The sequence below is a fragment of the Saccoglossus kowalevskii genome, chromosome 21 (genome assembly GCF_978046115.1).
Source record: "Saccoglossus kowalevskii chromosome 21, keSacKowa6.1, whole genome shotgun sequence".
NCBI classification, from domain to species: Eukaryota; Metazoa; Hemichordata; class Enteropneusta; family Harrimaniidae; genus Saccoglossus; species Saccoglossus kowalevskii.
In genome coordinates this window covers 12,100,631-12,172,719 of record NC_140661.1, presented here as the reverse complement: position 1 = coordinate 12,172,719, position 72,089 = coordinate 12,100,631, and the positions used below count along the sequence as shown (strand labels likewise).

The following is a 72,089-nucleotide window of genomic DNA, read 5'->3' as shown; positions in this document are numbered from 1 at the left end:
AATTTTCTGTGTTAATTCAAGTAGAAATTAACCTGATAAATAATTTAATAATTTGAATAATAATTGTATATATCATATATTATTACTTTGCGTTGGCATATACCGAGTGCTTTACATATACCATTATCAATCATGTAAAGTTAAATTTGTTTAGAAACACACATTTGTGTCCGAGGAAGGCGCGGAAATAGTAAGTAAGTCAATACTGATAATACTTTCTTGTTGTATTCGATGAAAATATCAGAAGGGTGGATGACGTGATTGATTGATAAATTCGTATCATTTTCATTAATTAATATTCATGAACGATGAAAGAAATCTTCCGTACAGTAAAACTGTGCCAAAGCGCCTTCCAATATTCAATGGAATTATTCTAAATTGACTGAATATAATTAAATAATTACAGACGAACGAACATTTATCTAACAGCCCGCAAAAGATTATATCTATCGTTACTATCTGAAAAAAATAATTGAAATATTGTTGACTTTGAAGTGTTCCATTTACGTCTTCCGGCGACCACCATCTAGAAAATATTGTAATGTGAATATCAATATAAATCAAATACAATGTTTGTCTCTATAGTAATTCACTGCATATTACAAGGAAAACTGTCTGCACAATATCATGATGAAGAAAAGGCGATGATACTTAATATTCATAACAATTTCCGACGGCGTGCTGGTATACAATGGGAAAAAACAAAACGTCATTTGACAAACATGAACAAACTAGTAAGTAAAACGCGCGTGTTAGCTACAACATAATGATATTTTATAATATAAGAATAACCAATTGCAATAACATTTCAGAATAATCATTTTTGTTTTTTTTGTTTTTTTATTTTGATCTGCGTGTATTTATACTTCCATGCACATTTTTAGAACTGGGACACAGAACTGGAAAGAAGCGCAAAAGACTTTACTACTTGCGATAATATCGGAAATGACAGTGTCATTGATTTGGATAGATACGATAATTTCTTTGGCGAGGTAAACCCACAGCAAACTGGACGAAATATAGTGTTTGGTCATGACATGTCACTGGAAGATCTTATTGGAAGTTGGTTCAAACAATGGGTTGCTTACAATTACAACTGGCAGGTTTGCGAATCACAGAATGAGCGATGTGAGGATTTTGTTCAGGTGAGTGACTGAAAAACAAGTCACACATGGTCGAACGTTGAAGTTGTATTGTCTGCAAAACGAAGTTGAAAGCTCTTCATTTTTTTGTTTGTGACTAGCTTGACCAAAAATAAAGTTAGAAGGTTACGACGTTCGCGAGTTATATTACCAAAAACCTTGTGCCGTTTATTGGCAAAGTTATTCCGTCATGGCTTGCTCTTCGAATTCTTTCTCGCGGACGCACTGAAGACAGCCAACCTGGGAAGTACGTAGTGATCGTTGTTCGACTTTCATCCCACACAGGCGTATCAGAAGTAAAGTAGTAACCTACAAATAAAGCTGCAGAAAAGTTAATTTTAGTTTGAACTACATTTCATTTCTAGCCGTTTTCATTAGTTTACCTATATACGTATATACTATATACACTTGGCCATGTTATATGAAATACGATCTAATTCGAGTCTATATAAATAATTATGCACACCGTGATAATCTATCGGAAATATTGATTTTTTTTAGCTATACTAATGACACATTAATTACAGCTTGTCTGGTCCGAAGCTACTCTTGTTGGATGCAGTGCTAACCCAAGTTGCGTACACGATGGAGTGAAAGGGACGTTTCTAGTAGGCTATTACGACAAAGGGTTGGTTCAGTTATACTTCGTACATATTTTATTGACAAACCAATATTCTCAAAGTATCATATTTACATAACTGCATAATTAAAGAGCACCGCTAACTCAAACATTGGGTTATCACGCAGATCAACGCCATTCAAACCACCATTCAAACTTGGCCAGGAGTGCTCTCAATGTGACAGTGGATATGGATTTTGTGAAGACGGCCTATGTGGTAAGTTTATTATTTGTTCTATAACATGTAGTGGATATGTCTTCTCTTTCGATGATATTAACCAATTCAAGTAACAATCGAAAACTAATCCTTATCATATAATATCATTGCATTTAAGGTAGAGATGCAGGTTCATGGGCACTTGAAAGTGAAATATTTTTTTTTTTTGCTTTTTATTATCCAAACAGTCTTGGCTATAGACTGTTAAAATTTTTGTAGAATTGTGAATAGTGGAACATACTCAAAAAACGATTTTAAAATATAGATAACAGGTGCAAACATTCTCTGTTTTTGAATGCTTAGCAAGATTTAGCAAGGCTGTACATAAATAATAAAAAAGAAACATGATGAAAAACAGAAATAACGGGATCTCCATATTATGCACTATATTTAACTTTTAACAAAACGATAATACATTTAAATTTGGAACTGTTACAGCCATTTTAATTATGAGCATTAGCAAACTGAGTGAATTGTTATGCAAATTAGCATTTATCTCAGCTTCTTTTTAGTGCAAATCCTAGACTTTAAAAAAATTAACTCCTAGACGCTTTGACCTTTTGTTTTGAAATTTTCACAAATGATTGACAATGTGTTTATCTTCAAAACGCCGTCGGGGCATTGTTTTTGATTGAACAGTGTTACAACAATCGTACTGACAACTAGCCTGGGTGTTAATTTATACATAAACTTGAAGTAGTGAAATTTGAGCTGCTGCCCTGCAAAATTGACAACTGGTAGACAGTTTTCAAAACGGCACTTTCTTCAAAGTAAACAGATGTACCCATACGCCAATTTTGACAGGAAACAGAAGCATGGTTTAGAAGCTAATTTTTTTTTAAATCAATTTTGACCAAAAAAGCAAATTTTTGTGCATATTTCAAACTACAGTGTCCATAAAATAAATACTAACAAAATTTTAAAATTCATACAATAAGCGTTCCGAAAATATATAGTTTTGTGGACAAGGGAGGTCATCTTGGTTTCCTATTTAAATAATTAAAATACCTGTCAGGTAAACTGCATCTCTACCTTAAGGAGATTTATATATCATAGTTAATTACTGTATTTTAATGTTTCCAGTTAAAAGCTGCTTGAGTAGTGCCTCTACAAATTGCGGTGAGTAAGTTTTCTCTACAAAGAATTAAAGTAACTATTTTATAATTTCGTTTATCGATATTTGTTTATGCTACACAAAGTCAGATATGAAAATAAATGGGCCACAGTTAAACGTATTATTACTTTGACGTGAAGGCAAAAGTAAAACCTGACTCATTATTATAAAATGTATTTTTAAACTTGATTAAAATACTTTATTAAATTAATGTGTCAGGAGCTAATATTGTTATTGTTTTACAGAATGTAAGAAACATGCTATCATCCGGGTATCGGCGAGGGCGATCTTCAAGAGGAAACATGTACATGTACATGTGTAATTGGTATGGGAAACGATTGTGAAGGTGAGATTCATGTTAAATTAATTTCTGCGTGCTGATAAGACATCGAGTATATATTAGTGTTTTGCTGATTGTTGAAATGTATATAGAATTTCGACATTTAAACAAGAATTTAAATATTAATAATAATGTTTTTCAATGCGTTATGGGTTCTTGACATTTTTCGGTAATAAACCATATTATTCGTTTGTTTTTCCATAGAGATATGTGAAAACACACCTGATAATTCGTACGTCTGTGATATGATAAATACACCAGAAGACTGTGCTAACTCCATTATGTTACAACGCTTATATTGTCCGGCTAACTGTGAATATGGGTGTTATTAGGTATACTCATTAATTCACACAATCATTAATTCAATCATTCCTTCATTGGTTTTATTCATCCCTGATTGATTTGTTAATTAATTATTTATTTTATTAATTAATTTATTCATTTATTTATTATTATTTCTATTATTTATCTGAATTAATTAATTAATCAATGAATTAACTTATTATTTGTTCTATTATTTATCGGAATAATTAATTAATTTATTTATTTATTTATTTATTTATTTATTTATTTATTTATTTATTTATTAGAACGCACATTGTCGACTAAACCAAACCAGGATGTCAATGGAATTACATTACGACATACATATACGTTTGTGAATATACTAACCTTATACCAATGAAAAGAACACTTCGCGAGTTCAGCTATAACTGTTTTCCGTCAAAATTGTGTCCGTATTTTGTTCATATGTATTGCCTCTGTTCAATTAATGTTTATATGCGGTTGGTACACTGATACGGCACTGTGAGTCGGTCATTATTGTTGTAACATGCTAAAATTTGCAATATATAACCACTGTATGTGCATTAAGTTGGCGTTGTTAAATATATAATCATTCAATAACATCAAGTTCGTTGTGTTTATTTAGCATGTATGCGTCAAATACTAAAGATTGGGTATTACAATGAGGTAAACAGGAGCACGTGATTGGATGCAACACCCAACTGTACTATGGATGGTGTATAAGTACAGTTGACATTCACGTCCATCAATGTTCAATTTGACGAATGCGCAATAGGTGATTTTCCGTACAATTGCGAGATCTCGCGAGATGTATGAAAGACGCGCGTCGAACGTCTGCCGCAAAAAACGAACGATTTGATTTTGAACTAGAATTTCACACCGTAACTCACACCGACCAGCCGATCTTCGACAGGGGAATATTGCTTCCGAATACCCTCACTTAATCGAAATTGCCTATCATGAAATGTGGACAGCACATTATTAAGCATGGAAATGTCCCCCAAAGTACTTCGCGTTTGTCGAATCCCACGCGATGTTTGACGCCACTGCGACGCTATGACCTTTGTTTGTCCTGTTTTTACGTTCGATTTCACGCATAATGCGTGATTCTCGCAGTGAACGGAAAATGGTGTATTCAGTATATTAATATGTTCCGTATGTTTAAAAAGACCAAGTGAAAATTAGTATTATTTTAGTAAATCCTAAATTCACCCAAAAGTGCCAATCTATTATATAACAATAATGATATACTGGGTTACAGAATATGATTACGTAGAAATCAATTGGTGTTAAGTTGTACATTGTACTGTTGTAGTACTTTGTTGTAAGACACGGTTACAGTCATTAGCATAAAGGGGAGCAGAAGTCTGGCTATGGACACTCTGTGCATGAAATTTGAGATCTACGAATGAATTCTGTCGATAAAAACAACTTGCATGTGCTGCGAAATGTCCTAAATATCAGGTACAAAATGGGCTGTGAAGCAGACGACAAACGTCCGCTTTGCCTGGCGTAATTTCGCCTCTAGAGGGCCAGTTCGAAGATGTCATCAGTGAACACTGTTAATTGAACCCATTCATTCTAGTACGTCAATCTCATACAAGTGCTACTATGGAAGACCTTGTTAACTGCCAATTTAAAAGTTGAAACATTATGAGGTGTTGTGCGTATGAATACAATAGGTTTCTCGAAATCCCAAATAACAAAATCACGTTGTTGGTTTCGAAATATCGGCAGAAAAACTAACCTGAAAATGAAGACACAGACAGCTAGAATAATAAAACTAAATTAGAAATACGCTAACGTCACTTGAACTACAGTACCCATTTCGCCCAACTTTTCACTTTTCAATCGAAGGTTGCTAAGGTAACGCGCCTGTTCAGTGCGTGACTTGGAGGTCAAACTTCGGTCATCACACACTAGATGTCAGCATCGCCACGCAATAAGTTACGCAATGTAGTACTTGAAGTTCAATTGCGCCCCAAAATGATGCCGTTGATCACTCAGTCTTCTGTCAACTATTTATATACACTAGTTTCCAAGCTTTTGGTGCAGCCAAATTTATCTATATATATTTTTAACTTATTGGCAATATAATCCTCTTAATTTCACAGTCCTTTCTGCTCATTCATGGTCTTGACAATAAGTGTGAATTGATGTGCGAGACTAACCATACACGACCGCGGTCAGACGGCGTCATGAAATCTGTGGCCGTTTGATTTCCTACTCTCTCCTAAAGCTAGCGATTGGTGAGAATGGTTATTAATATATTACCCGATGCTCTTAGAATTTTTTTCATTTCAAGGTAAAAAAAAAATGGATAGTTAGAATTGACTGTTTTACCGGGTGTCACGAATGTCAAACATTAAATCAGGTTTATGTTGTATGTCGTGATGGTGGCGTTTTGTGTTTGTCTTACGGCGATAGACAGGCAATGTTGTTTTTGGCGATAGATAATTGTTAAATATAGAATGGCAAGATGTTTCTTTTAGTCAGCACTAGGGAAGCGGACTTTGATAGAACCCGATCTGAACGTTCATGTGATCAAATGTGGATGTCCGATCTTGTAGGTACCACAGTAAGCCATTGAATAATATTGCATCATGGGAGTTTGTGATCTATTCTGGAGGACGTCGGTTCGCCGTTGCTGGCAGTATACCATTTTTTACGCGTCTACTAATCACGCGTTTGCAAGTAACGTTAGAACAATACACTGTGTATTGTCATACAAATTAATGTATTGTGATCTACGGAATGTGCATCATAAAGATAATTCTATTGGCCAATTCCGGCCTACTGCAGTTAACGAGTGGGGAAACTCGCCAGTGAATGACATTCCCGATTTTGGTTCTGAACTGGATGTGCCTTCTAATTTATGTTACTGGCTACAGAGGTGTACTGCGGTGCAAGGGAATCCACCCGGACCACTCTCCTTCTACAAGTTACGAATATTGGACAGATAAACTCTGTAATTGATTGGTATCGTGCTCGACTGAGTGTGCAGCGTGTATTCTACGACTACAGTGCTTCTGACTGCGTTTTGTAATTACCGTCGTCGCCACCGTTAGCAGAGACTCGCTGGAAAATACACCGTTATCACGCAAAGACCCGTTTTCATCTAGTTTGAAGAAACTGTATGTAGGTAGGGCTGTGTCCGATCGCCAGTATATTATTTGCGTCCGTTGTTTGTTATGTACGTTTGTCTCTTAGTTTTATGCATGCATGCAAGATTCTATGTTAGACAATTATTTACATTATCGATTTAGGCATTTCCCCGTAATAGTATAACGTAATCCACTACCCCTTTATAGAGGGTTTGGCATTTCTTGCCTATCCTTTTCCCGTGTGGAAATATTACAATATTATTACTGAATTATATTTCTAGTGTTATATTTTTGTGTAACAAAACAACGTGTACCCCACTACCCCTTGTAACTGGTCAGGCATTTCCTGCCCATCTTTTAGGTGTGTGGAATAAAGTACGTTGTTTAAACCTTACTCGTGTAGCGTGTACTTGTTGTTTATGTCGCATATAAATTATACAACTGTCTTAAGTTTCGAATTATTAAAGGACCCAGTTCACAGGGGTGTTATGGGTGTCATCTGTTTGGGACAATTTGAAACCCTAGCTCAACCCAACTAGCACCCTGTGACACCGGGACACCTCTAGTTCTTTTATAATGAATAGTAATAGTATTTGTTTAATTATTTGGGTTTTCAGCCGTCAAACTACTGAACCTGATCCCCATTAATTACGGACAATGTTTTTCCTGTCTCGGCTTAAATGGCAGACGTCGACACCGACGCATTCTAAACTCGTGAGAAACAAACGACGATCGACATTCTAAACAAATTATTACCGGGACACTGTCGATAGGCATTCCAAACAATCACAATTATCGTAAGACTGTGACTACAAACAAACACATCGTGAAGAATCAACAATTAGAAAAGGAAACCCAGAAATTATGCCGATGTACTTTGTAAATCGGACAAGCATACCGCAATTGTGTTAAAACATTTTGGGTACAGTGAGTATCGTCAGAATAATGTTTAAAAAAAAATATTCCATCCCAATCAAATCTAGGCCAAATGGTCAAATTGCGTGCATATAATTATAGATAGTCAAAAACTAAATATATTTGAATTGTTGACAGCTATTCAACGTTTCTGCAAATCAGAATAAAAAAGGTACGTGTATACAATAGCGATATGACTGAGATATCATGGCATTTGTTTACAATATTGTACCGGCTCTAATATTGGACACAGATAAAGTTGTGTTCGCGAACGATAACAATGTGGTCGTTTTCCGATCGGAAATTAAGCGATCGATTAAAAAGTGAGAAGTTGAGGGAAATGAGAATTTAATTTTAACACGTACAATGTGTATTCACTCACTGTTCACTAGAGCTAGAACGCTGTACGTGTCTTCACTTTCTGGTTAGTTCTTCTGCTGATTTCTCAAAACCAACAACGTGATTTTTTATTTGGGATTTCGAGAAACTTAATATGAATCGTGGCATTCATAGCACAACACCTCACAATGTTTAAACTTTTGAATTGGCAGTTAACAAGGTCTTCCATAGTAGCACTTCTATGAGATTGGCGTACTAGAATGAATGGGTTCAATTATCAGTGTTCACTGATGACATCATTGAACTAGCCCTCTAGAGGCGAAATTACGCCAGGTAAAGCGGACGTTTGTTGTCTGCTACACAGCCCATTTTATTCCCGATATTTAGGGCATTTCGCAGCACATACAAGTTGTTTTTATCGACAGAATTCATTCATAGATCTCACATTTCATGTACAGTGTCAAAAGCCACACCTCTGCTCCCCTATAACAAACACATGGTGTTTATTCCAAAGCTTATCGTTTACAAGTAGTGGCGGTGGCACCGAATGCCTGGGGTGGGGTGGCCTTTGGTTGCAGTCGGATCCGAAAAATTTGCTCCTCAAAATTCAAAAAATAACGTCTACATTTAAACATTTTTCCGGGGAGCATGCCACAGGACCCTCTAGTAAGGTCGCGCCACTTGCGCTTTCGGCGCGAGAGATGGTGAGCAAATCTCGCTCTCATGCAAAATTCCGTGCCGCCACCTGTGTTGTGCCAACGTTCGTCTTACCTACATCATTTTCGTTATCCGCGCATGCACAGATCTTACAAGATTACATCATACTATAATTCTAAGGTTAAAGGTCTCGAAACTACAGACATGATGGGGAACATTATTATGTAGGATTTGTTAAAACGATTTTATCGTATAACCGGATGCTATGACACACCCGGGAACTTGCAAAAATCAAAGGCCCCCTCGAGAGGGCGCTATAACATCAATTCACATAAAATAAAATCTTGTGTAGTAAGACTTGTTTTTGTTTTTTGTTGGAGGGTTAGGGTCATTCAGATACATGACTTTTTGTTTTTGTTTTTAATAGTCTTTTTATTGGGTACTTCGTATTCTCAATTACATCTGTACAGTTGTCTTACAATAAAGTTATCTCAAATATAGCAGTATAGGGCACACTTCTTAAGGTGCAATATCATCTAACTTGTCTTACCTTGTTTTGCAATGTAATTTCCACATTCATAAATTCGTTTACAATAAGATACATATATATAGTCAGTTTGGTCTTTAATCCATTTAAGAAAAAGTGACCAAACAACTCTAATGCAATCACATTCATAAAAAAAAAAAAATCCAGACTCGACTCGCAGAATGTGCACAAAGCCGATTCTGTTTTACCCATTCTAATTAAATTATCCTCGGGGACGGACATCCGGGCAGTTTCTACCGCCTGGCAACCCTCGCGGTGAAAACAAAGACCAAAAACTCGCAGAAAACGGTACTTTGCGATGGTTGTTGAGAGTCCCCTGAACAGCGTAACAAGATTAGCCCTACGTGTGTAACATATATGGATTTGGTTGTTCAGGATTACTTCAAAGTTGAGTTTGTGTTGTTTTCTCGAGTTTTCACCGGCTCCACCGGCGTTCCACAGCAGCGCGCACAAAGCCCATAGAAATACGTGGTACAGTGGTGCGCGTCTTAGCAACGTGGAACGTCCGTGACGTAGCTCTGCCCCCGAGGATAGTTTGTAGCTAAAAACCTATGAATGATTTTATATTGACAGGCTTGCAATTTGTTTTCTTTTCTTTGTTTTCTTTTAAACGATCTAGCAAATATTAAATGCCATTCATCATCTGGCTCGCCTAAAATTATGCATGATTTTTCTCGGCATTTGTTTAATTTCATTCACTAGATGGGTATAGAGGTTTTTTGAAGGTTTTCCAGTGCAAATAAACTTGTTTAAATATGGATTTTTAACAAGTTCAACATTTTCCCCTTCTTTTTCTATTTCCGTTTCCCATTTCTTTGGGATTGGCAATAACGTCGATTGGAATGTAATAAAATCACTTTTTAAGTTATACTGTTGTTGGAACTCTCCGTATGACACAAGTGTTCTATCTGGCTTAACTAAATCATTAACGTAGTTGTGCTACTTTGAAATATTTATAGTGCTATCTGTAACCCTGCTCCATATGTTCGTTATTTCCCGCCAAAATTCATTACTAACCTGATCACATATTGTACGTAGCCCATTGATCTTGTCTTTTCTTCTTCGCGGATAGTTATAGACTTTTCGTCAGATACCTGGCCATTAGTACATCCCTCTGAAATGAATAAATGTGTAGCATCGTAACCAGATCGCTGAATTAATGAAAAAAAAACTAAATTGCGGCTGCAACCACACAATACTAGATACTGACAACTCACTGTATTAATATCCATCTCATCAACAATAGCGTATTTATTTCCAACGGTTACGATGAAAGCGACAGTTCTTGTTCTGACTTCCTCGGCTGTACTATATTCTCGAGGTTCAAACTTTGTCGTGATTTCGAAGCGAGGGTTGTCAGTGCAGTCCTTGAACAGATTGTACCAGCACGTGCCTTGGAATGTATATGGACGCCCGTCAAATGTTCTCATATGACGTTCACCATACACACCATGCCCAAATAAAACAACAGTGCACCTTATTTATGATGTACATTTGAATCAAAGGAGTAAAATCAAATCCCAATAAACATAGTATATTCATTCATCTGCTGTAAAAAAAGTGGTGACTAAGTAAGTGTATTTGCAGTCACAAATAAAAGAACACTAATCATATAACTGATAACATATGATATTTGCATTATGATTGAAACGATTATATAACAGAATAAATATTTTTTTGCGAGTAACTGATCGTGATTTATGCATTTTGATAAAGAATTTTGAACCGAATGCCTTTTGAAAATGTTTTAATTTAGGTAACGTGTAAGTGGCACACACTCAAAGTACAGTTTGACTGATATTATTATTAGTATAATTAATAGTATTAGTATAAGAAAGATTATACCATACTCACAAACTTGACATAATGCATGGCCCGTGTTAAATCACAAGGAATGTCATTCCATAAGCCATTAGCTTTCCTGTCAAATATAAATTCATTGACTATAAAAGCAGAATCCATGAATGTCATAAATCACCATACCATCTTTCGTCATTGGCGAATATGTGTATTAACGATTGCCTTCATGATAAATTGAATCGTCATTGTCATTACACAGTTTCACGATTACCCAAACACTTATCACATCTCTCAACAATGCTCCTTCGCACCTGCATTGTTTGGCTCGTTATTATCCCAGTTATCGTATACAATGTCTACATCGAGTTTATTGTAAGTAAACCGCCCTCCGTAATTTAAATCGGTAATACCAAGGCAATAGTAACCTAATGTGGTAATAAAATGATGCAAGCTCAACATTTTCGAGATTAAAATACTAAATGTCAAAGTAGCAATCAAGTGTTTGGTTCAGCAATTTATGTAAATATACCTGACACGTATAATGCCTTTATTTCATCGTTTCCATGCTCAGTATGGGGGCTTTGCAAGTACGAGACCTTTGCTTTCACATTTTCTTTTTTGGCTCATACCAGGTCATTGGGCCATTCACAACTACATATCCAGCCGAAGGATCTGTATGACAAAAATCGAGTACTAGTTAATAACATAGCAATATAAAAAGATTTGGCAACTTTAAAAAATACATTTTCGGTGCAGCTCTTTATAAACCAAAAACCATTGCTCGAAGAGACGAATTGTTGACGTTAAATATATATGTATAATCAGTATGTTGATCAAACTGTATTGATACAAATTGTACAATTTACAGTGTTAAATATTACACGCGTGTGAAAAATAGGTATACTAATATTCCTAAATATCAGCATAGTATGCGCACAACAAATACAACTAAAAGTGCCCGTTGAGGTATTGCATCAGTTAGTGTCATTATAATGCGCATAGAATGAGTCTCAAATCACACGATCAGACCATTACAGCTTGATTAATACACCGTGCACACATTTGTATTGTTTTCAGTACATATATTTAGCTATTGTAAAATATTGATTGTAAAGATTCACTGTTTTTATAGCAGCCATCGAAATATTATGGCAACGTTAGTGTTTTGCTGAAAAAATAGTTGTACTTACGCCTCTTCTCAACCATTGCTGTGAGCAAAACCCCAAAACTAATATAAATATTTGGCAATGCAGCATATATGGCAATTATTATTCGCACTCAACAGTGCCTCATTTCGCAAGTACCAATTGAAACTACATAAGTTTCGACTACTCTTCAATATTCCATTATCACTCTGTCGTTTATGCAATAATTGACGAAAATAGTTAACTACGTCACTACTTCAAACATTGAACTTAATTATATGAGCTTTGGTTAATTCTGAAAATGTGTGTGTAATGAACATGCATGCTATCATTTTGCAAAACGGGAAATACAATTTTGCTGTTGAAATGTGCGACACAGAAAACCTTGTGCCATGTAAGGTGCAGTCAGTATTGTAGGTAATGCCACATATGTGTACTGTATCAATGTCTATGGCAATGACTATAGTATTGGAAACATTTTTTTGAACGTGCTGGTATTCAATTTCATTGTTTACTGATATAACTTCCTTCTACGATATTTTGTCAAATAACATTGTGTGCATTAGTGTAGGAAAGGTCTATTCAAATCTGTGGCGAATTTACTTAAATACTACAAGCGACGCTGCTTTGAAAGTGTTTTCCTTGCGTGTGACTTTGATTGTATAACACATCACAACGTGTCAGCAAAATAATGTTCTGAGTTCAGAACAAAGACAGATCATTAGCTGAATTATTTCAAAATGTTTCCAAATTAAATTTCACCCCCAGTTATGGCTAAACTTCACTGGTAAGATGGTAATATTGAGTGGCTTGTGAAAAAATACGTTTAGTACAATAAGTGAGTAAAATTACCTTTTTTGGAGCTCCCAGAGCAAGACTCGCAACTACAAGGTTCACTAGTAAATGTAAAATCGTTGCCGTTTTTGCTGCTGTGCTCTTCAACAGGAAATGGTATGTCGAAACTAGAGGGTGCAAATGGTTATATTTGAACAGTTCGTTCGATTATAGAAATATTTTTTTGGCAAAGCAAACTAATTATAATCCCGCCAGTTGGGAGCATTTCTATTGGCGAAAGATAAAATTGCAGGTGAATCAGCTTGGGAGAGAATATCGTTCAGACAAGCCAATCAGTGCAGACCTTGGTTCTTTCCTAGTGAAGATCATTAATTATTCTTGTTTTAATTATATACGGCTATGCAAGTCACCTTTCGATGGGAATCGCAGTCCGGAAGACAAAATGTTTAAGATAAACATTCCCTGAAAACAAATTTTCATAGAAAATCCACTCACTTTTTAACTCGTATTTATTCCGAGTATTGTATGTACAGTAACAAGCAAATACTTAAACATCCACTCACATAAACACATAACACATATATTCTTGAAATAATGCATTTAGTAGTGGTACAATTTGCATATAAGTTCGGGACTTGTCTCTTGCATTGGATAATATAGATTCTCACCATAATGGTCCAGGTCTGAATTTCAACACGTGATCAGTTCATTGACTAATTGAACTTGCACTATTGTATAACCATTCTGGCTCGGTATTAGAGACTCCATTATGTTTCAGTATTAAACAGCATTACTGAACCAGACTGTAAGGTCATTAAGGAGTTTTGCATGAATATTGATAACAGTGACCATTTGAAAGAAATGACAATCATAAGAATGTAATAGAATTGCAACTTAATTAAAATCAATTAAATATGAAATAAAACATAGGAATGCAAATTAATCAAAATGTGCGAATTTATAATAAATTAAATATAATTTAATGAAATTCAACATAAACTGTAGATAAATTATTTTTTTACGGGAATACATTAGGAGGAGGTCAGCCAATTATCCTGCTCCCTCACATCGTTGTACATAAATCTTACTGCCGACTGTCCATTCCATACGCACTGTTTTCTGGCCACGTTCGCTTTGTGAAAGAGGTGTTTGCTGGCAGCTTTTGGGTGCAATAACAGATGCCAACAAATGGATTCCAGATCCATCGACCCATAAGAAAAAATGATTGTAACGTTCGGTTCACGGAAAACATGAAAACTCGATACTTAATTCATTGTTTACACCTTGGCTACTCTATATTCACATTGGCTGTTTATAGCAGACGTTCAAAACGTACACAGAATGGTCAAAACGCGCAACGTTTCATACAGAATAAAAATAATTGTAAGCAGAAATGTTATATCATACAAGCATGAAAAGAAGAATATAGTATTCAACGGCAGTCAGTTTTAGGAAAATAAATACATAAAAGATTATAGCTTTTTACTTTGTCACTAATGCAGTTTTATGTTGAAATGCTTCTATTTGAGATGTATTTGTTTTATTCGGTAATATATATAATACTCGGTATATCAGAGTATATTTACTGCAAAGCTTAGAAAAATATTCTTCAAACTTAAAATTAAAATCAGAATTCGCTGGCATCGATAAGTGGTAGCATCCATTCAGGACAAATCCACATTTCAGCAACTATTAACTTTTGCACTTTTAGAAAAATTGAATGGTTTTAATTCGCAAGATTTACAGTTATTAACATGGTTTTACAATACTGATGCTAGTAATTGATATCTATAACCTGAATGTAAAATACCAATCACTCTCTTATTTTGTCACATTTGTTCTCTTTATAACTTGACATATTTGCTCCATCAGCAGCTATTTCACTTGTGTAAATTACAAAAATATGGTAATAGTCGTAAGTTTTTCAAAATAGAATATTTTTATTACATTTTTAATTTGTTTACATTTCACAATACAAAAGCATTATTAGTTATTGCTGCATTGTAGAATTAAAAAAGTTTACCATTCAGTCTATTGGTATCAAACCTGGCCTGACTCACTACACTAATAGTTGATGGGACAATTATTTCCTATAAAACTAAGACTGGGTATTATTAATCCCAGAGAATCTGACAAGACCCAATGCACTAATGACCAACAGGACATTTGTTACTTATAACTATAAAAACCCTGACACAACTTAGCTATTTAAAAGAAAAGACAAGCTTTATTTGAAACAAATATTTTAACAATTGCTCAAATTTATCCTATATCTGGCATGATTTTTTACATTCCCGAAGATATTTCATTTATCAGCGCTGGTCATCAATATTGTAAGAGTGAAATTTTATAATAACTGTATTATTCTGATATCATCTTTAAATACAGTGAATTCTCGCAACAGATATTCATTGTCTAGTGAAGCTATATATATCGTTGGATTAATGGAAGCTGCAATGTGGTTATATCAATTTATTACATGTTAATGAAAAAGTGGGTCTCCTACAGTGCATCGCCTTATATTAGCATATACGCAATTCATTGCACAGAAATAGAACACAATCCACGACATATTCTGCTCAATATGACCAGCTTTGTACAGAAATAGAACATACGTGTTTGTGTGAAAACCACTACGACAGTACTCTAACGAATTGAAAGTCACATGTAGCTCCAGTATTACAGGTAATCATCATTATTATAATTTATTATTCGAGTTGAATGGAATATTCTGAATATACACCAGAGTTCAGTTTAAAAATAATCTTATCTTAGGGCATGGAATGAGGAAATTGAGTTATCGTTTGGTTAGCTATTAAGCATGCATACTGTAAAACATATGGTTGAGCAACATGCCATACGCAGGTCAAATATGACTAACCGTTTATAAAGTATTGTATACTGTCTCTATATAATCTGACAATGTCTACAAACAAATGTCAACACATCAACAATGAAAACATTGCATGCAATGTAACATCATATGTGAAATTGATTTACAAACAGTTATTAGTGAATGCATACCTATGTTTATCAACTTTGTTAACACTCAACTTATATTGTAAGGTAAGTATCAATATTTCATGTTCACCTAAATCTGTAGCATCATAATAAAAAAAACAAATTTATCACTGAACTTAAATTAAGAACAGAACTTAATATTGCCTTTCTAGCTGTCTCCATCTCCATCAAGCACCGGCGGACCTTAACCAAGGTTCCCCCAAAGTCGCATTCGTTAGTGAATGAATGAATCACAGCCAGTGGAATTGGCCTACCCATTGAGTCTGTGGCACACTCACCCAGGGTAAGGGTCGACCATTATTAATTCATCTAACTTGAGGTCTTGTGTCACAGTATGCTATCTTGGAGATAGGCTTGTGAATTTTATTGTAACGACCCTCAGACATATAATATATATATAGATCATCGGTACACGTTACTAAAAATACAACTGTGATTGCCTGGCACATATCTGCAGTAACGGATACGTTTACACAATTGACACATTTTTACGATTGCCATGGTACATTTGATGCAGAATTAAAGCAGAAAATGTTTTTGTCCCAATTCTTGAAACAGTATTGAATGATATTTAAGTTGGTTGTAGTATTGCCCACCATTCAGCTGAATGTTTCCCATGACACATTTCAGAAATTGGCCTCAATATACATTTTGTCACCATGATGTCAGCTTTGCACAGAAAATAAAACAGCTTGTGCACATAATATTGCTTAAAATTACCAGAAAATATTTCAATAACAATTTACCAAGCATGTGTGGGTGTTAATCGGATTATTGCGATCGGATCGAGTCACAAATCCGAAATGACCAAATCCTGAAGACAAAAACAATGATAGATTTTTGAATGATATTTTGTATAAGAACACGATTTCAGTTCACAAAATCTTTAAAATCGACTTTCAAGCATCAATTGGATTTAGTGTGATAGCATTTATAAATCGTGGCCAATGTTTTACAATTTGAATCTGAAATATGAGATATTACTTTGACAATTTTAACTTGATGTACATACATGTCAGCTGACAAAAGTGCCAATCAAATATTATAATAAATTTATGTTATCTGGTCTAATTAAAGCATTATTTACCATCGTCATAATGGTTCATGTAACGTCGTGCTGAAATAAACATTTGTCTGTCTCCTAAAGTTTTTTTCACAAAATCCCTCAGCCAATCATAGTTTTCGAATAGGGAACCTTTTATGGAAAACAATCTAATTAAAATGGCCCGCGTCTTTGAAAATTGAGTCTTATACCTGCACCGTCAGTGGCGAGTCGACATGTACCCATGTACGCAGGGGAACAGTTTGTGCAAAAGAAGTCGAACGCATTGGTTTTCCCGAAAAGTGTTATCTACAGATTTCGGGGCAAATATTGCCAATCGCAAAAGCTTGAGATTACCAAAACTAAAAAAAATACACCCGCAAATAAAAAATTAAACTTAATTAAATTTAAATAAGTATTTGAAAAATAAATAAAACGGTTTACAATATTATCATTTTATTTGTACCAAGGTTAATGTGTCAATTGATAATCGATACTGACTATAGTGACAATATTCACACATTTTAAAGTCGGTTCATTTCTCACAATTTAAACAGGTTCAAGAGAAACATACATGCGCGAATGAATGATGAAAAGTACGAATGAAATGATGACATGCACGAACGAAATGATGACATGCACGAATGGAATGATGACATGCACGAATGAAATGATGACATGCACGAATGGAATGATGACATGCACGAATGGAATGATGACATGCACGAATGAAATGATGACATGCACGAATGGAATGATGACATGCACGAATGAAATGATGACAAGTATGAATGAAACGATGACTTGCACGAATGAAATGATGTCATGTACGAATGAAACGATGACATGCACGAATGAAATGATGACATGCACGAATGAAATGATGACATGCACGAATGGAATGATGTCATGCACGAATGGAATGATGACATGCACGAATGAAATGATTTCAAGTACGAATGAAATGATGACAAGTACGAATGAAATGATGACATGTACGAATAAAATGATGACATGTACGAATAAAATGATGTCTTGTACGAATGAAATGATGACATGCACGGATGGAATGATGACATGCACGAATGGAATGATGACATGCACGAATGGAATGATGACATGCACGAATGAAATGATGACATGTACGAATGAAATGATGACAAGTACGAATGAAATGATGAAATGTACGAATGAAATGATTATAGGCACGAATAACATGATGACATACATGAATAAAATGATGACATGATGAAATGGTGGCATCAAATGATTAAATATACGAATGAAATAATGACATGCACGAATGAAATGGTGGCATGTACGAATTAAATGGTGACATGCACGAATGAAAGGATGACATCAAATGATTAAATATACGAATGAAACGGTTACATGCACGAATGAAATGAAATATGAAATGATGAATTTATAAATGAAATGATGACATGCAAAAATGAAATGATGAGATGCTCGAACGAAATGATGACATACATGAATGAAATGATGACATGCACGAATGAAATTATGACATGCAAGAATAAAATGTGCGAATGGTGAAATACATGAATAAAATGAGGACATGCACTAATTAAATGGTGATATACACGAATGAATTGATTACATGCATGAATGAAATGATGACATGCACAAATTAAATGAAGAAATGTGCTAATTAAATAACATGCACGAACGAAATGATGACATGCACGATCGAAATGGTGACATGCACGAATTAAATGACTGACTGACTGACTGACTGAATGTGCGAATGAAATGACTGATACAAATGAAATGATGACATGCATTAATGAAATGTAATATGCACGAATAAAATGATGATACGAATGAAATGATGACAAGTACAAATGCAATGATGTCATGTACGAAAAAACATGTGTGAACGAAATGATGAAATATACGAATGAAATGATTATAAGCACGAATGAAATGATGACATACATGAATGAAATGATGACATGCAAGAAAGAATTGGTGACATGCATGAATGAAATGATGATATGCATAAATGAAATCTGACATGTACGAATGAAATGAAGAAATGTGCAAATGAAATGACATGCACAGACGAAATGGTGACATGCAATAATGAAATGATAATAAGCACGAATAAAATGATGACATGTACGATCGAAATGATGATAAGTACGAATGAAATGAAAAAAAGTGCGAACGAAATGATGAAATATACGAATGAAATGATTATAGGCACGAATAACATGATGACATAAATGAATAAAATGATGACATGCACGAATTAAACAGTGACATAATGAATGAAATGATGAAATCAAATGATTAAATATACGAATGAAATGATGAATGCATAAATGAAATGGTGACATCAAATTATTAAATATACGAATACAATTATGACATACATGAATGAAATGATGATATGCACGAATGAAATGATGACATGCATGAATGAAATGATGACATGCACGAATGAAATGATGACATACATGAATAAAATGATGACATGCACGAATTAAATGATGACATGCACGAGCGAAATGATGACATGCACGAACGAAATGGTGACATGCACGAATTAAATGATGTCATGTACGAACGAAATTATGACATGCACGAATTAAATGGTGAAATACATGAATGAAATGATGACATGCACGAATGAAATGATGACATGTACGAATGAAATGATAGAAATGATTACAAGTACGATTGAAATTAAAAAAATGTGCCAACGAAATGAAATAATTATAGGCACGAATGAAATGGTGACATACATGAATGAAACGATGACATGTACTCATGAAATGATTACACGCATGAATTAAATGATGACAAGCACGAATGAAATGTAACATGTACGAATTTAATGAAGAAATGTGCGAATGAAATGATGACATGCACCAATGAAATGATGACATGTACGAATGAAATGGTGACATGTACGAATATATTCGTACACTTTTTTTGATTATTATTATTCATACGTCATTTTTGTTGTTCTCTGTGGGGTGGTTAAAACCCACAGGCTATCTAGTCATAGTCGGTCGAATCGAAGTCACTACTTGCCCGGACAACGTTCACGCACATGACTATTATGTATGTAAACTGTTATCACATTTAAACATTATCTTCAAAGTGTTATAACCTGCATATATAAATTGAAGCTATGTAAGAAAGTACTTGTCAATTTTGTAGGAGTTACAGTTACGTTTGTTTGTAACAGATTGAATCAATCTAACTATAGTTGTTTCATTTACAGGCAGACATTCACGTGTAACAGTTACACTGCACTTTGCATTAAGCTGCCGATATTATCTATCACGTCTATCAAATAAACTCTTTGACTATACCATCGGAGCTCTTGAAAAACATACAATGCTGAAGCACAATAACGGATTCACGAGTGCATTATTTCGTTTAAAAAAACTGAACCTGAATCCTTCAGAGACACGCCTGAAAAGATGTATTTCTACAATGGAACTGATATTATTAGGCATTGGTGGTATTCTCGGCTCTGGTGTATATGTACTCACTGGTAGCGTTGCCAAGGACATTGCCGGGCCAGCTGTTACAATTTCGTACATGATCGCATGTTTTCCGACACTTCTAGCTGCAATTTGTTTTGCGGAATTCAGCGTTAGGATTCCTCAGACAGGATCGGCATATATATACACGTATGTGACAATAGGAGAAGTGTGGGCATTCGTTGTAGGGTGGATTTTCACTCTAGATATATGTGTTGGAAATGCGGCATCAGTACGCACCATTAGTGGTTACATAGACGAGCTGATTGGATCTAAAATACGAAACTTTACACTTGAGTACATAGCTGGTGGACCAATTAACCACCCTCCGTTTTCACAATATCCCGATTTGTGTGCATTATTTGTGGTGATCATGATAACAATCATATTAGCCATGGGGATCAGCATTTCCGTGAAAATTACCTCCTTATTTACCTGTGTTAGTCTCTGTGTTATGTTGTTTATTTCATGTATGGGCTTTTATCTTTCGGATATAAAGAATTGGAAGACAGAGGGTGGATTTGCACCTTACGGATTTTCTGGAATTATATCTGGAGCGGTATCGTGTGTTTACTCCTACACAGGCTTCGATGTAATTACCACAGCTAGTGAAGAAACCAGGAATCCAACTAAAAGTGTACCGATAGCTATATGTGTATCCCTTGTAGTTGTAATGCTGGTATATGTAACGGTTTCTGTTACGTTAACACTCATGGTACCATACTACGATATTCAACCAGATGCATCATTTGCGGCTGTTTTTCAACAACACGGATTTGTTTGGGCGAAATACACTGTAGGAATTGGTGCTGTGTGTGGAGTTGGTATTTCAGTATTTATAAATACAATTTGTATTTCCAGGATTATTTATGTGATGGCTGTGGATGGTCTTCTTTTCCCTGCTTTGGCCAGAATTGAACAGTGTAACCAAGTCCCAGTAGCTGCAACAGTGACGTGCAGTGCTTTCAGCGCAATGCTAGCTGTTTTCTTAGACACGGATTTTCTAGTGAAATGTAAATCAGTCGGTTGTCTAGCGGGCTATATAATTACATCAGCGTGTGTATTAATTCTACGGTATCGACCTATAAGAAACAACGACTCTATAACTGAGAATGGTTCTATAGCTGCAGCACATGAAGACAACGCTTTGCTGGGACAAACCACTTCATCCAGCACTGCGGCCGATAGAGCACTCAACTACGTGCTTTCTGTTGGTGTTTTTAAACATATTACACACGGTAAGCTTCCTGGATTGGCTATTCTTCTGATGACGATATTTATGTTGACTTTATCAGCTGTTATCAACTTCGGCACCGATTCTTGGAACCCTTGGGCCATATGTATTGCAATTGTATTGGGATTGGCTGTGATTATCTGCTTCACTGTAATATCTATGCACAAACAAGAAGGAACACGACTCAAATTCCAGGTAGGTTCACGAAATACTACGACCTAGGTTTTAACCAAATGTAATCTGTTTCAATTATAGTGACGAACAATGTAGTGTAGTTTACAATGATTTACGTGTTGCATAGACACACCACTATCACTTTTGTGATTTCTCTAAAGTGAAATATGGGGACACATCCCTTAGAATAGTTAACTCTAAAAAAGTTCTCTGTTCTTTCAAAACCCTCTTTTACAAAAGATTGGCCATTTCGTTTTGTATTCATTAACTGTCAGTAATCCATCGGAGATTGATTTGTAAAATTCATCAGTGGTGTGCTCGTTTTCATTTGTATATAACGCGCTACCAAGGCATGCACTTTTTTTAGTTTAACATCATGTCTTTTTGTTGTATTTCTGTTACGTCATTTGACTATATGCGTCTGCCTTGGAGTGAATATATGTATCATATCATAATATCAACTAGTTCGTTCCAATGAAATATCATATATGGACATGGTTGAAATAAAATAACTTATATTTAGTATGTCTGTGCCAAAAAAAATAAACCACAAGATAATTACAAAAGACAACTTTAAACTGAAGTTATCGTAATACATTGTCAGTAATCTAAACTTCACGAAGCTTTGATATATATATATGTATATATATATATATATATATATATATATATATATATATATATATATATATATATATATATATATATATATATATATATATATATATATATATATATATATATATATATATATATATATATATATATATATATATATATATTCGGTAAAACAATCGTCACCGGTGATACAGGTAACCCGTTACAACCATGACAGTCCATATGTACCAATCCTTGTTTGCCCGATCATTTTGTTCATGAGACAAACATTTTTCTTATTTTTTTTGCAAAATAGGGTTGTAGCGAAATTAAAATTAAAATACCTTTTTTTCTGACTGATCGTTTTTGTCTAGGTGCCGTTTGTTCCACTTGTACCAACTCTGAGTATATTATCTAATTCGTTTTTAATGATGAAAACCCCTTTTGTGGTATGGGTACAATTTATTAGTTGGATTTGCGTAGGTGAGTACTGCCGATATGAGAATTACACTTGTATAGCCCACATGGAATCTATGACGTTGAAGTTGATCCGAATATCACTGCTATACAGACGAATGATTATATCTTATCTAATGTTATTGATTGTAATAATATCTAGTGTTGATATTTATCAATACGACGCGTTATCATTTTCCTCTAGGTTTGATTATATATTTTGCGTATGGTATAAGACATAGCAATGAGGCGCGAAGCTGTGACAGGCAAACTGCCACCAACGTCAGATATTGTACCATACCCTACATATCAGTAACTACTACAGAACACTCTTTGGAGATGCAGACAAATATGGAGGAACATTAACATGCATATACGTCGTTATTATCAGAACCAATCTTATGAAATATAGTCTAATGAAATGTAGTTGCAGTTACATTATGTATTTTGTTATGTATTATTCTGTCACTAATTGTGTAAGATATAGACATTTTTAGACATTTTATAGGTTTAATATTAAATATGTTACATTTTCATGAATGTTCAGCAGTGATATCGAGATGATAACGCATCAGAAACTAATAATACTTGGTGATATGGCAAAGCACAAGACAAGATTGTTTCATTCATTATGGAAAAAATAAAGAAAATTACATTAAAACAAAACAAAAAACTTAAAAACAATAATGTTGATAATAATATGAGGTTATTACGAGGATACTTCCGAAGTATGCACAAAGTCAGTACAGCGCGGGAATGGCGACGCCCAAAACGTTTAGGACAGAATCAGCGAACTTGTGACAGACATGTTTTTTTATTATTAGAATATTATTAATTTAACTGCTTACTGAACGCAAGGCATTGCCTACTGCAAATACAAAACAAATCAATGGAGAAAACACATAGTTTCTTTGATATTGGCACATAACCCCACCGTAACTGGCTTCATTTTAGGGATAAAATGTCAATAGTCGTGGTCACATTATGTGTCCATGATTTTTACTATACAATATAACTACACGGAAAAAACAACCAACAAGTTAAATATACGCTTACACACGTGTCCTCGTGTCATTGGCAAATGATCAGGTTCACATGCGTATGTTTGGCATAGAACAACAAGGGATAATAGCTATGGCCTTCTCATTTTTGAGACAGAGGTTATTTTAAAACCTAAACTGTGGCTCTGGGGTGGATACGAATGTTGATGCCGAACGCAACTGATGCGAATTGGCATACTTTTAAATTACATGTATTTGAAATCAAATTTGCAGAAATAATCCTCTAAAATACATTCTTAAACAACTATATGGTTATACATGTATTATATTATGGTTTACATTGGTGGACATTTTTAGATAATAAATACACATTTTAAAATGCGACGTTGCTTGTTATGTGACTATTTTTGTGATGTGAAACCCCTCAACGTAAATACAAATACAAATAAATGTTAATAGTTGGAATACTGTTTTGATTGGCATGTTCGACTGAGAGTTTTAGTGCGTGTAAGCATAACAGTCTTCAAATAAACCCAACACACATCTGCTGGTTTCTCTGGGATTCAAAACTTCATGTGTTTCGTGTGATATTTAGAAGGAGAAGTTAAAAGAGTGATATTGCATGTCTGATTGTATATGTAGCGGACGACACGACATTAGGGGTAAAAATACTAACGTGTTTTCTGGTACACAAATCAAAGTAGATAAAAACACTGATATTTAAAAATTCAGAACCAAACATATTTATTCACGTGTGGCACAGTGAATGTTGTCTGGATGGATCTTATGACGTAATGCGGGTGATACAAGCGAAAGGCCAATATACAAATAGGTGTACAAACTACAACCATTTCCTTTTCGGATGCAAATCTTGGTGTTTCTGTGTTTCTACTCATATTCCAATAATGAAAGTGAATAAATTGTACTATAAATCTACATCAAATATCAACAAATGGAAGAAGGAATGAAAGTACGAATACAACTGTATTAAAAATAATCAAACTAAAGTATAACAATTTCGTTGATGACACGGGTCATGGAAAGGAGGTCAATAAGTTTATTTCTTAGGTAACAAGCCTAACAACCATTCAGATATTGTGGTTCGTGCGTAATCCGTGTTGATTTGAGGCACAAATTGAGACGAAGGTGGTATTTCAGCTTGTGCTTAGTGAGTGTATCTTCACTGCTTTCCATTGCAATATCTGGCGGATAAGCAAACGATAGCCGACAGCAATGACCTCAATTGCCTTATCTGTTTTCAACCATCGACGTGTTCTTAACACTTGAGACAATTCTGCTCGTGTTTCATTTTTAGCAGCGACTGTTTTTATTTCGTCCAGTGCCATTGCATCGGGTACTGCGTTACAACAAATATGGATGTGTGATTTGCTTTGTTCTAGGACTATATAATATTTTAAATCTGTATGGTTTTCTGTGGAGGCATATTTGCTCATTTGTTGCAGTAGGTTTGCAATGAGATTTGTGGAAGATTCCTTGCACGAATGTCTATTTTGTAACCACGACAAAAGGTGTTTCATATACATATATAGTTGAGAATACACCCCCCCCACTCTGTTTGACTATAACAGCTTCCGGCTTCAGTTTACGTTTGCTATTATATTCATCTAATTATCTTATTGTATTGTGTGTTAATGTGGTACCCAAATAGAACATGAATCTGCGATGATATTTCAACACTTACTAGCAATTTTAGAATTTTAGTATATAAAAACACCTTTGTTGTGAAGAGTTCTATTTCCATGGCGCACCCCTTTGAGTACGTTTTCGCACTCGTGATGATATGGTAGCAACGTTTAGTATATATAAGTTTCGCAGTATATTGTAAAATACCAAGGCACTTGCATTTCATTTTGTGGTTCATTAATTTCTAGCAAAACTGACACTTTCTTATAATCTGTGATCTCTCGCGCATTGAAATCACACTTCTATTTATTGGCAATGACATTATATTATTTCAACCTCAGGAGAACAACTTTCAGGTTGTTGTAATAGTCAATCTAACACAAATATTTTTGAGAGACAGTTCTAGCACCTGTATACCCTGTAACGTGCCAGCAACCGCCTTCTGGAAGATTTCTGGTGCTGAGCTTATACCAATCTGTATTGTTTTGTAGTGATATAAACCCGAGTGTAATAAACGTGGTCAGAGTCAGAGTCCATTTTTTTTGGTGATATCGATTGTTAAGATCTATTTACTGAACACTAAAGCTCAAATGGGCTCACACATAAATATTCAATAGACCATTTTCCGTACACTGCGAGAATCACGCGTTATGCGTGAATTCGAACGTAAAAACAGGACAAACAAAGGTCATAGCGTCGTAGTCACGTCAAACATTGCGTGGGATTCGACAAACGCGAACGTATTTTGGGGGACATTTCCATGCTTAATAATGTGCTGTCCACATTTGATGATTAGGCAATTTCGATTAAGTAAGGGTATTCGGAAGCAATATTCCTCTGTCGAAGATCGGCCGGTCGGTGTGAGCTACGAAATAAGGAAATTCAAGTTCAAAATCAAATTGTTCGATTTTTGCGGCAGACGTTCGACGCGCGTCTTTCATGCATCTCGCGAGATCACGCAATTGTACGGAAAATCACCTATTGTCGGTATATGGTGGCGTTCTCTTCCTAGTAGTATGAACAGCTCTCATGTCTTCGTAGATTACTTTATTCTTTGAAAGAACTACATCAAGAAAAAACTATGATGTAGTACCTTTAGCTCTTTCAATTATGTTTTTCTAGTTTATCCAGTTATTGATCATCTTGTTCACGCAGATTTCTTCTTTCGCAGTTGTTCAATGCCAATGAACTAATACGAGTATTTACTAACAAATAACTCAGCCACGGAAGATGGTGTAGCGGATGACACGACATTGGTGGTAATACGTAATAAACACAGATTGACTATTGCGTCAAAACCAAGAATATTACTAACGGATCGTTTGACTATGCAGAAATCCACAATGTTGGACTGATTTTTCACACAGAATGAACTAATGATCTTATTTCACCTCGTATTGGAAATAAATTCGAGTTATAAGCAAATATTTTGTTTGCAGCAAAACGTATATAAATTGTTGATTAGTGTGTTTTTTTCATTTAGTATATTCATACCTGCTCCGGAATCAATCAAACATGTTAGCAATTTTCCACAATTTCAGTACGTCGATGTACATTACTAGAAATAAGGAACGCAGTTACAAGGTACAAGTTTCCATGGTTCGCAGATTGTCCATCTATATCATGCCTTTTTCCCCCAGCAATATTTACTCTTCTTGTTATTTTACTTGCTTACTACAGATATTGGCAAAATGTATTTTCATTCTGTCACTTCATAATTGTTTTATTTTTAGCTGGTCACTAATCAGTATGCGGAAATCAACCACCACATTTCTTACTACTTTCACCCCTGACTTTGTCCAATTGATTATAACTTCTCCTTTTGTCTTTTTTAAATTTTAAATGCACGGCCGTCACCCAGAAGTGCTTGGAATATCAAGCCATCTAACTTGTAGTGCTCTTTGTCTCAGTCTTGTCGACGAACACGGTAAAGCAGTTTGAGAGTTTATTTCTTCAGTCTCATCATGGAATTCACAGGTCTGTGAAAATTGTCGAAGAAGGATACAATAGCTGGTTAGAAAATCGTCAGGTTTCTGTGCTGTACTTCGGGAAATATACACCTCATACGATTTATCACTCTTGGATAGTACCTATTTATTATGGTGATTGTCTGTGGATAATCGTCATGATCGTGATTTTGAAATATCAGTGACTTTTTACCCAACTGTATATAGCGCGAATTCTTTTTCTTTTCTCGTCTTGGATATCATGTGCAATAAAATATACCTTCAACAGTTTCACGCACGTTGTCCATCCCATCCTCGTCGCCATGTTGTAGGATCTCAAGTAGATTAATATTTCAATATTCAGAACAGAGAGTGTATTTATTTGCCTTCGTCACAGTGAACGTCGTCGATATAAAACTCCTGACGTAATACTTGTGATGCAGTTTAAAGGTGAATACGCAAACACGTGTACACTACTACAAGTGGTGCATATTATTTTCTGTATGCACAACCACGTGACTTTTATTAGTATGGATGTTTGTCAGTACATTACTTAATACATCATGAAATGTGGTATAAATTTCACACAAGAAAAGTCGTCTCACTGCATTATTTCTATTCAGCTTTATTGCATCACCACGTGGTCCACGTTTGATCTGATACCGCCATAGTCACGTGATCTTCTCGCGCGATTTGTTAACTGAATCTATTACGAGATTTTTCTGTGTTGGTGTAGCACAACAGAAGTGTGTTTCGATTGTATTGAAATCAATCTTTACCGGTATACCAGCTACACGGTAATCGTACGCCGTCTCTGCTTTATGTCTGTTCATTCTTTCCTACATTGATACATCATCGTAAGTTACCTCATAAATTCGAATCAAAAGTCTCACAGCACTGTACAAGTTCTCGAAAACGTTGAAATAGTTTCATCTCGTTTTTTGTTTGTACACGATGTATCAATGTTGTTGTGTTTTGATGTACCAGTGTCTTCTAGTTCCACTACATCTTCTGGGTCATCGACATTCTCGAATCGTATAGTTGGTATAGGTAGTTCTATTGGCTGTATAACATTGGAACCTCTGTGCCGCAACTGAATACGGAAAAAATATTTTAAAGTTGCATACACACTTTGAAATGATAATATTGTTTCAATTCCGAGTTATACAACTAAATTACGACTTTCGAAAAGAGCCCAACAATTTTACCATATTTGTGTTTGTTATTGTTTATTGGTTAAGTATTGGACATTTCTTATATTGTGATTTCGGAACTATGTTAGAGCACTATTCATAACAGAAAAGCAAATATGACACGGTATAAGGTAATAATTGTCCAATGTTGTTTAGAGTTTTGGTGATTATTTTAAAGACTTACGCCTACAAGCTTATAGTGTGGATGTTTCACTACATATTACAACACATTTAAAAAAGAAGCGAAGATGATCGTCAAACTTGCGCTCAATCGCATGTCTGTCCTCCAGCTGAGGAAGTAAAAACTCATTCACCTAAATAACCGACAGATCAGACAATGTTTGACTATTTAACACTAATTAGAAGCTTATCAAATGTACTGCCGGTAAAACAATAAGGATTTGTCGTAAAAGCAGTGACGTCATTTCATCATCACTGGGCGGCGATTAGTGTGACTTCTTATTACATTTGAAGTTATTATAAACGTCAACCACAATTACATAATCATTAGTTACAATGTTTATTGCTTTCTTAGAGTCAGTGTGTGTTATGTTTGAACACTACTTTATTTTGGCTCAATTAGATTAAAATATAAAAGGTATCACTATCCGATTGTCGAAGTGCGCCGATTAAAAACGCTGGGTGAAATGTAGTATTCGCTTTTGTTGACACTATCAAACTGTTTTTTCATCCCCGACAATCTGTTTAGTCAAATGTCGGTTTACAAATAGCTAACCACAAATGTTTTTTGAGTTTGTTGTTTCTACCCATAGTGCAACTAACATTGTATATCCCAACTACAATATAATGCATCCCAATCATCCAATGGTGTCACTTTAAAGCGGGGGAGTCGTCACCTGCCATGACATGGCTATAGTGTGTCATTGTTTACAAACAAGCGTCTACCCATGAGTCTTTGCGTTTTTAGCGGCGCTTGGGACTCAATTCCCGCGCATGCCCATGTGACGACCCTCCCGCTTAACTAATAAACAATGAACAAATAATGATAATTTCATATTTTGTAATCAAAAACGATACTCACAGTTAGTGGGGTATTGTAGGCGATTACAATTTTTGGTTTACCCTGAAATAATAGATAAGAGGTAACAATTGATGAAAAGAGCGAATGTATGAACTGGTAAGTAAAATACAATTTATATAATAAAAAATACAGCGCCCGCTCGAGCCCTTCAAGAACTATGGTAATACATTGTAATGGTTTCAAATTGTCTAGAATATTTTGGTATTAACCTTTTTCCCTTTAATTTGTCCCTTTATTATCTCAATGATCTTCTCCATACCGATATCCGGGAAAGCTTGATGCATGGTTTGCGCAGCTTCCAATGCAGTGACGTCATAGGACACGTTTTCGGTAGGATCGTAATTCTGTAAACATAATTGGTATCATATGACTTTTAATAAAAATTGCGCAAAACTAAAAAACCCGACGCTTGTAATTTCTATCTCAACTACAATTATATTCAGACGACGTCAAATTCAAATCTACTCTGTATATCATTACTTAACGATGCTGAATGAATCACGTGACATTAAAACAGCTCAAATACAATGCAATGTCCTTCGTGCCTTATTTCATCAACAATAAATACAGATAGATGGCGTTGTAACGTCACCTGAAAAACCGTGTCCACTTCAGCACCATTTTCTATGAGCAATTTGGCAATCTGTGTTTGCTCTAGTGTTATAGCAGTAATCAGGACAGAATGCTGTCTACCACTTTTACTATCCTGAAGTATAGAATATCCGAAAGCATAGAATAACAGTCAGTTAGTACAAAGTCGGTTCATTAGGCTTAATGTTCATACGTTTTTGTTTTAAAAAGGGTACAACCACGTATGTACATCAACCTTTTCCAGTCGAAAATATTAATAAAAGACACATTTCATGAAATTTAATGTTAATTATTAGAATTTCCTAACAACCATAAACACACATCTTGTAACAATTTTTTTTCGAGTTAAAGTACGAGACACGTAAATATGTCTTCTCTAGTAATCAATAGTGAATTATTCAAAAAATGGCCAAAAAGACAATCTTATGATCTACTTCATAGAGAACAACCTTCAAAAGGTCTTGCTGAAATAAGTACAGATATGAATATTAACAACAGTTTATAATCGTTTGAGCGACGCAAAATAGAACAGAAACTAACTTCTTTTTGTTTACTGCTATTGGTTGTTTGAAACGCCTGCTAAGATCGTATGCACATTTCGAAATTTAGTCAAGGTGCTAGTCCACCTGGCCGACAAAAAGCATGACAATCCTGACTTTCTTTGCATGTAATTGCTTTATGCAAATTTGTCATTATCACATTTACTTAATATGGCGAGAGATGTGCTTCTGCCAAACCTGTGCGTACGTTTCCTTGAATCAAATCACAATTGCTACATGGCACTGTCAACGAAAATACATGAAATACAACGGAAATAATTGACCTCAAACATAAATGAAGTTAAATATGTCAACCGTACTCTTTCAACTGTGTTCACATCTACGCCATGGCTGATTAATAATCTAACTGACTCTTCATCGGATTCCCGAATCGCATCAAGTAACACCTGCAAAAAATAACACATGTAAAATTTTGGTGTTTACATTCGTACCTTGTCCCACTTGTTTTATTGTATTACCCGGTATTATCCTGATAGATACTTGTAGAATGTTGAATCGTCACACATTTCTTTGTGTTGAGTTTGTAACGCAATTGCAATTCTGTCTGATACATGCTAACTGAACACATGAATTATAAATTTCTATAAATAAAAAAAAAAACCCGCAAAATCATAACTTATATTTTTACTGCAGTTTAAATAATTACGCCACTGAAAATATAATGGAATATATATTTTTACTACCGATATGCAAATGAGCAAAACAAAATATATAATGCCGTCTTCTATGCTCATATAGTGTTCCACTGGATACAAATGCAACAGATCTGTTTCAGAACCGTAAACCTATAAGTTTACGATAATTATAAAGTGCCGGGCGACCGGTATTGCACTATTAATATGCAAAGTATTATGTCATTCAATAACTGATATGCAAATTACATAAGCCAGATAGTTCTGAATATTCATGTTTAACATTTGATAGCGATACTAAAATACACTTAAAGAAAGTTGACATGTCGATATGAAATAAATATCTGTAAATCCTAGTGTATTGTTTTTATTTTGACAAGCTTTGAATTTTGTTATTTTTGCTGCATTTCAGGCGGGCATGTTCGTCGCTAACGCTGAGACAAACACGGTGAACCAGCGCGCATATGTCAACATTTACAAACAAACACATTTATTAACAATGAATAAACTAAGTAGGTCATTTACCATGCATGAAATTTTAAGTTGCCATGGTTAATGGCGATTCAAAAAGTCTTGAACATATGTTAACAACATGACCCAATGTCCTGGCTCTGACTTTTGTGAGTGATGGGAGATATATGTTCACCTGTGGGGGGGGGGGTAATCTTCGATCGTGCTACATGATCCATAGCATCACTGGTGAAAATCAGTTCCATAGCAAACAGACGTCATGGCGAGGTCACGAAATTATTTTGATTTATCAGTGTAAAACACGATAATGACGATAGTTGAGCAAAACTGATGTAATATATTCAGCTTTCATGCTGTGTCAGAAACAGAGCAAAAGCCCTTAGTGTCACAACACTTTCCTCGAAAACCTTTCAAAACCATGAGTAATCTACTATACGGGTGAGATAAATCTTCTTAATTACACCAATTCGATGACAAGCACGTGTAATCAGTCTTCGCTTTGCCACACATGCGACATTCAGTATATAACACTCAATATACCTATTTACAATACAATACTCGATACGTATTATGTACCCTCCAAGGGGTTTTTATCATCATTTGTTATAAGTCTTGTTATCCGCGAAGGAATATAACACTGCATATAACGAGTTAGCAACTACTGTCAGTGGATCACTATATAGCACCCATTGGTATTTTAGTTGTACTGCTTTTACGAGATCGTAACATTCAATAGTCATGTTATTTGTCAATTTGTTTGCCATCGATTGTGTTGTCAGAATCGGTAAGAGCCAATAGTGTTACAATTTTCCATCATTTAAACATATAGACATATGACTAAAAATTATTTAATAGAACTTGTTTGAAACCACACCAAATCATGTACTTTATTAAAGCCCGTAACTCTCACTGACTCCAATCGACGTTATGTTAGATGGATTTTTATGTTACGTGACTGCTAAATAAATAACTTTTTTTAATTGACGATTCGAACGAGAAGTGTGAAATTAATAACAGATATCACAATTGTATTTTTGAAAAATGTAGAATACATTATGATAAACTTACAGAAATTTTGCATAACCATTTTTAAATACGTAAATATTTAAAATACGTAAATTTAACAATAATTCCGAAGTATGACTTATATATTCCAAATCTACAAACTTTAAAAAACACGTGAAAACATCTGTACGCATTTTATTGATCAATTGATGTCAGATTGAAAACAAAGATATATACTATTTTGCATATCAACAGGTGGCTAGTGGAGTTGCCGTATTGATTTTTAAAATGATCAAGCAATATTCTATAACCAATGAAATGACGTCAAGTTAAATGAAGATAATTGGTAAGCATCTGAAGATAAAATTATTAATTCTTGTCTGTTTCATATAGTAATTATTTAAATACGTACTGATATGACAGATATGTTGTTTTTCTCGTACAATAATTAGATATACCTATACGAATTCCATAAAAAACACCTTTGTCACACGCAACGTAATATTACCGTAATTGGTATAGTACAGGTGTGATGGTTCAAATACCAAAATGGCAACAGTAACAAAAAGATGATAAAATACAAACACGGAGCCAACAGATGAGGTTTCAACTGGTACTGGTATTATTATACTCTGCAAACATCAAGTACAATAACGCGGTAGAACTCCACTACTCCAATAACTAGATACTTAAACTCCAATACAATTCAATGAGATCTTCGATCTGATCTCAGTGCTGAACAACTCCTCTATATATACCCGCACTGTCTATAAATAGACCATTACATCAGCATACATAATGAGTCTTGAACTTACTACAAATTTCTAGAATGTTCCATTACCTTCTATTGCCTTCTACAGTGTCATATTACCTATTCAACCAGCTTCAAAAAATTCCACCCAGACACAGTACGGTTCTAGAACATTCTCAGTCACACGGAAGTGGTAAACAAGTCGTATGCGACAACCTTCATATGCCAAAAAACTACTATATAATTAAAGCTGTAACTAAACAGCATGTAGATAAACAGTACTTATTATAGTGTTTGCACACGTGTTTCCTTCGGAACATGTACAAATAAATAACACAGAATTATTTATGTTGTATGGGGGCGATTCAGAAACCGGTGTTCCTTGTGTTACTTACGTGTATATACTGGTTTGACCTAATTCCATGTCTTTTTATAATTTTTTTAGAACATACTAGAAGCGTACAAGTATGTCAATGATTTTGATTTGTTTAATGATGGAATTGATTATTTATGAACTATTTAAATTGTTTTCACTTTTTAAGGTACCGCATCTGGAAGTGGGCGAACAGAGCGCCTTAACACTATTCAGTGATTTAGTACTTTTTCACTATTACTATAAAAAACTCAAACTATTTAAGTTATGGTCCCGCAAACAGTATTCGCATGCTTAGATTTAAAATGAACTGGCGTTGTCATGTAATTCATAAAAAAGGAATTTAATAAGCCACCCTCTACACAATAAGAACAGATAGCCTTGATAGAGTTGAACGACAGCCTGGCATCAAAAGCGATCAGATTTAACATCGTAAATTGATTGCAGGATAAAGTAGAGACATCTACATTGTAATAGACTAATACAGAGCAAGCGTTTCCAGAGAAACTCGATAATGATCCAATAAGGAAGTTATGCCATAATGCACAGACCTGCCTTTTAAAGATGAGAAGTCACAGGGGGGAATGTCAAGAGAAAGCTTTTATGATGGGTAATTGATAATATATATCTGGTCATCGTGCAGGGAGCGGATTGCTTTGTCAGTAGAGTGATGGACTGACAAAGAGAGGTTTAAATTGTTTTTGTACTTGTAAATGTACATGGACTTGGTTCACATTAGGCCAAAAAAAACCTCAAGTCGAAAAATTTAAAAATTGTGTCGGTCGGTCGGATTTCTTTTTAAATTCGTGAAAACTAAGGGTATCGTAAATAGCCAAGGTATATGGACTTCATAGTATTCGGAACATGTCAGAGAAATACAGATCAACCCGAGGTTCAAAGTCGCCATTTACGGGGACTCTGCGGATCAAACAACAGTCCGGATTCCTTAATTTTTAGAGGAAACACTTTTTTACTGCTTAAAATGGTGAGTTTTTAATATTTGGGCCTATTAAAAGAAAAAAAAACGAAAAAAAAAACGCGACCCGATATTTTATATTTTTGCCCTTAGTGAGGTATAACTTAGCAATCTGGTAATCGTAACTTTCTGTATTATGGTTACTGTCCGTCCATACGTCTGCACAAGTAATTAGCATAAATAATTTGTGAACCGATTTGAATGTTTCATGTGCTTACTAGTTTAGTTTACCTTACCAAATGTGAACGACTTAAAATGTTTGATCACTCTATATGCTCCATATGTTATATTTTGACATAACTGCAAATATTTCATAAAAAAACAGCATTGCATAATGTGTTGACACTGTGCATATCGAAGTTTTGCATACAAGTCTCAACACTCCATACAAGAATTCGATAGGCTGAAAATACCGAGAATGTTCTTTTTCTTATTTACGCGTGTGCTATATAATATGAGGTTATTACGAGAATACCTCAATGTATGCACGAAGACAGTACAACTGGAGTATCGACCGACGCGCGCGGAGGTCGATGTGCGGCGTACTGTCCGAGTGGAGTGATACTTTAAGGTATTCTCGTAATAACCTTGTGACTATACATCTTTTCCTTCCAGGGATGTACCATGGGAATACCGAAATCCAAAACGTTTCGAACAGAATCAGCGAACTTCTTTGTATGGAGTCCGGTCAAACTCTGGTGGCAGCCATGTTTGTTTTTATTATTATAGGACGCTTACGCGCGTAATCATTCCATATTTGGAATTCGCATTTCCTAATATGGTACTATGATAATACACCGTAAAATGCCGCAAAATCACGGCACGCTGTAACTTATGGCGTTACGGTGACATATGTATAATAATTGAAAATAAATCGACATGCAATGTTATATCTAATATCATTAACATACATGCAGACTTACCACATTCAAACTAAGCTCACCTGTGATGGTACATCAAGCGGTAAATTTTTAGGTGGTATCTTTTTTGGGGTTCTTCCCTGAAAGGAAATGTAGTACATAAGTGCATTTGTTACTCAATCAATGCACTGCAGAGAATTTGATTTAGGTACAATGCAATGAATCCCAGACACTTCGCATACGATTATGACCGTAAAACATATCAACCAATGATTTTACCATGGTTGTATATATTCTTGCGACACATAAATATTTAGACCACATTCATGTAACTTAATCACATCTAAGTCATTGGAACCACGGCTAAACTTTGCTGTACATGAACATAAGACATAATCTTATTCCATAATTACGTCTCATTTGAAATAATGAAGTGTTTGTGATACAATCAACGCATTTATTATTTTCTTCGGTCGAGAGTATAATATATATGTGTCTTAATTGTAAACAACATGAGTCTGAGAAATGTTATTATAATAAAGTAACTTGGGAGGTTTAGAGATGAATGACGTAATTTTTAAAACTTGTTTACTCGTTATCGTGCACATTATATTATCTATAATGTTTTGATTTCAAGTGTAAGCTTGGCATTCTCAAATCGTGAGAAGCACGGACTCATACCAGCCTGATTATTGCGATTTGCATTGGACGTGAAAAACATGTGAATCTATTCAAATACGTTCTCATCGTCCGATGAGAAAATTGGAAAGTGAACATTAGTTGACCGCATCTCATTGATACTTAAAGGACAGATTCAAGGCCGTTAACTACCGTTACTGAGTTTTAAGGTGTTTTGTCCGCAGCAAAGTGTGTGTGTGTGTGTGTGTGTTGGTAAAATGTACGTGTATTACTATTTTTTGTGTAAAGAAGAACAGTGGGCCAACTACCGAATGAAATCGCACCTGATTTTTCTACGCATCATAGTATATTCAACCACAAATCACCAGCTTTGTGTATTCAGTGGAATGGCAATGCATCCACACAGCTCGTTCGTTCGTTGATTCAAATCATTGGTGTTCCATACGCACACAAATATCATCGCGGATTTATTACAGGTAGTTACACCAATCTTTGACTCGTTATTGTTTTTTTTAAACAATACACTTTAATCCGGTAAGCTTCCTCAAACCCGATTGTTATCGTACAACTACTCGTACGTTAACATACACCCCACTCTCGCCACTTTAAATAGTGGAATGTACGAAAGTTGGGTTTCAAGTTCGCGTGATATGTTGTTCGGTTTGATTACAGCGCTGCAGGCTCGTTGGAAGTCCTTGCATGACGTGCATCATTATAGGCCCACGTTTATCCAAAGCTACTTCACATTTGCAGAGTTCACCGAAAGAACGTCGAACGTTTATCTGCGAAAACTCAGTGTTTTATCAAATTAATACTTAGAGGATTGTCCTAGATGACTTATAACAATCAACTACGAACAAGGACGACAAAATGGCAGACAATTATGACATAATCTGACATAAATGAAACTAGCAAATGGTCTATTGTGAGGTGTAGTATATTTCAAAATGTCCGATTTACCAGTTAATCGTGTCTATGTTCTGGTTATGTATGACCAGCTAACAGTTCCAGTTTGCCGTAATACAAGTCGGAAATGTTACTAGCTGTCGTATGTGACGTGACATTCAAAGGGCGGTGGTCGTCGCTCTGCGCATGTGCGACATTTGAGTTGATGACCATTGATTTTCCAACAATCCAATGCGTTCTTCTAAAGTAAATCATAAATATAAGGTTTGACCTAAGCGCGACTTGCACTAATAAACGCCGGTTACTCCTCGATACCTTCCAATCACCTAAAAAACCTAATTAAAGCTTGCTAACGTCTCAGTTTGTACTCGTTGAGTCTATGTTTGTGGTCTATGTCGCCATTTTTGTTTATATGAGACCCATATATCTCGCGCATGCGTGGCGCGACGACTACCGCCCTTTAATTTGTATTGTATTGCATTAAACATAACGTTGCCACACAATTACATACCTTATATGATTTAAGTCGTTCTTCTATAACATACAGCAGTTCTCCCATAGAGGGAGTAGGTTCTTCGTCATACATCAACTTTGCCGTGGTCCACGCCGTCATTTCATAAATACATAAGTTATCATCATCGTAATTCTGAAAAAAATGGAATCGGGGGGGGGGGGGTTTGTTTGTTTTCACATTTTTTGCGCACCATGTGTTTGTCGGTATATAGTACGCTGTAAATATGTGGCCAATCACCACTTACGCACTGTCATTTTCTGCACTTGTCTCACCCGAAAAGGTACTACAAAAAATGAAATGCCCAACATGTTACACTAAAACTGGGAAGAATAAACGATGTAATTACGTATAAAACTGGGGCAGAAACATAAACACTAATTGCAGTCAAAGAGATTTAGTTCCTAACATCTCCGTTCATCTTGCTTTCTGGTGAATATTTCATAGGATTTCTGACGAACGGATTTAATTCTCAGCGCATAACAGCCATAGTATGCACATAAATGTATCATAAAATCTAATACTTTGGCAACTGCATTTTCTAACGCAAATTATGAATATTTATTCTAATCAATCAATCAATCAATCAATCAACCAATCAATCAATCAATCAATCAATCAATCAATCAATCAATCAATCAACCAACATTTCATTCAGTTTTAGGGCGTAACACGTTTTATTAAACTGGTTAATATAGCAGAGTAACTTGAGCATATCTGTGTTAACTGGCAGGGACTGGTAAACATATTCGAATAAGCAAAAGAGTCATATGCAAATCTGCTTTGTGTAGCGATGATAAGTTGCGCGTATCGAATTACTAGTATTAAGAGTTCGAACTAGCCTGGAAGGATGACATGTTCTATGTTCACCTGAACGCAGTTGTAATGGATGTTATGAATTTAAGGTAGAGATGCAGTTTACCTGACATGTATTTTAATTAGTTAATTAGGAAACCAAATGATCTCTCTTGTTCACAAAACTATATATTTTCGGAAAGCTTATTGTATGAGTTTTAAAATTTTGTTAGTAATTTTTTAACGGACACTTTAGTTTGAAATATGCACAAATATGTGCTTTTTTGATTAAAAGTGATTTTAAAAAAATAGCTTTTAAACAATGCTTCTGCTTCCTGTCAAAAATTGGTTTATGGGTACATCTGTTTACTATGAAGAAAGTGCCGTCTTGAAAACTGTCTACCAGTTGTCAATTTTGCAGGGCAGCAGCTCAAATTTCACTACTTCAAGTTTACGCATAAATTGACACCCAGGCTAGTTGTCTGTACAATTGTTGTAACACTGTTCAACCAAAAACAATGCCCCGACATTGTCAATCATTTGTGAAAATTTCAAAACAAGAGGTCAAAGCGTCTAGGACCTTTTTTTTAAAGTTCTAGGATGTGCACTAAAATGAAGCTGAGATAATTGCTAATTTGCATAACAATTCACTCAGTAAGAAGTTTGCTAATGCTCATAATTAAAATGGCTGTAACAGTTCCAAATTTAAATGTATTATCGTTTTGTAAAAAGTTAAATATAGTGCATAATATGGAGATCCTGTCATTTCTTTGTTTTCACCATGTTTCCTTTTTATTATTTATGTACAGCCTTGCTAAATCTTGCTAAGCATTCAAAAGAGAGAATGTTTGCACCTGTTATCTATATATTAAAATCGTCTTTTGAGTATGTTTCACTCCCAAGTGCCCACGAACCTGCATCTCTACCTTAATTATAACACGCATGAATTTATCCAACAATACATCTATGAGCAAGACACATTTGCTAAAAAAAACAGAACTGTGTCTGTTAATTCAGTCATATGTTGACGCATAGGAAAAACAACGTATACAAATTACATAATTTCATATGATTCAGACAACTCTACAAACTTCACATTTAAATTTTACTCTGAGATTACCCCTGTAGGTTAATATGGTTTATGAACTATTACGTTAAATACTTAATGGTTTGAATAGACGCGAATTGTGAGGGATTTTCACACTACGAGCCGTAGTAATTGTGAACTGAAGAAAGTCTTTGTGAGTCTACGCACTTTAGAATATTTCTCAAGTGTTGTTGTACATTTGTCCTTACGTAGTATATCTCAAAGAAAGATCGATGAAACAGTATAATATTGTATATGTGTTTATACTGAGAAGAAACAATAAAACAGAATACACCACATATAGGTCATTCGAAAGTATCAAACAATGTGTCGACAACAAATATCGGATAAGGAAATGGAAATGAATTGCATTTGAATAATATATCGTTATTATAACAGTCATATTCAGACAATATAACATTAGTCATTTGCAAATTCATTGTGCTCCAGCAAAACAAGACCACTTACGTTTAATAAATAGATTAAATTGAGCAATGAAAATGTTATGAATTACTTAGTGGTTGATTTAATTCTCGCTATAAACTCGATCATATATTACATGAAGCGTGTTTCCGGTTAATAAATTCTTTAAAAGGAAACTATATACTTTGTAAAGCCTAATAGATTTATTCATATAAACAAGAAATAAAAACAATTTTCATGAGACCAAAAAACAAATATTATATCCGCTCTGGCATGCGTAAGTTCTATCCTCGGGGGCGGAGCTACGTCACGGACGTTCTACGTTGCTAAGACGCGCACCACTGTACCACGTATTTCTATGGGCTTTGTGCGCGCTGCTGTGGAACGCCTGTGGAGCTGGTGAAAACTCGAGAAAACAATACAAACTCAACTTTGAAGTAATCCTGAACAACCAAATTCATATATGTTACACACGTAGGGCTAATCCTGTTACACTGTTCAGGGCACTCTCAACAACCATCGCAAAGTACCGTTTTCTGTGAGTTTTTGGTCTTTGATTTCTTCGCGAAGGTTGCCAGGCGGTAGAAAATGCTCGGATGTCCGCCCCCGAGGATAGGCCGAGTTCAGTTCAAAAATAGAAGAGAATGTGTCTGTCGTTGGCGGGGCAATATCTTGTTCACGCATGCGCAGATCGCCTCTCGTGATGTTTCATAAAAAATCGCATCACCGCATCGTTTTTAGATAAAATTTGAACCAGAAACATAATATCAGCCTAATACATTATACTATTTATGGATTCGAATATTTATATTTTATGATTGAACAAATCTCACTCCGCTTTAAGGTATACATATAAATCCGTGGGATCTCCGCTGCTCCTCGTTATGTAAGAACATGCTCCCGATGCGATGATTTGTAGCGAATTACATCAACACGCACCTCCAGTATGAAATATCCTGCTGATATGATAATACACTTTCCCATGATAGAAATGTTTTCATCAAAACATTAGTATTAATTGCAATATAGCCCCTGGGAGGATTTTAACGAAGTGAACCAGCGGAGAATCGGGACAGCGTTCCTTTGTGTGGATAATTGCATTTAGGTTTATCCAGGATAGAAAGTACAGCTGAACTATGCAGTTACAATTTTTTGCCTACGGCGCGTATTCTCCTAATACGTATAGCGACTACAGACGCTTCTGACTGAGGGTAGCGCTTGTAAACACGTATTTCTCGACTTTACAACACTTGGAATAGGCCTAGTGTGTGAGCTCCCATTATATCTTTCTCGTCAAACGGTTGTAGTAAATGCAATTTTGTTTCCAAGGTTTCGGTCGAAAACACACAAAATACTGCACGAGTTTAATGCATCTAAATTAGGAAAATGTTTCTAGTCAATTTGTTTTACAAAATTGTTGCCTACGTGGTATTATTTTATCCTAACATGGTCATTAAAATTGCGCTTTTATTTTATATTTGTCATGAATATTATTGTTTTTAGTTTTTCTAAAATTCTGGCGAAAAGCCACTAAGACATGGCAATATATGGGGTCTTGATATGAGATGACGAGCGTGACGTAGTATGTGTATCTCGTGTCACCTACTTAACAGTAATTTACGTCAAAATAGGCACTTGTATCTATAGAAAACCCCTTTTTATTATAATACTGGTTAGGCAACAGCTCGCCTCATTATTCAATACATGTTTCACAGAAGAAGAATATGTAATATATTCAGCAACTTAACCACAGATTTTTACACCACGAGTTAGTTTGGTTAATAAAAATAACTTTCCTATAAGTCGTGGCTAATAGCGGCGATGACCCTCCGTGTCGTCAAAGTGACGTAACGAGTGTAAGCAATGACGATCGAATTGAAATATCTATTCAGTGGTGTACTATGACGTCATTTACAATATTGCAAATCAATACAAAATATTATTGACGAATTAACACAGAGCCGAGTAATGTCGACACCTCGAACGGCGTTCATTGCACTCACTCACTTACGTAAACGATGCAGGGACGCTTCGTCGCCGGAGTGCGATTAATATGCAATTGGATGGAGGTTTACATGAAGAGAATCGGTGACTATATGTTGCTAAAATAAATCAGTCAGATGTTTAATATTAATATGTATAACAATTTTACTACACTACTACTGACACTCACCATGTAAATAGTGTCCACTTCAGCACCGTTTTCGACAAGTAAACGAGCTATATTGGTTTCTTTTAGCGAGATGGATAAAATTAGTATCGAATGTTGACTATTTTTCTTTGTTTCCTGAAAGTAAAAAGTTAATGTTACACCTTCATGTTTAGTGACACGTACAATTATGCTTCATCCTACATGGGGGTACGGGGTGTGCATATAAAACGTGTGTCTGTTGGCCATTAACTAAAAGGTAAACCAAAGGATTGGGGGGGGGGGGTAGCTGGTACAGTTTTACGGGAAATAGAAATAGTTTTTTTTACAATTTACAAGGAAAAAAAGACGTTTTTACAGTTTACAGTGAAAATTGAATGTTTACAGTTTACAGAGAAAATATTTGATTGATTACGATGTACGTCTAGGATGTGATTACAGAATTACGGAATTTATTTTAAGTTGCATTTTTCACAAGTAAAAAGGTCACATTTGTTATATATAAATCTGATATATTAGGGTCACTCATGCAATATTTAATATATACCAGGTATTAATTAATGATGTAGAAAAACAAAACAAAAACAGAAATACGTGTTATGAGCACTATCTAACATGGTCGCAAACATCCACACTCGTTCATACAAATTACGACCAACAGTTGACAAGTTAATGCAATAAATAGTAGAATTTTTGCCTTGACGCTGGTCAATCGCGGCCTAACACAGTCTTCAAGCCTGAGTAACGGCAAAAAAGCTACTATAAATGGACCGACTCTGTATGGGAACATTTAAGTTGATAATATACCGACATAAATCGTTCTTCTTCGGTCTTGGCATGTTGATGAGCTCTGGAGAAGTGTTCCGATATGACAACATCCGATTGTTTTACAGAACAACGACGATGCTCGATTGGGCAACATTTTGACACCTACAGCATGACAATAACATAGGTGCCGGTAGTACAACAGCATGTTTTGTACGTACACATCCGTGCGCTGATTGTCTGCGACTGTCTTAGAAATTCCCTGAATACGGCGTACCAAGATCGGAAAAAATAAAAAAATTACCTCCTTAAAAAACGAACAGAATTCAAATACTTCTTTTAACAAACATGTTGCAGTTATTTAAAAAGGGGAAAAATGGGCCTATGAAACGCTGAACAAAATGTCTGTACCTCGCGCTTCGATTTTAGGGTTACGCGATTATTCATTATTGCGCGTTCGCTTCCTGGAATGGTTCTCAATACTACATAACAATCATCGAAGATAAATTATTTAATACCCCACTTTGTACTCTTCACGTTAAACGACAGGCTCTGAAATACTCGTAGAAAATACATTGAAGCGAAGCCATGATGTTTTGGTCGTGATAAAAGGTCACCTTCTTAGTACCCCCCTGTTTAATAATTCATGAGATGACGTCATATTTACTGGGCATCGCCACGTGTTTTTACCGACCCAATCAAAACACTGGTACGATTGCCGTGTTTCTGGTTCATATATTCAAGAGCAGTTGTTCTGGTCCAACGATTTTATATCAAATGTCCATGTCTATACGTTAACTTTCAATTTCAATAGTCTAGAAAGTCTGACGAAGTGTGACAAAGCAGCAATTCCCGGTTTAACGCGCAAATATGCAAATTAGTCTTTTTCTCGTCTTCTATTTTCGGTGAATACCGGGGTTTTAAATTGAAATAGCTGATAGACGCTTTGGCCATTTGCCTTGGAATTTTCACACATTATTGACAAGGTGTTCCCCCTTCAAAATGCGTCCGGACAGTTTATTACGGCAAGTGGAACAAAAATAACAAGTCCGCAATTAATATAGATATATAAATTATGCAAAAATAGAAAAGAGTGAACTTTGAGGTCATGCTGTGCGACTTTGAAAGCCGTTAGAGAGATGAGTGGACGCATTTGAATTAGTAGTATACCAAGGTATCCAGTGATGTAATTTTACCCGCAAACGAACTTGAAGTTTTTAAGCTAATTTTTTAAAACCACTTTTGCCCAAAAAAGCATATTTTTACCCAAAATGAAAAACGCATTCTGGATATTTAAAACTAAGACAAGTTTTACAAAGTTTTGTATTATAAGCTTTCAGAAAATATATAACATGTTGGATATATAATACCATCTTCATTGTCTAATTACTCAATTAAAAAGCAAGCCAAATAAACTGCATCTCTACCTTAATACGTAAATTATTGCACAATGAATAAATGTATACATATTTTAAAATCTGAATGTAACGGTGGGATTGTTGTTCCGTTGGCTCAGCATGTACGATAGACTGTGATGGATGAAACCATTAGTCGTTCTCCTGTCTCAATTGCATAAAACCGATTAATGAAGAAGATTTATTGCGGCAGTTCTAGCGCAATTCAGATGGTGCACTTTTGATGATCACATATGGGAGAGAACTCTTCATTGTATATGATGAAAAGCAGTCTAATGGAATTATCATACTGAAAATTCATAAAATGGGATTTTCTGTAAATATTTTTTTACAATATCAGGAATTCGTATCAAGAATAATGTATAAGTATGGAGACATATTTTCACAAATGTAACAAATACTGTTAGCAATATGCAATCGCTATGTTGATGTACATTGCAAGGAATACTATGCGTCTATGACGTCATTTAATTGTACTTCAACGTAAGTATATTTGTATGACAATAACAAAATAAACCCAAATATTCTGATTAATTGCCGGAAATCCTTTGAATTTTCCCCAATTTACTGCATTGCATTAAAATTGTAATTCATCTTGCAAATGATTTTTAGGCAATTTTAGACATGAGGTATTTTTATTGGTTAATATGAAATATTTATATATAGCATTGGTCAATATATTTGTATTGACATAAAATCACAATATCATCAAACTAGTCGATTGTATATAGTTCGGTTTGTATGAAAAAATGTTCTATAAATTCAATAATGATTAAAATATCTCATTGTTAGAAGAAGCAAAACATCGTTACCATAAGAACTTGTGATGATTGGACGGAAATACCATTATTACATTATTATATGTTTTATACATTTTGCCCATCTAGTTCTGAATTTTATGTATTCTTGTTGCGGATTACATTGGAAAATCAATATGAAAGCCATATACTTAAATATCATTCGACAACAAAACCGTAGTGAAATATCCCACGGGAAGGCAATTAACACTCTGATAAGTTACATGCAAATGTATCAGCAAAAACAAAACAAAATAAATAAACTAGATAAAATAACATCGCATCTATAACGCCCAAACGAATTAACGACAAACGTCCGAACGCATTTACGCACAAAAAATGGTGTACTAATTAGTTCTAATTAGTAGCATCTTAACTACAAACAACTACTATTTTTTTTAAAATCAAACTGTAACAAAAAGCGAGACGCTCCATAGTAATCAGCATTGTGCTTTGAAACATGCGCGAGGGTATAACATTACATTTATAATTCCATTATTTTAATAATCCACGATTGTGAAGTATTATGTTGAGATGAACGCATTTTTTGTTCACGTGTGCATAGAAGGGACGTGGAGATAAAATCTAGAAGCATCTGGTTTCACCATGTGCGTTTTGGGAAGTTTTGCCGGCAAGTCTAGTGCGACCTCTATCTGCTCCAAAACATGCTTTGATGATATACATATTTCCTGTGTTATTGTCTATCGACTAGCGTCTCTACAAGTAATTTGCGTAATGGCAAGACGATTAGGAAGTCATCAAAACTCGAAACAAAATAATTTGTAATATTACTTCGCACTAAGTAGAGGTGCCCAATTTGTACATTTCTTCTCATATGATTTGTTTTGAGCACACAAACAAATGAAACACGTTTTAAGATTTTTAAGATAAGATGATGACAAGTTATATATCAGTCAAGGCAGAACGCCACCGTTGCAATTTGTTCAATATGTCATGTTATACTGTCAATTATAACTCCTGATATTCTGGTGAGTAAAACCTCTTCAACTTTGTGTTTATTAAATTTTATACCTTTGTTATTATGTGAATGATTATTTCCCGGAGGAAAACCAATATTACAGTGTGTTTTATCTGTATTGATTGATAACTGTTTGCCTGTGTACCTGATTAACTGACTGTTCCATAGCTCATCATTTATCACATTTAGAGCAGTAGTGATAATAGAGTGAATTACAGTAGTGTCATTTGCATAAAGAATGTGGTACAAAATACTTGATGCCATGTGAATATCATTAATATAAATAAGAAAAAGTACTGACCCCAGAACCGAACCTTGTGGGACACCATGATTGTTTTCCATGAGTGGAGAACTTTCCCCGTCAAACTGATCATATTGTGTTACGCCAATAACCAGAATGGTGGTAAGCAGAAAACACATCACAGCCCTGTAGCATATATGGACGTATCCTTTAACTTTGGACACCCACAGGTGACAGTTTGATTTAAAAAAAAAAATCGATTTTGAAGTTGATATATTCTTTATCTAAAGTGCTTTCATTCATCAACGTTCACAAGGGATTCGAGTAAACACAGCTTCTACATGGGATATAAACACCGAGTAAATTTGAAATGAACATACTCCTTGACCATACAAACATACCCAATTTATTTAATTTGACAATTAAATTTACGTGAAGATTAGATTCTACATGTGACATAATCTATCAGATCTTATCCATTGAAGACCAATATCTAAAGAGACAACCGAATTAGAAGCGCAAACATTAAGGGAATTCTGAAGAAACTGATCATATATTGTCCACGTCTGTGTCTGTACTATTATGAAGAAATCAAGACTTGAAACAAAAATTGCAGTCGCTTTCCTTATACATACACTTCACATGTTTTTTTAAAACAATAATGAACACCCTGCCAACTAATAATGAACGATAACGCACTTTGTGCGACATATATGTGCTAAGCGCCCAATATGGGTTGACGGGGAATTAATTATTGTTATTATTTGTATCGTTGCCAATACCAATGATTTTCTGGCATTAGAAAAGCAGAAAAATTCACTGTGTCACAGTCACATGCCCCTGAATCGGCATATTTTATAATGTTATTCATGAAATTTGTTTTCACCATCTGATATGGCAATATAAATTAAAAAAGAAATCAATTTTAATCCACCAAATAGAAAAGGTGTTTTAAATTGGAATGACTGGTGTGTGGTGTGGATTATTACTGTGGTGAATATTCACCAGTGTTTTAAAGCATCTGGGTTGATGGCATTGCTAAAAGAGCTCGGTCGTTTTACAGTTACTTTGAAGTCAAATGAAAGGCTTAGTGAGCAATTGATGCCACGAGTCGCGAAATCTAATATTGCACGTACTAAATAGTACACTTCAGTGTATACAACAGACGACGACGTCCGTTGTGAATATTGAAATTGGTTTCATTGGAAACACACCATTTTATTTGATGCCGATTTGATAATTAAATACCTGTTAGTGCGAATAATCATTAGTGCGTCATAAAATCCACTGGTATTGATAATGCTATAACATAATCAACAATACTGATCGCTGATGTAACTAATTCCCCGGCTCATTCACCTATTAATTGAACTATATTTTTAGAAAAAAAATGAGAGCACGGCTATATTTAAATTGTACATAATCCATGCAAATTGCTTGACATATATTTACTCCAAATGTTATTCATATTGTTACTTTCGCGACACTGATAATTCGAATAATGTTGCGGGTGGGGGTGGTGTCGGCGTATGAAAGAAACAGTCAATACAAATGACGTATTATTTTGTATGAACATCTGATATCTCCAGGTGAGATATTTTATCCTGAAGCTTTAATAATTAAGCTATGCACAGTGGAGATAAATAGTTGCCATGGTTGCATAGTCCATGATTCGGGTAGTTGCAATTGTTACGGACACGTTTTCTTTTAATACAGGCATGTCTAGAGAGGTACCAATCAACATTGACAATCACACAAATTTCCCTTACATTTCATTTCATTGCGCCCGAAAAAATCGGCGTACTATTGAGCACTGCCTTACATATGTCCATAGCCATGAACTAAAGAAGTTTGTATATTATATTTTACTTAGAATCTCAACATTATCGGCTAATCAATCCGAGAATCATGTGACGTGTTATGGTGTTTTTCTCGTTGATTGTGTTAACGGTGTGCATACAGGTCATAAGGACGCCGTCACATATTCGCTGAATCACGCCGATCTCACCAATTTATAAGCTTGCAAATTAGGTGAGATACTTGGAAGCAGAAATGTGCGCAAACTACTCATATTTATACACAGGAAAGGTAACTGCACTTCTGATTAAAAAAATAATATAAAGAAACCGTGATACGTATGCCACATAAATACCTCGGTGAAAGTGATTGGTGTGTGTGGAAAAGTGACAGTTTAAACCCAAACCCTGTAAAATTACGTAAAAGTACTCAGTAATGTGTGTATCTTTACACTCCCGCTACTTTTTTCTTTTACGGGAATTGGCATGACTTTGTGAAGAGGACTGCAATGACTTTAATATTACCATCAACGTTGAAGTGTGTAGTCAAGCAACTTGCCTGGTTTTGACGTGTCACCGAATGAGTTAGATCACATATCTTTTCACTGGCGTTAATAATAATTGTGTTCTACATGTGTCATGTACCAGGGCAGTTATTACTTGTTTTTGGCGACATCATCGGACTTAAAAACTGGCTTCAACCTAAAATTAGTTTACATTGGAATAGTTAAAAGACCTTCCCTAAGACTGACGTCTCAACATTGGAACCAGGTGTCCGAAATGAGTAAGCATTCCTTGCTGACTTATATTCATTTCAAGTAATAAAGATCTATCTATCATAAGTGATTTATATTAAGTCGTAATGTCTCGCATAGTTTCCTTGACAGACAAGTCTTATTTGCTAATTATCTATTCGTGTTTTTAAAAAAGGTTTTAACCAGTCTGTTTTTCGATTAATCTTGCATCACTAAGTTTGCAACTAGTGAGATATATCGTAAATCGTCATATGACAGACATGCTCTGCATATTTTTTAAAAGATGGGAAATATGTGAACCATTAGCTGTAGCTGGGAGAATGTTACTTGAAACATACCGACGGAAAAAATTAATCTTTCCGCTTATCATACAGCTTAGGTATGCAAATATAAGGTTTAATTAGGAGGAACATTTCAATGTACGAACATTGAGTAACACATGGAGTTGTGGTACTTGATCAAAAAAAACATGTTGACAGGATTCACCAAGCATATCGTTTTATGCGCTCTGTTTCTTTTGGTCGATGTCTTATTTCATATCACACGGGTTTATTATCTGGTAATTCTTTATCTCTAAATGCCACAGATTTAATCATTGCAGTAAAATTAATATGTTCTTTATCAAAGTTAGCTCCCACTAGACAAAAATACATCTAAATTCTCCAAGGCATTGTATTGCTAATGCATATGAAGATGATGTTGTCACTTTGATTAATCGTTTCAATCGGAATACACCTTCTGTATGTAGTTAACATTACACATTGTTACTAGTTTTCTCGCACTGACAGCGGCAAACATATTAATTGTATAAGTGTAGATTAAAAAGCTTTGGATTTTATTTTTCATTAAATATTTATGTCTGGGTCTGTGTATATATATATAATGAGCGAAGACGCCACGGGAAAATGTAATTGACATGTAAATGGGAATTATGATTATAGCTTGATGTGTCTATGGCATAATAACGTGAATGATGGACAATGTAGCGTGTATGCATTGTATATAACACGATTTAAAACTTGATGGGGGTCAGTTCAGTGGCTTTACGAACTTTAATGTACAGATATAATGTGTCTGAAATCACGAAACAAATATTTGGGACGTTTTACCCGATCATCTGTCATTATTCAATCAGAGCGGCCATGTTTCCGGTGTTATTCCGCGAATCTAAAGTAGATTTGTAAGTACATGAAGGAAAATAACATGCATTTACCATTTCTATCACATTTGGGTCTGCCCCTTTAGTCAACAGCTTTCTTGCCAGATCTGTATCACCATTTTCAATTGCTATTTTCATCTTCGAGTTAATAATATCTTCGGATGACTTCATCTTATCGATTCCTATTGAAGATCACATTTTTTTCTTGGTACGATAAATAATCTATGAACAAATGCGAAAGATAATGGTCGGTAAAGGTATTTAGAAAAACAAGATAATTTTAATAAATATTATTACAAAATGCAGTTTCCTATCAACGAGAAAGACAAACAATACAAACAAATGCACGGGTATATATGTATAACAAACTAGAACATAAATAGATCATACCATAGGGGGAAGCTTTTATTCTGTGTATATGTGTCTACACAAGAGTAATGCAAAAGTCATGTACACACATAACTCACTTATGCTTGTGTATTGCTTACTATTGTTTAAGCTGGCAGAGAGGCATATTGGTTTCCATGGTGATATCGGAACAGGTCGACTAAGAATGGCTAATGTAGTATTTATGCTTATGCATCACTGTGCATTTTCAAAAACAGAAAATGCTATCCCGTGAAATGTACCATCGTGCGTGAAAATGGATAAGAACATCCATGACCTTCTACCTACAATAGATGCACTATTAACAGTCTGTTTGGCACGTAATGTGGTTATTAAGAACATTACACTGATGGTGAGTTGTCAGCATCGAAATTGTGAATGAAATCAGAGTGGTTGGGTATCTTTAGGGAAAACTACAGCTGTACATAAAAGCAGCATTGTCAGTTGTATTTATACGAATTATCATGATTAACGGGAAGAGGTAAACGCTTGCAATGCTCACGGAACATATAGAGTATATTGCGAAGAACATTAAAACATTGTCTCGTTCTAAGTGTGTTTGAACACACGTTACTCCACAACACATGGTGATAGTGTTACGCTGCAATCGCTATTGTAAGTCATCTAATTAGTACAGTGACGTAACTTTACGGTTTACATATATCACCAAGGGCAGTGGAAATTCTTTAAATTCACGTTTACAGATATCATCAAATTAGATTATCAAATACGACTTAACTTGATCATAACTCATTTGTGGTTGCCATGGTTACAAAATAACGATTACAATTGTCACTATTAACTATTTCATTGAATCGTTGCGCAACTGTCATTTTGTTCAACATGGGCCCATTGGGGTATAGAAAGATTGGTACCTGTTGTAAATTGCTTGGACCTTTCAAGTGCGAACGCGGCAACAATCTCGAATACCGCAATGTCCCATTAGTTCAATTCGTTCAGTCTTTAGACTCCTTGAATCAATTCGCACAGTATCCGATTTATTATCATCATGGAATATTTTATTTGTAAAATTTACATGAAATCAAGCGTGAGAAATGGATAATGTTTTCCAATAAAATGTTACACATAATATAACAGTAATCATAAACTAGGTGGGAACGGCATTTAATGACATTATATGTTATTTTCTTCTTGATATGAGTAGCGTGTGCTATTTGTCTAAAAGATAGATTATTTGGTGTGGTTAATGACAAGCTTATATACTGGATACTAATACTAAGGGGAGTAACACATTAGATATAAACACTGCGGAGATCAACTCATCTAGCCAAATCTTTGGGCTAGTGGAAACAAACATAGCGGCAAAACAGAGAAAAAAGTAATTAATTAAAAGTAATGAATACATATAACATGTAACGAATATTTAAATAAATATTAACAAATAAACATGAATAATTATCGTTTATTAATAATAAAAAGAAAATTAGCTGCTTCAAGCAAATGATGGTTAAAAGAACATTTGAACCCGACTTTAAATTTTTAATAGAATAAAGCAGATTGTTCCACAGATGCACTATAGATTGAGGTGACTAAGTCTGGGTTATTTTCATATTAACAGCTGATACAAAGAAATTATCATTGGATCATGGCCTAATTTGCACCTCCTGTTCAGTTCAGCAATATCGTTCGTTATATTTACCAAGGTTATTTTTGCACGAAAGCAGAAGTAAGTTTTGGTTATAATGTCGAAAAAAAAAACAGCTTCTTATGACCAGGAGATTCGAATATTCTAGTAAAGACAGGTAAAATGGAGATAGGATGGTAGTTTTCGACTTCTGATGCTGAATATTTTTTATACATTGGAATTAATTTTGCAATTTTTTAATTGATCAAGAAATATCACTTTCAGAAATAAACTATTTAGGTTGTGATACTAGTTCATCATGTGTGCAATCTGCGAGTTTAGACACGTTTACAATGAACACCATCAACGGTCAATTGCATTTGCAGTACCTAATTTGAATAATTTCATCTGATATGCCGTATTAACATTATAGCTAATACGCACGACATAAAAATCGATTGGTACTCTATATGAATTGACGCATGTATACAGGTATCAATCGTCAGAATAATACACATATCCAATCACGAGAAAGCTTGCAATTCACTCCCACTCTTTTTTATTATAGCATCTGCAGTGTAATTTTCCCAGTGCTCACATTATATTGCTCGAACTAAGTATGATGTCATTTGTGAGTGTGAAAATGTAATTCATTACACGCCGAAAGCTAACAGTTGTTATTAACCATTTCAACAGAAATGGTGTGTGTCTGTGAATTACATAAATGGAATATAGATATAAATTAAATTCGGACGGGAGAGCGTTTATATGTATTTTAGTGCACAATTTCATTGTCATATTCATGTTGCGAGACACGATTAGTGCATAACAACCGACAATATTATTGTTACATACATTATGTTGTTAAGAGTATAAAAATAAATTCTTTGGCACGTTTCTCGTATAACCATGAATTGAATTTACGGCTAAATGTCAGGCGAGTGACTGTTTCAAATGTCCAGTCGTTCGTTTATAAGGTAACAATGTCTGGAAAATTATAGTTACGTGACTAATGAAGTAATTCAAATAATACTGCGTACCTATGTATTCTTTGCTTCATAAATGCGCGTCTCATCTCGGTTTCCATGCAACCGATTGTTACACTGGAACGCCACTTATATAACTACAGTTACCTGGATTTTACGTGGAACATTATTGAATTTTGAATATTAATAATACCAACAAATATTATTTTTTGCGAGCATGTGGTTGTTGACGTAAACATTTGAAACATGTGTGTGCTCTATCCTAACGATGCTGAAGAACAAACTCAGGAAGCACCCTAATAAACCTCTTAAATATGTCATGAGTTATTATTATCGGTGTCCATGGGAATAAGACATCCACTCACGCAAACACAAATAAATATAGATGCAATTTAAAGGCACAGTAAATTCGTAATCGATGACTATCTGGCATCGAAAAATAATTTGATGTGGTGGATACGAAAAAGGGACACGCAGTGTATATTACTGAACACAGTGCAAATAATTAGTTTGGATTTATTACAGCAAGAGTCACATCACCATTCACAAGTTTCACATTACGCATAAAATACAGCAAATATGAAATAACCATTGAAAAAAATCACAAAAAGCAATTGACACAGTGCGCGTCACATTGTTATTTGTCTGATTTCAGAAGTGGTCATTCGGTGGATGAAGGCGGTGAATATATCTGATATTAAATATAGATACAATCATTTATACGGAAGAGTATCGTCTAGCAAGTACAACCCCGCGATTTTAATGAAAAACTGATTCTTTGTCAGGTGATCCCCGCATGCAGTAATTTGATAGTATTACGGCGAGTCGATCCGAATCTCTCACAATTCTTCATTTTGACTCAAAGTATATGTACGAGTTCACTCGAGTGAGTAAACGTCGTAATTGTTTTCCGTCTTTATTTTTTTGCAAACAAGACATTGTTTGTATGATTGAAAACACAATCAGGTATAAGATACATACACTGGAAGTCACACTTATAACTGGGATCCAAGCGTTTCTTTATTTTGATCGTAAATTGTCAAGGGTATATATTGAAAGTCGTGCAAGGTTATTTTAAATTTAAAAAAATCAACTGTGTCAGAATACATTACGTATTCTATAATGGCATCGAGTGAAATTGCTGCTTACCTTCTGGCATATGACATTTTTATAACCCAAGCTTCGTGTCAGGTATTCTAATTTCCGAACATTATAAGATACAGAACGTGGAGGAAATGAGTTGTAAATGGATGTTAATACTGCTGCAGATGCCCACTGAACGTTCTATAATCTATTATACCATATGCCTCTTGTTATCTTGATGGTCCAAACAAAAGATTTGATTTAAAGAACATTTCGTTAATGGACAAGTGAAACCTCAATGCCGCAACTGTTACCATGGCACCCGTCACTATCGTTACGCATGGCAACCTCGGGTTATTTCGTCGCTGGCAAAATTACGTACAACAGTTTCAGATGTTTATTTTTCAATAGATAATAGACCAGTCCATTGTAGTTGTGTTTTCGTGTGATATTACTCATGCATTCAGTTAATTCAGTTCAACAAAAGACTCCACAGGTTGTGATTACACATCGAACTGAAGCATGTATAGATACAATTAATTTGCCTGATTTTTTCAGAGCAAGTAGGTCACTCAGTGAAAGTATTCTTGAAAATAAGAGTCCCCGATATAAACTAAGACTCTATTATATAACCAGTAGTATATCTCTAAAAGATGAGCATATTATATGATTGATAGCTGAATTATCTCAATATTTATAAAATGCTGGCCTGTAAAATGTGCTTGGCTCAACTATGAGAATAAGATACATTCAACATACTTAGATGGAATATCAGAATGTGCATAGTATTATTGTAATTGTCACAAAAAGAAAATAACATCAAGCCATTTTGTATTACTAATGATAATGGTGTCTTAGTTTAAAAATATACATTTCGGCGATTAGTACATTAGTTACATGTACTACGCCCGGAAGCGCTGGGAGATATACAAAGAGTGTACTACCTTCAATGGGAACACACATTTGAGGAGAGTGTATATTGAATGTACACAACAAATGTATTGTACTGAGTGGTAATTGAAAGATTACTGAATAACTAACATAATGCGGTCTGGTCAAAAGCACACTTTACATAAATTGCATCACGTACACTACATACACTATGATACCTACACATGTGAAGGAATACATTTAAATGTTTTCAATGACATTTCGAAATGTACATGTCAGCCTGTTATGGTATGTAGTTATGGTAACACCGCGTGTTTCCCACTGCCTACCAATTTAGACGAGCTCATTGCAAATGCTTTTGAATTTAATTTCCAGATTGTTGTAACGCACTTTTTGGCATAACAACTGTAATTATAGTATCATTCATTTAAGAATAACACAAATGTGCCAACCTGATATCGCTGGATCAAATAAATATTAAAATTTGGTCAAACACCTTGTGTTCCACACAATCACATATTATTAGAATATGTCTATTTAGTCACTCTGTTATTAATATAATATTTAATCCGATGTTCACTGGTAATATCACAACTACATCGCCATTTAATGTTAAGAGACATCTTGAAAAAGTACAACAAAATACGTACATGTTTAGTAAAAGTGTAATGACAGTGGTAGACGTGAGTGGACATTCAATTGTTTTTTTTTGTTTTTTTTTCAATTTTATTTCATTTAATTACATGCATTACAGTAAACATTAAGTACATAATACAAAACGACAAAGACAAGCAAACAAGAGTAACAGAAATAAAACAAAACAAGATAATTGTTGAATTATTACCGCGGTTGTGCAGTTGCAATGAAGAATACACTAAATTCTGTCTTACATCAATGGGTGAGTGTACCTAATACGAATGTCTTAAACAATTTGCATATGGTAGGTCGCACATCTTAATGTATTAATGACATGAGGTCAACAAACCGGAAGGTAAGGCAAATTTCGAAAGTTCTAAACGCACAGATTCGCAATACACCACTCTTCCGTGTTTTCAAATCGCAGCATAAACGTCCCCTGAAATAAAACTGCCATCTTATTTAAACTAATTTGCACACCGTTCCGCATAAGCAAGAAAAACGAACTTGCATATTGTATTTGGCTATAATGTGATATTTGTTTTAGATATTTGGGGATTGAAAAACTGTGCTACGGTCATATTTACACAATGACACAACAACATGTAATCCACGTTTTCAGCTTGTTAGCTATCCCCTTTGTACACCAAGTCCGTTATCTTTTAAAAACTGTTTCAAATATGCCGATGGGTTGCCTGTCCATTGTTTTGTTGACCCTTTATATATATTTTTTCTTACACTCGCCCATTGCTACGTAGGTAACGTTGGCTCGAAACGAATTACATCGCGTCCGTTGATTATTTCGATCGAGAATCAGGAATTAAGTAAGTATTGTGGACAAAATAAAATATTTAGGAGTGTGTTTTACAGCAAATGGTTCATTTAAATTTGCATGTATGAATTTGGCAGATAAATGCAATTTCTGCACTTGAGAAATATTAAATAATGAACTATCCCCAAAATTATTGTTAAAAGTTGTTGATATTAATTAAAAAGCTCTAGAAAATCCCCACGACCCAATGAACGATATTTAGTTAAAATGGTGTAAATATATAATGTGTGTCGGTCAGAATACGACAGATATTGCAGTAATGGCTGAACCCGGGCGATATCTTCTTACCAATAGCAGAAATAAGTGTCAAATGGTCGTGTTTCCTAAAATGACAAGTGACCTTTTAGTTTGTAAACCATACAAGGGAATCGGGTAGGTTAGTCTCAAATGAGAAAAACATAACTTTTTCGTCATATTATGAAATTCTCTTGGAATAAAATGACACGTGACCAAATCTGGCGAATTGTTGTACAAGATTGGACAGAAAGCAATGCGTGATTTACAACATGAAAAGATAAGTTATTCAATGATTGTTATAAGATGCCTAATGTGGGAAACAAAATTATTTTTTGGCGATTTAAAATCAAATGTTTTAATGAAAACTTGTTGGATGTTGTAAGAAAATAGAATGGGTTCTACACTACACTCGTTCAATAAATTACAGCCAGGATTTTGCTTGGGGGGGGGGTCTTTTTAATCTCCGAGGGAACAACGAGCGCCTATCGGCTCGAGCTTCCTAGGGGGGTCCGGGGCATGCGCTCCCGGGAACTAACTGCTTCAGAGAATATTTTATTGGATGAAAACGAAAGGTTGAGTATATCCGTTATGAAATGGCCTCTAGATTTTAATTAGTCTTTGATATAAAACATATATAATCATGTTCTAACCCAATCATAATCACGTTCTGACTTAATTTTTAATCAAACACCCTTCTTCAAACGTTTTACTGACTTTGATACCACATTCAATTTGTATCCGACCACCAACACGAAAACTGGATGTTTTACAACACTCTTGTGTAAAAAATGTTTTCCCTCTTAGAAATGGATGGGTTGTCCCGGCTACGGGCATGGTCACTCGTGAAATATCCTCTATGTGCGTATTGATTAAATGGTGGTGGTCGTTGCGCAGCAATGTATTTCACGCGCGTTGTGTCCCATATCGAACAACAGGTGTCGCGACGACCACCGGCCTTTAATGGAGGGGGCCGTGGACTGTTGAATAAGAGTGTGGACATAAGGTCTATATCTATAAAAAACAATCGTATACTGCGTATCCTAGTGGGAATTGCTAGCGACCCCACATTGCAATACAAGTATGATACATTATAGTACACATTCCAATACATAACGTATCGCTAACAACATGCACTTTAAAATCTTTAAAAAAACACACACATTTGTGACGTCATGGATTACATGCATTATCAATAGTAGTATTTGCCATAACATGAACACGTGATGATTGCATCTCCAAACTCAATTGTCAGTGTTCACTCGGTTGAAAATGCAATTACGCTAACAAACAGTGCGTATATCCGAACTCTTGTCAAATAATGCACATTTTGGTCTGTGGTTACGGTCTGTTATTCATCTGTTACTACTGATTGTCATATTTATAATTTGTGTTGTTATTTCCGCCGATCCATCTGTACAACCGTACACTTTCGCTTTCAACTGACATTATAAAACATTTATAATAACTATCGCACGCGTCTTGTTAATGTAGCCAGTGTGATTGACGTCCTATAAGTGCATACTCTAAGCTGAAAAACATCGAAGTGAATACACTAAGCCGATAAACCCAGGGCTTATGAGTTTCGCAATAAATTACTTTCTGGGATTCAGATTTCAAATGTCTGACGCACAGAAACTGTCAACGATATTGACCCCGCTATATATTAACAAGAACACAAAATCGTTGCTAGTACATCCTAGGTGTTAAGCACAAAAATGTAGAGATTTTAAACAATTGAAATACGATGTTCGTAACACTCCAAGAGAAGAATAGCTAGTGCCTTCAACGTTGCACACATGCTCCTAATCTGACCCGCAAGACCTGATTAGAATTTTAGGTCAGAGGTCAATGACAGAGAATCACCATGCACTTTTCGTGTTATTATTACGCAACCATGATGTCTGAATCGAGTTGACTATTGAGTTGAGTACTATATTAATATTGAAAAATCTTGTATTTGTGCCGTCTAGTAAATGGTCGATTTCTAATATTTCAGCTTTTTATTATTTATAATATATTATGTTTTAGATGTAATCTTGAGATAACAGTAAAGCATATTGTTTCAAAAATGTGTGTATACAAGCGACAGTTCTCGCGATTGAATGTCACTCACTGTCTGACTTTAAGTGAGAATGTTCACTGTAAGTGCCCACAGCACATTTTGTCAAAAAAAACGTGTTTCCAAGTTTTAGACACGGCTAAGCAAACATCTCTCTGTCAAATGGCAATTTAATGGGCTATTCTGCACAAGCACATGCGGTTTCTACATAGTTCCATTCGTTTATTTAATGGTGCGTCGAATTGTTTTTATTAATAAATATAAAGTAAAAAATATAAAGTAAAGACGTAAAATGAGGAGTGAAACGAGCTAGCGATCAGTGGTTGGAGTAACTGCTTGCTTTAATTTGAAAATAATAACCTCTGTGACCGATGTAATTGTTATTTGAATTTATAGTCATTATGAACTGAAATGTACGAAGAGATTTATACACGTACACTATATGTAGCTAAAGAAACATTCTACAAGTTTGTAAGAATCATACACACTGACGCATCGCACGGAATCGAAAACGAACATATTTTCTTTTTATACCACTGAAACAAGCTTTATGTGAACAGTTATCATATGCACTGTTGTATCTATTCCTACTATATCACGACAAACAAATTAAATTTATTCATGAGATTATATTTCCAATCTTAAAGCGCAACAGTCGTCGCGCTGCGCATGTGCGACATTTGTGTTGATAAACATTGATTTTTCAACAATCCAATGTGCTCTTCAAATGGAAATTTGAAGTATGAAGTTTGACCTGAGCGCGACTTGCATTAATTACCGCCAGTGACTCCTTTGATACCTTCCAATCACCTACAATTACCTAATTAAAGCTTGAAATCGTCTAGGTTCGTACTCGTTGGTCTGCACAATAGTCAAAGTCGCCATTTTGTTTATATGAGACCCATATATCTCGCACATGCGTGGCGCGACGACTACCGCCCTTTAAATGATTACGTTTTCGTGCGGGTAATATAGCGTCATATAAGTCCCGCGACGTCATAGTGACGTCAGTGAGCGTAAATTCACAGCAGCGATATTTGGACCTGTGGTCTGTGGTGGTTCATCAATAAAAAAATGTTTTGCCGTATTCTGAATGACAAACGACTACAGAACCAAATACATATGTTTGTTTTAATTGCATTACTCATCCTATCTACGCCACTTTGTCGTCACAGAAGGATCTCGTTGGTATAGGGAAAACTTACTGAAATGTGAATTTACCTACGTTGATGTAGTCTCGTGTCATGGTGAATGTATTAAATTGTCTTGTTAGTATAAACATGAATTATTGTGTAGATATACGCAATGCACGTCGGGTAGTACGGGATTTCGGTGCATACAAATCAGACGTGTAAGTAAATGCAAATGAGACTAATCATACTAAAGAAATTAACATTCCCAACAAGCGTAACTGACCTCTTTCCGTTGTGTATGATTATAATGCCTAATAGTATCGCCTGAATGTATGATTAGATTTTTCGTTAATGCTAGTGAATAACTTTGTTGTTTACCCTTGATAATAAAGGTACGTTTTGTCTAATCTAGTCTTCAAGTGGGAGTACATCCTTTAGAAATGTACACTATTACCTCACAGCAAAGATGATATTTCTCCTCTATATTTCTATATATCTACAAAAGTTGAATATTATGCACGCATGTTTTTCTAAGGTGTGTTTGTTTTTATTCTCTTTTTTTCAATTTTATTGTTTTATTTGCCCTATGCAGAAAAATGCTACAGAAAAACATAGCAACGTTGGTGATATTGGCAAGCTATATAGAGGTCCTGGATATAGTATAATTCTGTTTACAATAAACCAGTTGCTTATTCCCAGCAATTAACAGTGAGGTAACCCTGAACCACATGGTTCGTTGCAAAAAGAGTTAACATGACGGAGATGGTCGCGTAATCGACCCATGATCAATTTATATCACAGGGATAATTATATCGGTAAGTTTCCTCCATGTAAATTTTGTATAAAATAGTGCTCGCAGTGCGCACGAACGGGCGTATAAATGTTTGAATCAATGATTTCTGGTTGAAATAGTTTACTGATGTTATCGGCACACGTAAATACATAGCATAGGTCATCTTGGATTTTCACTGGCAAAGTCTCATTTAAGGGTATCCCAGATGACGATATCAACAAGGATCACAAATTCGGTGAGCAGCTATATCAACACACGCTAAAAATACAAAGGCTCATGGGTAGATGCTTGTTTGTAAACAATGACACGCTATGGCCATCTGACGCATGCGCAGGTGACGACTCCCCCGCTTTAAGCATACATGTATATGATTCACCGGTAAAATGTCTCTTATTTAGACACACGACAACATATACTAAGCTTACTTAGTATGTGTATATGATATTACCTTGCTTGGCCCAAAGTGGAAAGTGCTTAAATATGGTATACACGTACGTTTAAATGATTGTCGTATTTGAACGCGTGCGAAATACTAAATAAATCGCCAGTAAGATGTGTATATTTTGTTCAAAATGACCTAAATCGTTGATAATAGACAGGCGTGTGTTTCTAACGAGTATAATAAGGTACACATGCTTCACCCATATTATAAATTGAACTGTGAAACACGGATCTGTTTAGATAAGTTGCCGAAATTGTAAGTTGTTGACTAGGAGTAGCTAGGTTAGTATACGTGCATATGTGGTATTAACGTTGATATAATATTGGTACTCTGTTTTCAAATTTACTCAAAAGAACAAATTTAAACAAATATATAATTATGTACGAGAGTGTCAACCAATACTTTATATCGCCAAAATTGCTTTTTTTGTTATCAAAAATTTATCATTGTCTTTTTTTCAGTGACAAAATGGAGATAAATTGAAATGCTGAAATACTAAACCAAAACATTATGTGATCTGATCAGCGGTGAACAAATCTATTTCCATGAAAGAAGGGTGGCAATTCAATCCCTTATGTGTGTAATTACATCACAGTGACATGATAGGTTATAACCGCGTAGTATACTCGTTAAGGCGATCATGCGAAGGTTTCAGTTTGTTGCATACGGTTGCAACTTGCTGGCACGCATGAGCAAGTAATTGAACACAAGTATGCTAATTGTTATCACAAACTACGTAGGGTTCCGTCCCCTCTAAATCGGAATACATGAATCCATTTCCCTAATGTAGTATTGATTAAACATGCCGCCACCGGAGGCCGTCTCACATGTTTGACATTTCTTATCTTTCGAAATCCTCGGCATTTCTGATGAAAGAATACAAGATTAACACAGAGAAACAAGCATCGAAAATGATAAAGTGGAGAAAAATGACGACATTACAATGATCATCGCGATCGGTGGCTTGTTAGGCTCCAAATAGAAGAGCGCTCTCGTGTTTCATTAAGTTGAAAGTAGACAACGTACTTTCACAAGCAGTGTCGCTGAATTAAAGGCGAACACTCTACCATGGTTCTATCCTGCTATTTGTCACTAAAAATAACGGTATATACACCACCAATGTATTACGATTTCAGTGAAGCGTTTCGGGTGCTCAACAGTGAGTCTATGTAGTATTACTTTTGTATTTTAGATCCGTCGCTAAAATGATTTCCTATGCTGTAGCAATTCAACAGGTTCTACCACGGAAATCAACAATTTTGTTAATATTTGAAACACAAATCAATATACAATCAAGCAATTAAACAAACAAACAATCAATCAATTTCTTTGTATGTAGGAATTTTTTGTTGATGCGTTTTAAATACGAACAGTATTATACGCAGTAGTATTACACAAAGAAATCACTCACGTTAAAAAGGTGTCATCCTTTTCCGTTATTTTCTAGTTTTCACCTAAACCAAGAACAAATGATCACTGGAGACTTTCTCACGCTGTAATGGGATAGTCCGCTCGCAACGTCAAGTTCATGGCTAATTGCCTACTAACGCAGCAATCGGAGATCTAATCAACCAGGCACAATTGCAAATCCAATCCACTGAAATGCAACGCGCAGAGCCGATGTTCCATCAACACGCGAAGGTACCCGGCTGCTACGACACGACCCTCCGTGACGTGTATGGTAATGAGTGCTCCTTATATGGCAATGTCATGTACGTTATTGATATGATAGACGGTCTGGGGACGTGGTGCTGTCAGTGACGCCACATAATGTGTGTTTAATATCCAGTCTAGTAAAAAGTAATCAATTCTCCATATTTGCAAGATTGTCTGGCATGATTATTTAGATGATTGGCATGGCTCTATATACTGTCTTAGAATACACAATAAGAAACTTGTCAAACTACAATGTTTTGGCGGAAGGTGAATTTACGGTCGATTTAGCCGGCAACCTGGTTGCATTACAGGGCGGCAGTCGTCGTGCCGCGTCCTGTTCGATATGGGACTCATAGCGACGTACACAACGCGTGTAAAATACATTGTTTATTTACATGAAATTCGAACACGCGCCGCTCGACGACCACCGCGCTTTAAACCGACGAAATCATATTACACTAACTGCGCGTCAGATCACGTGACAAGTCGCGCGGAGTGACGATAGGTCAGGAAAGTTGCACACTCCGACCTATGCCGTTTCGATGCATTTTAGATGTTTAGAAACGTATAAAGTTTCTAGAATGATTCCTTCATGATAGCTCTGGCGCCATGGTCTCCTTATTTCGGTCTTTATAGCCGAAACTAATTATTGATGTTGTAACCATAGCGACCGCCCGTGAGGTACGATCGCAAGGTTATATTGTCTTACCGCCACGCACCTGCGCCAGTGATTCATGTAAACAACACAGTGCAAGCAAAACCTCTAAATATCACTTATTAGCAATTAGTCAAGTGAGCAATTCGGTTTAAATACTGAAAGTTTATAATACCGTTAAGGCGTTTCCTAGGTTACAGCTTTTCAGTATCGGAAGAATTAATTTTAGTAGCAAAACAATGGCTCTGATATGCGTTTCCGATTAGATGGGAAATCGTCTACTCGCGTTAATGCGGACATTGGCATCTACGTACACAGAAGTCCACTCTCAGTGAAATGTCATCGTGTTAATCGGAATCGTAAGATTCAATCGATGACGTGTGTACTTTTCTTACCTTCACTATAGACGAATAGTACGGAAAAAATTGGGACATTTCACTATTTGTCTATGTTTAGTGAAAACAGAAATTATTGTTTTTAAATTTTCATGTTGTACTACACTGATTTTGTTTTTATTTACACAAATGGTCACTTTTGGTGTAACATAATATCCACGACGGCAAAGTAAGGTCACCAGACAACTGGCAAACATTTCACACTGAATGTAGATTTCCCGACATACAAATAATTATGCTTACGTAAATGTCCAGTTTTGTAAAAACAACGCATGTTTTTATGATGCGTTTCTAATGGAGCGTATGCGGCATTCTAGTTTACCGCATAAATCATTCAGTTTGCACCTGCGTACACACCGTACTTGGCCGAAGAACATGGAATGCTGCAAGTGACTACTATACACAAGCTTGACGTAAATACCATTCTACCATGCGGTGTAATATTTGAATGTTTTTTGAATGAATAGAATTTTTCATATAATCTTTCAATATATGTTTGCTTTTTATATTTTGTCGCTGTATTACAGTTTCAGACAAAATGGGATATAAGTGAATAATACTACCAATAAAAATAAAAAGTCACATTTTCTTCATTATGGTTCAAAGAAAAAAAATTAGCTAGAAACATTATATTGAGTAACAACAGCGTTGTCATGGCAATATAATACGGATGTTGTTACTGCTTATACAGAATAATTTCAAAGCAATGCTTAATCCTTTCGGAAATTAATTCACGCATTACTGGTGTACGCCGGTCATAAAAAGGGAAGACCGTTTCAAGTAGTTACTTATCAAAGAAGCGGATTAATGTGTTTTGGGGATTGTACAATAAATTGCCGGAGGGCGCTGTTTCACGAAAAAAAGGAGTCGCTGAGACCGAATTGTATCAACGTTAGCATACGTTGCGAATTTTAATTTTTTTTAAAGCGCAGCAGTCGTCGTTCAAAGTTGGTACGCAATATCACACCTGCCACAGGCAGCCATGGACTTTGAGGAAAATCACCTCACTACACACGGTCATTTTTACGCAGTTGTTTCACCTGAAAATGTGCTACATGGAAATGGACAACCAAACTATTTATTGATATATGACTTCTGTAAATACGTATTTACAAATAATTTTATTGCGATACTGTGGTGAAATAACGCACGTGATACACTCAAATTGAGAACAAACAACAAATTTAAACACTAATTTCACCAAAAGTGATTTCTTGATTTTTGGTGAATATTTCAACACTATTTTAACAGATAACAGATTCGATTCTCAGCGCCTAACAGTCATAGAAGAATACAATGCTTCTAATCAGTTTATAAAGTTAGTCATTTATAGTATAATCTAATGCATTGGCAACTTTAAAAAGGAGCGTAAGTCGTTTTATTAAACTGCCAGTGACTATCGGACGAGTTGAACAAAGCTAGTTATGTTAAAGCGGGAGGGTCGTTACCTGCACACGCGCAGGAATTGAGTCCCATGCGATGATAACAACACATGCTAAAACGCAAAGGCTCATGGGTAGATGTTTGTTTGTAAACAATGACCATGTGAGGCATGCGCAGGTAGTTCAGCATATTCGAAAATGCAAATGAATTGTATTCAAATATGTTTTGTGCAGTGATAATAAATAGCGCTAAGTTCTACAGCTACAAGTATGACGCGGTAACGCTGCAGGTCGGCGTCCTCTTCACCGATCTAACGCATATCGGGCATGGAGTGCCGCGGTTTGTTCGAAGCTTCGGACGTATTGAAGTCAGTCCCCGATTTTTTTTATTTACGTTTACAGAAGCCAGACACTAACTAACGGTTGTCACTAGCAGTTTATTTTACATCTAGAGGCACATTTCTAAAACGTTGATGGCGTTGTTGAATCACCACAGCCACAGTCATATGTCACAGCGTGAAATTTCTATCTAATTTCTATCGGGGCAAACTTAACGAATCGAGGAAAAAACGAAGCAAAATGTAAACGTTTCAGGCCCGGGGTAAGCGAGGTCATAATAATCTGTTCATTCTCAAATCGTATTTCACTTCTACCTCAAATGAAATGCATGGCCACACGTCACTTGAGTTTACATATGGGCATGGTATGTAACTCCGATCGGCACTAATATGGACGTCGCCAACTTTAAAATAATTAAATTATTAAAATTACTATAAGACAAAACTCACTAGAAAATGTGTCCTTCAAATCATTAATAAACTATTTTACTAAAAATTCGAACAATAAGCAACAACAAAATTTAGAATTCACGAGAGACGCGTAATCTCCGACGGGATTCCATTATCCAATCAGAGGCATGGAGCGCTTGTTTATTCCCTCCGAGCTATAAACACCGTTTTTGACAGAAAACCTGAATGATTCTCATTTTTCTGATTGGTCGATGCTTTATAGTGGCTCTGATTTTAAATATGGCTACCAAAACATTTACAAACAGATGCTTGTTTCACGAACCCGACAAAAACGTTTTGACTTTCCGTGACACAGAGTGAGAGTTGGGTGAATTACCAATCTATACTTTGTTTGTCCATTGTTGTTGGTAGTACATTTTATAATATACCTGACCGTTAATCCGTAAACATAAGGGGTGGACATGTTTTCCCGTCCAACACAATATTGTTGCTAGTTTGTTGATAGTATTTGTTTATTGTGATGATTTTCGGGAGATGCCTTATGTACACAAACATTTGTTTTACACACATGCAAAAAGTAGTCCAATAATTATATTATTTTTCACATTTATCGTGTTACATCTTGATCATCTAAACTAACTAGACGTTTTTTTTACCATATTGTATTTTATCATAATTAAGCAATCACACTATAAATGAGTCAAATAAAAAAAAAACATAGATGTATACATACACTTTAACAAAACAGTGATGTTTATAGCTTTAATGAATTAATATATAAGTACTTATTATTCACAGTATGTCGCAATATTAAACTGTTTATTGCAAACCAGAGAACATGGTCTGTGGTATCTTCCGGAATGTACTACATTCATAAATAATGAATTGTATGTTTGATGCCATGATTATTATTCATTTGCAGCAGTTATTATTAATGGTAAAATTTCTATATGTGCGTTTTAGTTGTTTCATGATAACACCGAATTTGAATGTGAAAGATGGTTGGTTTATACGCATGTACACCCACTGTCGGCCTCTTTTTCTTTCCTTCGCCTTCACCCGGGCTCCCCCTCTCGCTTACTACTATTCTCGGCCTCCTTTTCTCACTTACCGACCGGCCTCTCTATCTGTCGCTTCCCTGTTTAGATGAGAAACTAACACCTGTCATTATTAATTGTATGTCTTAAATAAAATAATTTATTCTATAAAACTTGCATCGCTACATTATGTGATTTTTAGTAACATTAAAGTAATCAACAGTAATGTGCCTGAAATTGTGAGAAAATTACCAGGTCAATGACAATTGACCCATAGATTAAAAACAGGATTTATTGTCTTTCTTCATGTATTATTTTTCTCAAGCCATTTATTTTCGGGTACAATGATTCTGCAATAGTTAACGATTTACAGAAGAAACGCACGTCCTCATTTGTATGCAAATATACAATCTATGAGTCACGATGTAATGTGAGATGAAAGGAGTTATTCAATGCCGAATAAATTAGGAATATACTTACAGGTATGTCCATAAAAACACACACATTTGATATATGGAAGGAACAAATATTACGGTAATATTTTCCCGAAATAAGAAAATCTACCTCACATTGAAAGTAAGGAAGTGAATATTTTGCACAGTTTCTTTCCCATCTGCCCATCACAGCGTTTAATCTCTAATGGCTTTAGAAGGCGCAGTCCTTAAATTTACATGTTAAATTTTTAACAAGTTATGACTTATTTTAGTCTTATTGAGTATGCAAGATTTCGCAAAAAAATACCATCTAAAAAATAATATTTGTTTCCACCTGATTCATTATGCTATTGACAAGGGAAGCATATTTGCACATTGGAAACGGTCTCTCAAACTGAATATTGCAACCCTGCAAGAGCCTTCTTAAGCAGTAGTACCACAAAATAATTACGAGTAACCGAAATTAAGTGAAAACTAAAATTAAAATAATGTCGCACTAATTTTTATAGTTTCAATATTTGAAGAAGTTATATTATTTTTCTCTGGAACGAGAATTCTGATTATTCCAGTGATTTAAAATTTGATTGATAAAACATGCCTTAAAATTGCTCAATACAGTTTTCCTAACGTGGTTGGCTCGGAGTTCTATCGCCCAAATATCCGAATTATTCAACGTGGCGATTACTTTGAAACACCGACACAGACGCACTTAGTGTCGTTGACATTTATTATGAGCGAGATCAATGCTGCTCGATCAGCTGGTGTTTGTCACTACGGAAATGATTTTTTACCAAAGATGGCTTACCTTATATTTTTTTTATCAGCGCAAAACTATCATTAAAATGATCTATCTAACCACTCCGTGAAGGTCGTGTTATTGGGATTGACCCGTAAATGCGTGAATTCTACCTAGTTCCAATAAACGATTCCATGCAAAATTGCAAAATGAATGATGTTATTTTTTACAAATTAACAAATTATTGCGACTGTTATTTGGGTTGTGTTTCTTTTGTCTGATTTGCCGTGGCTTTTATATGGCTAACAAATTACGTTGCTCGTGACTTCCCAGCCTGTCATTTTCGCGTTTTATAAGAAATATTTATAGCATGGGTATTTACGCAGACAATCTGCATATTCAAGCTTTCGAACAACTGTGCTAATATATATATTTACGCAGACAATCTGCATATTCAAGCTTTCGAACAACTGTGCTAATATATATATATATATATATATATATATATATATATATATATATATATATATATATATATATATATATATATATATATATATATATATATATATATATATATATATATATATATATATATATATATATATATATATATGTATATATATATATATACAGCAATTATTTCCCAATAACATGATTGTCCTCGTCGGCATGGTAACTGAAGATGTGGTGAAACAACATCATGTCTAATCCAGTAATGCCGAAAATATCAGTTCTCGTCTCGGGCTTAAATATGTTTATAGACACACACACATTTTCGATTTACCGACCTAATTTCACCATTAAAATCTAAAGGATTGAGTGACACAAACACATGGGCATATCATATATATATATATATATATATATATATATATATATATATATAAACCAATATTTAATACATGCCGCCATCTTCGTTTCCAGTGTTCTTTCACAAAGTCAGAAATTGCCCAGATGCCCGACAATATTACTTAAATCAAGCAAAGCATTACTGATTTAGTAACGCCGATTAGTGTGGTTGTCGTGTTTACTTTATTTGAGTGTCATTATAAAACATATGATATCGTGATTCACTTGTTTAAAGGGTGGTGGTCGTCGCGCCGCGACATTTTCGATATGGGACACATGGCGACAAAAAAAAAAGATGGAGCTATCCAGCTATTCTGTCTGAGTCGTAATCTGAGGTTTGCAAATGTGCACCCCCCTGATATATCTTTTTATGTTTTTAAATCATTTATTGAATTGAAATATGAAGTCTTTTAGATTTGTTCTCACCTATGTTATAGGCAAGCACTCATTCTAAATGAAAATAAAAATTCAAAGTGATAGAACATAATGCTATGATAAACGAATACACATGTGACATACGCATGTACTGAATAGGAATTTGTCGCATACAAACAGTGTGACACAGTAAGCTATTACATATGTTACTGGGCTATGGCTGTCGCACCGCGTCCTGTTTGACGTGGGACACCTCGGGCTGGCGACGCACTCAATGCGTATATAATACATTACAAAACATTGTTTACAAGAAACCAATGACCCAATAACCCAAGACCACGTTTAACCCGAATGGGAAAACATGCAGATATGCGTCTTTTCAACCTAACGACGCTACGTAATTGCCTGAGTTTACATTGATTGGTGTTTCCATTTTGAATTTTGATTAAAATTAATTTAGTCCAAATATTAAATGACATGACAGTAAGCTTATGAATGAGGTTTGTCCTGATTAAAATAAGATCTTAGTTTGGGTTTTGTTTAGATATTTTCTTAAACATGTTTTTAATTATTATTTTTCTCGTACAATTCCTTTTACTTTCTTTGATTTGAATGTATTGTTTATTTGCTGGCAGTTTTTTCAAAGGTTTGGTAATCGCGTAAACCCACAAGTGTAAAGTAATATAAATTAAGGTGTACGTAATAATAATACAAAACAATAAAAAAAATACAGTAAAAATGTTTATAGTAAAATATATAAATAAAATAAAATTCACGCCGTACAATACATCATATTTTAATCAGATCGATACAGGATTCGCAAAATAAATAATGACAAACATTCTTCAACGGGTATGCTGGTCAGCAAAATATTTTTTTGGCCCATCAACAATATTGGGTAGGCAGTCATATACCAGTATACAGTGAAAATATTACGTGCCAAAGGTTGTATCAAATTGAAAAGTTTTCTACAACCGTCCTGGGGTTGAAACAGCATGAATGTAGCGTGGAAAGTCTTTAAAATGTCTTCAGACAAATAAATTTTTTTTATCGCCTGTCACACCTGGTGATTTCTTGCACTGAATGCCGCCCGGTTACATTTGTATAAATGACCTCTGACATTGTCTGGGTCAAACTTGAATTAACGACCCGGTATGGTGTGTTACTTATTTACCACGCACGGCGTATGTTAGTGCCGAGACGACACGACATTACCGATCTAGATATTCAGCCGCCGACACGGTAAGTACAATCTTAATAATCAAAGTATTGTAATGGATGCACATACGTTTAAGATTCCTCCGTGTTTGCCTTTCTTCTGCCGCGAAGATATCACATGACAACCTTGACATGTTCATCAACTCCGGCCGGTTCGTGACCACGTGTTCGAGAACGTTCGCAACCCGGGATTATCGCAGTGAAGACGGATGCCTCGAAATGAGAATAATGTATGGAAATGTTCCTGATGATTTCGCAAAATATGATTAGGGTTATTATTTTTTTTTCTTGTAAAATTGTTGCGGTAATCTGGTCTATTGTCTTTATATTCACTTTGCGTGTCTGTGCGTCTGACGTGAGTCGTCTTCACATTAACTCCGCTGTGATTTTTTGGGCTGACCCGATTGTCAGGTCATGCCTTCACCGACATGTCCGTACATAATTCCCACCAACCGTTCCTGAATGAGTCTGGGAAGAGAGAAAAATTCAGTTTTGTGCTGGAAACACTGTGATAGGTTGAATTCAACTTTTCCAATTATGAACCTGGTATATAAAAAAAGAACGAACAGTCTATTGGTCAAGACGCGTCACCCGGTTATCCAGTATATAGCCCAGCATCGCTGGCTGGGTTGTGCTTACTCGATCGTCAATCTGATTGAACCACCATGATACGTGAACTCCGAGTATTTATTTTAGACCGCACCTCAGTTCCATGCTCAAACAGCTCAGATGGACGGTGTTTGCTCGATACACACTCGAGATATATGACAACACATGCTTGCAATGAAGTTGGTTTTTAAACAAGACTTATTAACGATATATATATATAACAGTTTTGATAATCCCGAAAACCTACAATTGTCTGGTTAAATAGAACAAATTGATGTGTACGTAATAATAATAAAAAAAAATCAATTACATAATAATAAAAATATACAGTAAAAATATATAAAATATGTATAGAAAAATATATGAATGAAATTAAATTC

General features: G+C 35.2%; 3 protein-coding genes across 4 annotated transcripts; 2 read left to right on the top strand and 1 right to left on the bottom strand.

Annotated features, from left to right (window-relative positions):
• Positions 1–1,020: 1,020 nt before the first annotated feature.
• Positions 1,021–4,344, top strand: LOC144356506 (cysteine-rich secretory protein 2-like). 2 transcript variants are annotated; one of them, XR_014928069.1, is made up of 7 exons: positions 1,021–1,145; positions 1,670–1,770; positions 1,890–1,978; positions 3,062–3,097; positions 3,338–3,438; positions 3,637–3,764; positions 4,023–4,344. XR_014928069.1 is itself a non-coding variant. In XM_085495172.1 (6 exons), exons 1-5 carry the CDS (start codon positions 1,038–1,040, stop codon positions 3,412–3,414), a joined length of 411 nt encoding a protein of 136 aa, XP_085351298.1. In that variant the 5' UTR covers positions 1,021–1,037; the 3' UTR covers positions 3,415–3,438; positions 4,023–4,344. The 2 variants fall into 2 exon arrangements, 1 of the variants encoding a protein (XP_085351298.1); XM_085495172.1 differs by lacking the exon at positions 3,637–3,764.
• Positions 4,345–20,574: 16,230 nt separating this feature from the next.
• Positions 20,575–23,451, top strand: LOC100369043 (cationic amino acid transporter 4-like). The gene is made up of 3 exons (XM_085495030.1): positions 20,575–22,053; positions 23,004–23,112; positions 23,291–23,451. Exons 1-3 carry the CDS (start codon positions 20,575–20,577, stop codon positions 23,449–23,451), a joined length of 1,749 nt encoding a protein of 582 aa, XP_085351156.1.
• A 4,830-nt stretch (positions 23,452–28,281) lies between these two features.
• Positions 28,282–63,275, bottom strand: LOC102808875 (uncharacterized). The gene is made up of 10 exons (XM_085494866.1): positions 63,023–63,275; positions 50,602–50,769; positions 42,665–42,778; positions 38,187–38,321; positions 36,214–36,270; positions 31,362–31,448; positions 30,504–30,617; positions 30,121–30,255; positions 29,912–29,953; positions 28,282–28,769 (listed from the first exon to the last, which is right to left on the bottom strand). The coding sequence occupies exons 2-10, from the start codon at positions 50,716–50,718 to the stop codon at positions 28,566–28,568; spliced, it is 1,005 nt and encodes a 334-aa protein (XP_085350992.1). The 5' UTR covers positions 50,719–50,769; positions 63,023–63,275; the 3' UTR covers positions 28,282–28,565.
• Between the last annotated feature and the right edge of the window lie 8,814 nt (positions 63,276–72,089).

Excerpts from the sequence above, each read along its gene's own strand:
- LOC100369043 (XM_085495030.1), top strand. The coding sequence starts at position 20,575 with ATGGAACTGATATTATTAGGCATTGGTGGTATTCTCGGCTCTGGTGTA. Across the intron at positions 22,054-23,003 it reads GAACACGACTCAAATTCCAG|GTGCCGTTTGTTCCACTTGT; the intron begins GTAGGTTCACGA and ends GTTTTTGTCTAG. Across the intron at positions 23,113-23,290 it reads TATTAGTTGGATTTGCGTAG|GTTTGATTATATATTTTGCG; the intron begins GTGAGTACTGCC and ends ATTTTCCTCTAG.
- LOC144356506 (XM_085495172.1), top strand. The coding sequence starts at position 1,038 with ATGTCACTGGAAGATCTTATTGGAAGTTGGTTCAAACAATGGGTTGCT. Across the intron at positions 1,146-1,669 it reads GATGTGAGGATTTTGTTCAG|CTTGTCTGGTCCGAAGCTAC; the intron begins GTGAGTGACTGA and ends CATTAATTACAG. Across the intron at positions 1,771-1,889 it reads GTAGGCTATTACGACAAAGG|ATCAACGCCATTCAAACCAC; the intron begins GTTGGTTCAGTT and ends GTTATCACGCAG.
- LOC102808875 (XM_085494866.1), bottom strand. The coding sequence starts at position 50,718 with ATGAAGTCATCCGAAGATATTATTAACTCGAAGATGAAAATAGCAATT. Across the intron at positions 30,618-31,361 it reads ATGTGAACACAGTTGAAAGA|GATAGTAAAAGTGGTAGACA; the intron begins GTACGGTTGACA and ends TCTATACTTCAG. Across the intron at positions 29,954-30,120 it reads GACAAATTAAAGGGAAAAAG|GGTAAACCAAAAATTGTAAT; the intron begins GTTAATACCAAA and ends CTATTATTTCAG.